The following is a 72089-nucleotide window of genomic DNA, read 5'->3' on the forward strand; positions in this document are numbered from 1 at the left end:
CTTGACTACTTGAATCATCTTCAAATGACTCATTTAACTCATGCTCTTTCTCATTGACTTGATTTTCACAATCATGCTTTCTACCACTTGTGTTATCCTCTTTTATCGCAAAATTTCCTTCATTCACCATAACTTTTTCATAATTCTCCTTGAATTCCTTTTTTATCATTAAAACACAGTTTTGAATTGACTTAGAAATATTTCCGTGTTTTCCTTGTCCACTTTCAAGGAATAGTTGTCACAAAATGGTGGTGGAACAACTTTGTATTTATCTTTAGGTTTTATCTTCTCTAACTTCCCACATATATTATCAATAGCAACCAAATTTTTTAGAAAATTAACTTCGACTTGAAGTTGTGTATTCTTGAATTTCCTATCCATATATATTTTCTTTAATCCCTCAATCTCAGTTGTGTATCTTGACTGAGTCTTGTAACTATCCAAAAACTATTCTTCTAGACTCTTGGCTTGGTTTTCATAAGTCTTTTCACTCATTTCATACACATTTATGATGCTTTCCTTCTTGAAACATTCAACTTGCCACTTGCCAACCTCTTTTCTTAAGAAATCATTCATTTGAAGTAAATCAGAAATATAGTGTTTAGAAGGTACCTGAGAGTTTAAAAATTTTGCTTGCTCATTTATGATGCAGTGGTAAAACGAATATGAAGATCGAATCACGTTGATTTAACGAATACCCGTGATGAACTTCCAAAACCCTAAAAAAATCCCACCCAAAGGTCAGGGAAAATGAAGAGAAAAAGAAATTATTATAAAATTCAAGTCTGTCCATTCAGATTACATAACCAGCATATAAATAAAGAGTCTAATACGAAATGGGTCTAAAATGGGCCATGGGCCAAACACAAACCCAAAAAAAACATAAAAAGTGCTGAAAAAACATAAAAAGGCCCAAAACTTTATTTAGAAGGCGTTTTTGGGCTCCAGACAGGGGCAAACCGCCATAGGCGTTTGCCACAATGTGCTCCTCGTCTCAAGCTTCGATTTGACTAATAGGTCTGAAACGGAGCTTCGTGGGCCAAGTTATGCCCGTTTTCGTGGGCCAACTTTTTTAGCGCGCTCTTGGGCCTCCAAATACATAATAGCCCGGTCTTCAATACTTTGGCCCACATCAATTTACTATAGCCACGAAAGCCACATTTGCTTTTTTCTATCTCCTCATCATGGTTGCTCTTGTCAAACTACCCATCTTGAGGTTCTTGAGCTACTGCTACATAACCTTGATTTCTTGGTTGATTTGCATTACCTCTATTCTGTGATGGGGTTGTTGTTGTTGAGGAATAGTTTGTTGATTGTTATGTTGTTGTAGAAAGTTGTTGTTTTGATATTGTCTCTATTGTGGAACTTGATTCTGATTTTGGAAATGATTTCTCTGAGGGCAGTTGTTGGTGTTGTTGTTCAGAAACCATCTAGGTTGATTACATTCTCTGGCAACATGTCCAGGCTGCTGACAGTTATAGCATATTGTGTTTGATTTATTAAATCCTATTCTCTCATTAGGACCAGAAAATGTGGATCTCCCTGTCCTATTGTTCAACCTCTAACTTCATATCCATGTCCTCTTACTTCTCAATTTTTTCTAGATCTTTTTGGACAACACTATTGTGAATCAGGTTCTTTGCAACAAAAGCATTATATGATTCTGTAAACATGGAAAATAAGGCTTGATACTCATTTCCTTGACTTGAATTTCTTAGAAAATAAGAAGCATGTCCACTAGCCGTTGAAGAAGCATATCCATCATCAATCATTTGAATATTGAATCTTTTTTGTCCTGATTGACTTCCTGATGCTTGACTTACTGTATAAACTCTAGGAGTTTCAGCATTGAAATCATTTGGCTCTTCAATAATTGAAATATGTTGTTGATTCTTTGTTGAAAGGTTACCCATTGGAGAAATCAAGGCATTGGCAACTTGAAAACTTTGGCTTTTCTTATTTAATCATGTGGTTCTCAATCATTTCATGGTTAGCAGCTTGAAGAAAATAGATTACATCATCAAGTTTGAAATTGGGAAAGTGGGTCTGCTCTTTTATGAACTTGTTGGAAGTGTACCATTTTCTAGATAAAAAATGACAACAATTTCTTGTTTAAATCAAGTCACTGCTGGCAAGATCAGTTTTTCTTATCTGATTAACAATGGTTACAAATCTTTGTAACATAGATTTAAATCTCTCACCCTCTTTAAACGTGAATATATCCAATTGTTGTTTCAACCTTTCTTTCTTCATGTCCTTCAACTTTGTATTACCTTCAAAAATCTCCACAAAAACATCATACATAGCCTTTGCACTTGTATGATGGTTCACACTTGTGAGAATTTCCCATTAAAGACCCAGTTTCAGCATAGAGAGAGCTTTGTCATCTCTTCTCTTCATTTGCCTCTCAACAGCTTGATTGTTGTTTGTTCCTTTTGAAGGAACATACGAGCCTCCTTTGATAGAATTCCAAAATTTTATATCATTGTAGCTCACAGCAGCTTCAAACAACACTTTTCACTTAATGTAATTTTCCTGTTCTAACAATCTTGGAATTTTTTTAGTAGACACATCTTAATCATCCCTTTGCCCTTTTAGAAAATTTTATCAAGAAATGGAGAAAATATTTTTGGTATTTTGATTATAAAACTTTAATTAAAATGAAATTAAGTAAAAACTTGAAGAGATTTTAATAACTTTTGAAACATTCAGATATGAGGATTTCATCCTCAGATCTGATGAAAGCAGATGAATCTGACCAAGATTAAGACACAAACTTAATCAAAAAGATGCAAAACTAGGATTTAAATACTTTTAAACCTTAAACAACAGTAGACTTGCTAGAAAAAAGAACAGAGTAGCTTACGTCACTTTTCAATGAAATAGTGCTTTACTTACGTCATCGTCTTCAACCTTGGAAATGCTCAAATCTACTAAAATTATTCACAGTCAATTGTTCAAGCAACACAATGGTCTTCACTGAGCTAACACAGCTCTGATACCACTTGTTAGGACCGATTAATCTCGTAACCCAAATAACCAATTGACAAGAATGATTACGAAATAATAAGATGTGAAAACCCCTAGATGATAGCAGGCGGAATTAGCTATAATAAGGGTGTTGCTTAAAATAGTAAGAACACAAAATCAGACAAACACACTATTAACTCAAAAGATTTCCAACAGAATATTCAATGAAATACAATTGAAAACGCTTTAGGGTTTCAGGTGGAATGTTAGGTGCGGCTTCCTTTCTGTACAAAATAATCAGTATGTATTGAATAGTGTGTAATCAGCCGTTGTCATAAATGTTACCTAGTATTATTTTTTATACGAACCTGACAAACCTTCTTGAAACCCTAATCATTGTAAAAACATATTCAAACGTAGTCAAAATAATTACAAGTGTCAAACTGGTCTTTGAGTAAACTTTATCTCTGTCGAGAAGACCTGGTAATCCTCGAGTGTGCTTGAGCATTCTATTTTAGATAAAAATCTACCAAGGATAATGTATCCAAATTTGTGTAGTGAGGATAGTGCTATGATGATGAAAACAAGTATGTATCGATTGCAAACACAAACACACAGATTTGTTACGGGGAAAATCCTAGACCTGGTTCGGATCGCCGGCACAAAAACCCCGGGTGATGACAATTGTCTATCACCACTTTATTAATATCAAAAATGAGGATACAAGGTTTGGAGAATATGATCAGTATTACAACGAAAGCTATGGGTGTGTGTGTATGCTGCTGAATTCGTAGTGAATAGTGTGTGTCTCCTAGTTGATCATAGCCTCAATATATATACATAAAAGATAATAACTCAATGACTTTATGAATAATAAAGGTATAAATTAAGTTTCCTAAAAATCCGCCATTTTCTTCAATATAAACGTTTCATGCTTTGATCACGTGGTTTAATGGCTTTAACTGCGAAGTTATACGTTGGACTTGGTCTATTAGCCGTTACATCTGTCAAATATAATGCTATACACAGGAAACAATCGTTAGTAAATAATAAGTACTGAGGATCCTTGATCCTGACAGGATCTGGAACACATGCTAAGGATAACTGATCCATATCATATGCTAGGATAACGTATCCATAGTGTCAATTTTTTGTGCACTAGCACATTCCCTCAAGTAAACTTCTACTTAGAATGTTTTCCTAAGAAAATATTCTTAAAGGATGCTTCAATCTTCATGATATAACCTAACTTTTCTCGAAAATGTCCCACAACCAAACTTGTTCTTCAAGATCTCTTCAACCTTTTTCATAAGACTTATCTAACAAAGATAGTATACTCGGGTACTGTAGCTTGCTCGAGTTTTAACTTTGCTCGTAGAAGTCCTTGTTATAATTCCTTTTAACTTCTAACAAGTATGCTTGAGATCCTTTTATTTTATCTTTGCTCGACCCACCAAATTACTAGTAAACTTGGTTTATGACAATTTCTCGACCCACCAATATTTTCTTAAGAGTATGCTCTAACACAACATATACTCGACTGAAGGACAACCTTTCTTGTGGAAGTGTAGCTTTCTCGAAACTAACACTTAGAAGAGTTCTAGAAGATAACCTTACTCGAATAAAATACCTTGCTTGAATAAGTGTAAAGCTTTGCTCGAAGAGTGTGGTTGGGTCAAGTTTCATACTTAGCGTATTTCTGAGGAGGTTGAGAAGATTCCAATCTTCTTTGATCTTCTGTTGGGCCCAACACACAAACACAATTAGTGACAATATACCATATAAGTTTCATCCATCCCATTCTCAAGAACAAATAATTGGTGACATTCAACATGGTGTTCTCACCATAAGTCAACAAGCAAATATATGCTTATTTGATAGCTTTCTATTCCAATTTGAACCTACCACACATCAAATTGCTCTAAGAGACAACAGGTTGGTAGAAGCTATGAAAGAGGAACTCTTGCAATTCACCAAAATGAATGTTCGGAACAATGCTCATTACCCGATGGTGGTACACCTACTGGTACAAATGAGTATTATGAAACATGACTGATGAAAGAGGGATTGTGATTAAGAACTAAGCAAGGTTAATAATTCAAGGATTTCTTCAAAAGGTAGGTATTGACTACATAGAAACCTTTGCACCAGTAGCAAGATTAGAATCTATTGGTTGTTTCTTGCCTAAGGAACAACTCACAACATCAAAGTATACCAAATTGATGTAAAATGAGCATTTCTCTATGGTGATATTCAAGATTAAATATATTCAGACCATGTCTACAGATTGAAGAAAGCACTCCATGGGCTGAAACAAGCTCCAAGAGCCTAGCATGACATACTTTTCTCATTTTTGATTTAAAACACTTTAAAAGAGGACAAACTGATACAACTTTATATCTCATAAAAGACGGGAAGTACCTACTTCTTGTTCAGATTTATGTACATGACATCATCTTAGGATCCACAAATTCAAAATATTGTAATGACTTTACAAAACTCATGAAATCGGAATTTGAAATAAGTAAAATGGGTTAACTACAACACTTTTAAAGCTTGCAAGTAAAACAAACTAAAACTAGGATTTTTCTACATCAAATAAAGGATGTTAAAAAATCTTCTTGAAATTTATAATATGACTTATTGCAAAGCAAGTTCAACACCAATGAGTAAAACTGATCCGTTAGTACCTGATGAAATCCGCGAATATGTTGATTAGACCTTTTATAGATGTATAATTGGATCTTTAATGTATCTAATTGCTTCTAGGCTTGATATAATGCATGAAACTTGTGTGCAAGATCTCAAGCTTCACCAATGGAATCTCATCTAACTGCTATCAAAAGGATATTTAGATATCTTAAAGAGTTCCTTCCATAGGAACCTAGTATCCATTCAAAGAGAAACCCAGCTTGTTGTTGTTTATAGATTGTCAAACGACAATAAAATAAACATCTAGTGGATGTCAGTTCCTTGGAGATACACTGTTGTCATGGAAGATTAAGAAGTAAACTACATTTTCAAACTCAACTACTGAAACTGAGTACATAGTTGATGCAAGTTGTGGAAATCAGCTAATGTGGATACAAAACCAGATATTGGATTACGAGATAGCATCTTTGAAAACTCCATCGAAATTGGATAGTGAAGCTTCTTTGAACATCATGTAAAATCAAGTACAACACTCATCGACAAAGCATACTGAAATTACACATTACTTCATAAAGGTTTACTATGAAAAAAGTTTGATTTCAATTGTACATGTCTTATTTGAGAATCAGTTAGTTGATATGTTCAAAAAGTCTTGGGAAACAACAACTTTCCAAAAATGAAACACCCAATTGCATTGTTTTTTTAAAGAAACAATATATATATAAGAGTTTGGTCCCAGTTTACATCCTAAACAAAAGTTTTATAATACAAACGCTAAACATGAGAGTATGGTTTTCGTTTCAGTCCAATCACATCCATGAAGCTTCAACCATCCAGGTGTGCTTTTGTAGAAAACATTTTAAAAATATATTTTTGATTAGCTTTCGCTAAGTAAGTACAACTATTTATTTCAAAAATATATTTTTATTCTTATTTGGAATTTAACACCCAAATTTCTTTGGATTTCAACACCCAAAATCCTCTTGTTTAATCCATATTATTCTTTAAGAATCATCACATGAATTCCTTATGAGCTCATTTTTTACCCATAAGGGTTATTAACTCCCCTTTTTATTCGGAGTTCAATACCCGAACCTATTGAAATTTTAATTCCAGAGATCTTTTTAAAAATAATATCAAAATTTTTGAGTTTTAATTACCGAAACACTCAGGAATCATAACCCACATATTTTTATTAGGGGTTTACCATTATATTTATTTCAAAATTATATCCCCTTTTTAAGCCACTCATTCACATACTTGAACCCATAATCATTTGTCAAATTATCATGTATTTGCATACAAAAATAAACATGTATGACACGTTATAAAAATAACATGATTATGGTTTCGTCTACTTACTTATCGTTGTTAAAACTTTGGTGTGGATGACAGCCCATTAACTATTGAGCTCGAAACCATCTCAGCTCCTAAGTTGTTTTACTCATACACTATGAACGCCACTTTATTTTTCGTAGTCTACTTATGAGAATATATGTATATTGTCCTACTTCTTTTTCACATTCTCATAAAGTGGCGTGTATATATAGCATATATTTCAACTACTCCCTCACTCAAAATTCTTCATGTGTAAGACACTTTCAATATCTATATTCATTTTCTTACTCACTAGAAAAAGTTCCCGTGCGTTGCTGCGAGATAAACCGAAGGGTTTTTGTTATAATGATTGATGATTAAAGAGATACAAGATAGCCCATTATATAGGGAACAAAGTTACATATTACTACCATCTAAAGATATAAATACAAAAAACATTCTAACAGTCCCCCGCAAGCTAAGGGTGAGGAACGACCTGAAGCTTGGACCGTTGAAGGAGAAAATGTTGTGATGGTAGAGGCTTTGTGAAGATGTCAGATATTTGATCACCTGTGGATATAAACTAAACATTTAGTTTTCCTTGAGCCACCTTTTCTCTGACAAAGTGAAAGTCAACCTCAATGTGTTTTGTCCGTGCATGAAACACGGGATTGGCAGACAGATAGGTAGATACAAGATTGTCGCACCATAGTGTGGGAGAGATTTTAGTTTTAATACCAAGCTCATGTAGAAGAGCTTCTAACCAAATTATTTCTGTTACCGTATTTGCAAGAGCTTTATATTCTGATTCAGTAGAGGAACGGGAGACCGTACGTTGTTTGCGGGTGGTCCACGAGATAAGATTTTGTCCCAAATAAATAGCGACCCCACCCCCCGTGGACCTACGGCCAGTCAGCATCAGAATAAGCTCGAAGAGAGGTTGGTAAGTGAGCATCTGTGAAAGCATGGAGAGTAGAGCCCGGGTCATGATGAATGAAGAGACTGTACCCAGATGTGCCCTTTAAGTAGTGCATAATTCGTTTTATTGTAGCCCAATGGTTTTCAGTTGGAGCATGCATAAATTGACAAACCTTATTAACAGCAAAAGTGATGTCGGGGCGCGAAAGAGTGACATACTGCAAAGCGCCAACAGTTTGGCAGTACTTGACTGCATCAAGAAGCAATGGGCTGTCATTGATGGTCAAGATCTGAGAAGCACTCATCGGAGAAGAAACATATTTGCACTCAGAAAGGCCTGATCGTTGAAGAAGTTCCAAAATGTATTTCCTTTGAGATAGGAGAATATTGTTACCGTGAGGAACAATTTCAATGCCCAAAAAGTAGTTTAATGTGCCAAGATCTTTGATGGCAAAAGTAGAACCGAGCCGATGAATTATGTTGTTAATAGCCTGATCGTTGTTGCCCGTGATGATGATATCATCAACATAAACAAGAACATAAATAAGCGTGCCACCGTTCTTCAAAATAAAAAGAGATGGATCAATGTTAGACCCATGAAAACCGAGTTGGTGAAGAGTAGTAGACAAGCGATGAAACCAAGCTCTCGGTGCTTGTTTGAGGCCATACAATGACTTGTGAAGAAGACACACATGATTAGGCCATGTGGGATCAGTAAAACCAGGTGTCTAACGAATGTAACCTGTTTCAGTTAAATCACCATGTAGGAAGGCATTTTGTACGTCTAACTGTTGAAGGGACCATTTGTTTGTGACAACAAGAGACAACACTAGACGAATGGTTGTTGACTTTATGACCGGGCTGAATGTCTCATGAAAATCAACACATGGTTGTTGCCTAAAACCTTTGGCAATGAGTCGGGCTTTATAACGGGTTACCTTGCCAGCAACATCCTTTTTTAACCTGTATACCCATTTTCAATCAATAAGATTAGTGTTTTTTACATAGGGTACGAGTTACCATGTTCTGTTCTTAACAAGAGCATCCATCTCGTCAGTCATGGCTTGTCGCCACTCAAGAGATTTTTAGTGACGGTAAACTATGTAGGCTTAGTTAGGAGATTGGGATCAACTGAGGTGTGATAGGATGAGGGATTATATGGTGTGGTCTGTTTGGGATTAGTCCGAAGATTGGCGGGTCGAGAGCGGGTATGTGGTGGTGGGGTTGGCGATGGGCTTGGCATAGTTGGAGACGGTGGGGTTGTTGAGGCAGCATAAGTGGGATCAGTTTGAGGTTCAGTTGAGGCACGTTCGGATGGAGGTTTGGTTGAGGCAGGTTCAGAGGGAGGTTTGTTTGAGGTAGGTGATGTGTTAGATACAGATTCTGTGGTGGGAAAACTAGTAGGGAAAGTGGAGATATATGGATTAGTAGTAGGTTTAGGAGGTGATGGTGAAGTGGATATTTGAAATGGTAAAATCTCCTCATTGAAACGAACATGTCTGGCGATATAAACATGCTCGGTGGCCAAATCCAAACACCGATAGCCATGGTGAAATGGACTATATCCAAGGAAGACACATGGGGTGGATCGAAAGTCCATCTTGTGTCGATTATAAGGAAGAAGGTATGGAAAACATTGGCATCCAAAGACACGGAGAAACGAGTAATCCGGGTGTCGTTTAAAAACATGTTCAAAGGGTGATTTGTTGGAAGAGACCCGAGATGAAAGACGGTTAATTAGATAAACCGCTGTTTCAAAGGCGAAGTTCCAAAAACGTTGTGGGAGGTTAGAATGAGCAAGAAGGGTAAGTCCCGTTTCCACAACGTGACGGTGCCGACGCTCTACCACACCATTTTGTTCACTAGTGTGTGGACAAGAATGCCGGTGAATTATCCCGAGGGAGGTAAAAAACGGGTTTAAGTTGCGAAAATCCCCACCCCAATCAGTTTGAACAGTTTTTAATTTAGTGTTTAATTGACGTTCCACCATAGTTACAAAGGTTTTAAATGTAGAGAAAACATCTGATTTTAGGGCTAAGGGGTTAATCCGCATATAGCGCGAATGATGGTCAACACATAACATAAAAAACCGTTGACCATCAAAGGAGAGCGTTGGTACAGGCCCCAGACATCACAATATATCAAATCCAAAATATTATGGCAACGGAAATTAGATTCATTTAAAGACAGTTTAGAAGATTTTCCCAACTGACACAACGTACATAATGATGGAAATAGTTTTGTAGAAACAGGTAAAGAAAAATTAGAAACAACTGAATGAAAAACTCGTTCATAGGATGCCCGAGACGTTGATGACAGATAGTGGAAGATGCTCGAGTGGCTGTGAAGGAAATCTTTTGGATGGACTTGAGTTGAGGGAGACGGATGGAGTAGAGACCATTTTTACTTGGGCCCATGAGTAGGGTGGTGCCTGTACGCTCGTCCTTCACAAAAAAAAATAGTGAGTGAAACTAAAAGAAAACGTTATTGTCAAAACAAAATTGTTGAACGGACAAGAGATTCTTATGAATTTCTGGTACGTGAAGTATATTTGAAAGATTAAAGGTTTTATATGGGTATAAATTTTAGATGAACCAATGTGAAAATGGGCAAAGGTTTACCGTCGCCAACATGGAGGGCATCATGACCATAATATGCTTCGAAGTTGTATAAACTTGATAAGTCCGGTGCAACATGGCTGGTTGACCCCGTATCAGGAAGCCAAGTAGCACCAGGTGAAGAACCAGTTTTTGAAAAACTTGTAAAATTGGCCTGAGGGACTGTTCGAGTGGTAGAATTTGACTGATTTGGGCATTCAGACGGGAGATGTCCAATACCACATCAGTTGCAATGTCCATATACTGTATTTTGGGTTGATGCCCATGCAAACTGATTTGATTTGTGTGACATTCGTCAAATTTGAGTCTCGTTTTATATTCATTTTGTAACATGTCGATTTTTCACGTATAATTTAATAAATTATACATCGTAGTTGTGGTTAAGCTTGTAAACCCGAACCGACATTTTATAAAATTATTGATGTTATAACTCTAGCGTGCGCGGAGTTTGTCAAATGCAGTTATTTATAGTTATAAGCTCGGTTAAGTAAAAGTTAGGGACTAAAGTGGATTTCTTTAAAGTTATACAAGTTGTAAATCATTATAAACTAAATACCAAACTTGAGGGGCCATTTTTCAAAATATATAATATATATATAAAGCAATAAACCCTAAACCTACCATTATCATCTTCACCCAGCCGCCACCCACCTTGAGCCGTTTTCCGGCGACGGCGGTCCGGCAAGCCCCGAGCTCCGGCCGTCTTCCCTCCCTCGTTTTCCGGCCACCCTTTCTACCTCTGAAGCCACCACCTCCCTTTCCTTCCCCTCACGCACTCTCCGGCAGCCCCTTTTCCCCTATGTCACGTTTTTCCGGCGACCTTCGGCCGCCGTGGCCTCACCGGAAAACCGGCCCCCGTCGCTCGCCCTCTCCGGCACTCTCTCTCTCTCCGGTAACTTTCCCCGATCCCTCTTTTTCTCTCTATTCCTCGTTCTCGCTTGCTCTCTCTCACACACTCTCTCTCATGGCTTCTCTCTATCCCTCTCTCTTCTCTCTTCTGTTTTTTTTTCTTCATTTCCGGCACACCTCAATTGGCCGGAATCGGTCTTGGTGATTGTTGTTTTCTTCATGTCCAACGAGTTTGGCTCGGTCCTTCCCGGTATAGAGCCACGACTCGTAAACAAGGATCCTCGTTCCTTCAACTAGGATCATCCATCCTTCAACCAGGATCCTTTGGGTTGTATCCTCAAGGATCCTTCAGCTCCCAACCTCAAGGATCCTTCTGGCAGAATCAAGGATCCTCAGGAATTCAACATCAGCGATCCTCTGAGGTCCATGAAGGTGATATCATCCCCATGCAGACCATTGCCTCTGGTGGACCTGCTACTGTAGCTGATTCCTCTTATCTTAACTACACTTCTGGGATGCCAACGTTCAACCAACCAAGCAAGAATCTCCTAAACAGAAACAAGGATCCTCATTTAGGAACAATAACTCGAAGCCTTACTCCAAGTTCAACAACCAAAACGTCCGGGCAGTTGAAGAAGGAGATGATGATTAGGACTACCCAAGTATTTCTGAATATTGCTTCTCTGTTGATACTCATGGTTTAATTTGTTCCATGAAGGATCTTGGAGAGAAAGCAAGGTGGCCTCGAAAAATTGAGAAAACAACTTCCTTCAAAGACAAGTCCAAGTGGTGTGCATTCCATGAAGACTTTGGCCATCAGACCGATGATTGTATTGGTTTAAGGAGGGAAATTGGATACCTTCTAAGTAAAGGCCATTTCAAAGAACTATTAGGAAGAAAAAAGTCGAGGATCCAGGATCCTGAGGATATCCCGCAAAAAGCAACTCCGCCCCCACCAGATGCACAAGTAATCAACTTCATCTCTGGTGGTTTGGATATATGTGGTACTTCCTTCTCCGCAGCTAAGAGACTGGCCAAAGAAACCAAGATGGAGAACGGGGAACGACCAGTCATATCCACTACTTTGACGACGGTTTGATTGTAACTTTATTTATTGCTAACCATTATGTGCGCAGGATCCTAGTCGATGGTGGAAGCTCGGTAAACATCATCCAACATGATGTGCTTCAAAAGATGAACATACCAGACTTGGAGATCATTCCAAGGACGTCGGTGTTAGTTGGTTTCAGTGGAGAAACCAAGAAAACATTAGGGGACATCAAACTCCCAATATACATCGAAGGGTTAAACTCTTACCAAAAGTTTTGTGTTATTGACAATCTTTCTTGTTGCAATGTTATTCTTGGCAGGCCTTGGCTACATGGGATAAAGGTTATAGCCTCTACTTACCATCAATGCATCAAACTACCAACTCCTTGGGGAGTAATAAGGATAGATGGTGACCAAGTGGAAGCCAAGAATTATTATTCTTCATCCATGAAGCCGACAGCTAAACAAATGATAGCATAGCAATTACAACAACATCCTAGGGACGTGCTGGAAGCTCGGGAGCGAGATATAAAAGAAGTATCTTTAGATCCTGAAGATCCAGAAATGAAGGTGTTCCTAGGATCCTGTATCCCTGACGATATTGAGAAGGATATAATATCTTTCTTAAAGCGACGAAAATCCACGTTTGCCTTCAGACATTCAGACATGACAGGTATTTCTAAGGAGGTAATTACTCATAAATTGGGCCTTGATCATTCTATTAAACCCGTCCATCAGAAGCGAAGGAAATTTGCTCCTGAGAGGAACGCGATCATACAAGAAGAAGTTGAAAAACTTCTTAAGGCCGATATGATCAGAGAGGTTAAGTATCCTCGATGGTTATATAATGTGGTTGTTATTTCTAAAAAGAATGGAAAGTGGAGGGTGTGTGTCGATTTTACTGATTTAAACAAGGCATACCCCAAAGATCCTTTTCCGTTACCACATATAGATTCCATGATGGATGCAACGGCAGGACATGAAATGCTTACCTTTATGGATGCTTCCTCTGGATTTCAAAAAATTCAGATGGAACCATCTGATCAGGAGGATACAGCATTCATGACTCCTACCGGCATATACTGTTATACTGCTATGCCGTTCGGACTAAGAAATGCAGGGGCAACATAACAAAGATGGGTGAATATGATGTTCAAGGATCAGTTAGGCAATACCATGGAAGTCTACATAGATGACATGGTGGTGAAATCGAAGAAAGCTGAGGATCATCTCAGAGATCTCGAAGAAGCATTCAATATCCTAGACCAATACAACATGAAATTGAATCCGTCAAAATGCCACTTTGGTGTTAAGGCCAAAAAATTTCTGGGATATATGGTGACTAAAAGAGGAATTGAAGCAAGCCCCGAGCAGATTGAAGCCATCCTTAATTTGAAGTCTCCTGCAAACGCCAAGGATGTCCAAAGGCTCACCGGAAGGATAGCCGCTCTCAATAGGTTCATCTCAAGATCCTCCGAGAAGTGCAAAGATTTCTACGACATCCTTAGAAAGAGTAAGAAGTTTTAATGGACGGAAAAGCATGAGGCTGCGCTTACAGCCTTGAAGGATTACTTATCCTCAGCTCCAGCTCTAATGAAGCCTGTGGATGGAGAATCCTTATATCTATATTTGGCTGTCTCAGGAAATGTTGTAAGTGTCGTCTTGGTAAAGGATCATGAAGGTGAACAACATCCCGTCTATTATGTAAGTAAAAGTCTTCTAAATGCAGAAGCCAGGTATTCTAATTTAGAAAAATTAATTCTTGCACTTATTATGGCTTCTACTAAATTGAGACATTACTTTGAAACTCATACTATTATTTTGAGAACTAATTATCCTGTTAAGAATGTTCTTAGAAAGCCAGAGTTATCAGGTAAAATGTCCAAGTAGGCCGTGAAACTAAGTGCATATGATATTCAGTACGAGCCAAGAACAGCAATCAAGTAACAAGAACTCGCAGACTTTGTGGCTGATTTCACTAGTAACCTACAAAAAGAAGCAGGCTTCGAGGTCCAACAACTAGAAAAGACTAAGGATCCTTGGATACTCTTCAGTGACGGCGCTTCTAATGTAAGAGGAACAGGATTGGGGATCCTACTGAAATCGCCACAAGGGGACATATTACCCCCAGTCTATAGCCTGTGAATTTCAATCAACGAATAATGAGGTAGAGTATGAAGCTCTGATCGCAGGTTTGCAATTAGCTAAGTACATGATGATCAGGTATCTTCAAGTATATATAGATTCATTATTAATCGCTAACCACTTTAATGGCTCATATGCTGTTAAAGGTGAAAAACTAATCAAATATCTAGATGTTGTGAAGGAATTAGCATAATCCCTCGAATTATTTAGTATTATACAGGTACCAAGGGAAGAAAATGCCAGGGCAGATGCTTTGGCAAATTTAGCCTCATCACTGAAGATTCCAGAAGACACGAAGATTCCAATCATTCATGTTCTCTCACCAGCAATAGGAGAACAAGAAGTTGGGGAGATATCAACTGACAAAAAAATCGTACATTGGGATCCATCATCCTCAAACAACCAAGGATCCTGGATCCTCCCAATCAAAAAATACATTCAAGATGGAGAAATTCCAGCCACGGAGATTCCGAAGTCTTTCAAACTCAAGGTATCACAATACATTTTATTACATGATGTTCTGTATAGGAAATCTCTTGCAGGTCCATACTTGAGGTGCATCGAGGATCCTGAAATTCAAGAGGTGCTCAAAGATTTTCACGAAGGTGATTGTGGTAATCACACTGGAGGTAGAGCTCTGTTTTCTAGGATTCTAAGAACAGGATACTTCTGGCCAACAATGAAGAGAGATGCCATGGAATACTCAAAGAAATGTGATGCTTGTCAAAGGCATGCAAACATCCTATATCAACCAGCAGAACCTATGTATCCTTTATCCTCATCATGGCCTTTCATGAAGTGGGGCATGGATATTGTGGGTAAACTACCTAAGGCACCAGGAGGAAAAGTATTCATGCTTGCAATGATGGATTACTTTTCAAAATGGATAGAAGCAGAAGCTTTTGTTCAAGTACGCGTAAAAAAGGTGATATCTTTCATTAAAAGAAATATTATTACTAGATTTGGTATTCCATCGGAAATTATTTGTGACAATGGTTCCCAGTTTATCGGGAAAAGAACCACTAACTTTTGTGACAGCTGGGGCATCAAGATGATTACCTCTACTCCAGTGCATCCTCAAGCTAATGGTCAAGTGGAGTCTAGAAACAAAATCATCGTCAACAACCTAAAGAAGAAGCTAGGATCCAAGAAGGGAAAGTGGGCCGAAGAGCTACCTTATGTTCTTTGGGCCGACGGGACAACACCCAAGAATGCAACAGGCTAGACACCCTTCTCATTGGTGTTTGGTTCAGAAGCAGTAATTCCCGCAGAGAGGGTGGTTCCTATAGCAAGAACGAGCATACGTGATCCTGAAGTCAATGAAGAAATCCTTCTTGAAGACTTGGATACCGTTGAAGAACTCAGAGACCTAGCCAAGATCAGAATGGCAGCATATTAACAAAGGGTAGCTGGGGCATACAACAAAAATATAAGGCTCAGAAGATTTTAAGAAGGAGATCTAGTCTTGCGGAAAGCCTTCCAAAACACAACTAATCCAGCAGATGGAAAGCTAGCACCCAAATGGGAAGGCCCCTACTTGATCGAGTCAGAAGCTGGAAAGGGGGCATATCATTTTCTCACCATGGAAGGAAATAGGTTACCAAGAGCATGTAATGCTATCCATCTCAAGAAGTATTTTTTCTAGTCAGGATCTAGTATCCTTCGAAAATCAAGCATCCATCTAGGATCAAGGATCCTAAAATTGGTAATATCTATCTGATCACTTATTCATTTCATATTCATGTCATTTTAAGGATAATGTATTCTTAACATTTATATTTTCCAAGTTTTTAAGTAACAATGCAGATTTCAATAAGAGGTTCAATGTCTAAGAGGTTGGCCACCTCTCCCTCACACTTAAGGTACATTGCTATTTTCCTTGGCCTAGCCCACGATTGGATATGACCCCCGATGGTCATATCCTCCAAGGTTTAAAGGCTTTCACCTTTCTTATAAATTAGAGTTTCTACACTCTCGCCTGGAACGCACGCTATCCAACGTATAGTACGGGGCAGCGGGACCAGTACACGCTTAGTGGCTGACAATTTCGTTGTCTTCGGCTATATGGAGGATCCTACGATTTATGGTAGACGTACCATACCACCGGTTTATAACGTTTTCACATTATCTCAAAACAAAGGTTTCTAACATTTTCATGTTAGCTAAGGTTTTGGCGTTTTCACGTCACTCACGTTTGGGCTAAATCCCAGTTTAGGCGAGTCCCCATTTAACATCTGTATCCTTGGGCCAGTCCCCAGTTTGGGCTTGTCCCCAGTTTTTGGGCTTGTCCCCAGTTTAACACCAGTTCACGAGCTTGTCCCTAGTTCACGGGCTTGTCCCCAGATTGCACGGGCTTGTCCCCAGTTACACGGGCTTGTCCCCAGTTACACGAGCTTGTCCCCAGTTGCACGGGCTTGTCCCCAGTTTATTTTGGCTTTTCCCCAGTTTGTTGGGTTTAATCCTAGATAATATCATAAGTTATTTGCATCAGGTATCATAAATTAGATTCTGAGGATCACCGAAGGATCAATACTTATGGATTCAAAATCCTTTAATTCAGTTTTATAAGGATTGCAAAAGGATCAATACTTATGGTAAATTAGGTCTAACCAGACCTTATGGTATGATTTCTGTTTATCGGTTTACACTTACTTGATTTCAGTTTATATCTTCATAGATATAAGGATTCATTATTCTCAATCTATTTTTATAAGGATTTAAGATCCTGGTTTATTTTTACAAGGATATTTTATCCTAAAAACTTTTTACTAAAGAATATTTCTTAAAACTATAACAAACATGCTTTTATAATATATAAACAATCAGGCAATAGTTAAAAAATACTATTTATTAAACTTACTTGCGATTACCAAAAATCTTAACCCGGATTTTACCATTCAAAAAATGGACCATCCACTCGGGTTAATCAGGTGTTACTAGTTTATGATTTGCAGGGAGAAGGATATACAGCCGGAAGAGAAGTTCCCAAGGAAACTCCATTGATATATGACAATTATATCTAGCTTGTCAAATCTCATATGTTTTTGCAGGAAGCTTGAATTCAAAGGCAAAATGAAAGCTGTGATCTTATCACAACCGCCATTTTGGGGGCAATTGTTAGTGCATAGAAATTTGACACTATGGATACGTTATCCTGGCATAATTTCTTGGATCAGTGATCCTTTGTCGGATCCCGTAAGGATCAAGGATCCTCAGTACTTATTATTTACTAACGATTGTTTCATGTGTATAACAATATATTTGACAGATGTAACGGCTAAGAGACCTGGTCTACCCCCTATTTCGCAGTAAAAGTGATGGTGCACGTGGTTAAAGTGGCTGTTAAGTTTACATTCAAGATAAAGGCAGATTTTTAGGAAAAATAGTTAATTGTATTTATTATTAATAACTCCATTGAGTTATGATCAGTTAAGGCATGCTACCTATATATAGTACACATTCATAATCATCAAGAGGAAAAGCTAAGCCAGCAATACACACACACTTAGAAAATATTGTATCACTGATCATAATCTCCACCATTGTTACCCGATTTTTGATTAATAAAGTGGTGATAGACGATTTGTCATCACCCGGGGTTTTTATGCCGGCGATCCGACCAAGATCAAGGGCTTTTCCTCGTAACAAATCACGGTGTTCTTAATTATTTCGTTCATACAATCGTAGTTAATATCATAGCACTATACCTCACATTTACAGATTTGGATACATTATCCTCAGTTGATTTTTATCCAAACCAAACATCATTGGTGATCTTGATGTAGGTGTGAAAACACGTCATCAAATTGCTAATTCTATTGATTCCATATTGTGTGTGTATGTCGATATGCATTCCTTGGGAATCATGAATCTCGCGAAATACACTTGCTTTCTATCTCAAGTTGAACCGATAAATGTTTGTATGGTTCTTGCTGATCCATCTTGGGTAGAACCGATGCAAGAAGAATTGCAACAGTTTAATCGACTGGGTGTTTGGGATCTCATTGATAAACCAGTTAGAGTTAAGAAACCAATTCCGACAAAGTGGGTATTTAAGTGCAAGAATGACGATCGAGGGGTGATCGTAAGAAACAAAGCATGATTGGTTGTTCAAGGTTTTCATTAGCAAGAAGGCATTGATTACACGGAAGTGTATGCTCCAGTTGCCCGGTTGGAAGCTATACGAATATTCTTGGCCTGTGCTGCTTTCAAAAACATTAAGGTTTATCAAATGGATGCCAAAAGCGCGTTTCTTAATTGGAATTACATGAATAGGTGTTTGTTTTGCAGCCTCCTGGTTTTGAAAATCCAGATTATCCAGACCATGTTTAACGTTTGAACAAGGCCCTGTATGGTTTGCACCAAGCCCTAAGAGCTTGGAGCGGCACGCTTGCTGACCATCTTACGGATTTCACTCTATTTTATACTGGCTTCAAGCGAGGAACTGTGGATTTCACTCTATTTTATAAGAACGTTGGTGATGATTTGCTCCTTGTACAAATATATGTCGATGACATTATATTTGGTTCAACAAATGACAAGCTTTGTAAGGATTTTGATAAGTCGATGCAGACGATGTTTGTAATGAGCTCGATGGGGGAGATGAATTTCTTCTTAGGGTTGAAGGTTCATTAGTCTGATACGGGAATCTTCATTCATCAGAAGAAATACGTGAACGATGTCTTGAGCAGATTCAAGATAACTGCTGGAAAAATACCTTCGACGCCTCTTCCCGTGGGCCACAATTTGTCACCGGATGAATTAGAGGATACCGTAGATCCTACCCTTTACCGAGCGATGATTGGTTCATTAATGTATTTAACTGCTTCTCGTCTTGACATAATGTTTACAGTTTGTTTGTGTGCTAGGTACCAATCAAGCCCTGAGTAAATCACCTGGCGGCGGTTAAACGTATACTTCACTATCTGAGAGGTAATCCTGATATCGGTTTATGGTATCCCAAGGAAGATAGCTTTGAACTCAATGCATTTTCTGATTTTGATTATGAAGAATGCAAGATCAATTTCAAATCAACTACAGCGGGTTGTCAATTTTTAGGAATCCGACTTGTTTCCTGGCAAGGTAAGAAGCAGACAACGGTCTCCACTTCAACCGCTGAGGCAGAATACGTGGTAGCCTCGAGTTGCTGTTCACAGGTTTCATGGATCTTACAACATCTGCGCGACTACGGTTTGAAGTTTCTTACTACTCCAATTTTAATTGACAACTCTGCTGCTATAGGTATCACCAAAAATCCTGTGCAACATTCAAAAACAAAACATATTGAGATTCCATATCATTTCATTCGAGACTGTTTTGAAAAGAAGTTGATTGATGTTGAAAAGGAACACACAGATTTTCAACGCGCTAACCTGTTTACCAAGGCATTTGACAAAACTCGTTTTAACTTTTTGCTTGGTCTAAACGGTCTTAAAACACTTGCTAAGGTCCTTAAACAAGGATAATTATCTTCATTTTGTTTTTGTTTATGTTCTTTCATTTATTTTTATGTTTTGGGTTTTGGGGGTAAAATATGAAAAATACAAAAATTATTGTGAATTTTGTTTGTATAGAGAAAAACCAAAAACATTTAAAAATGATGAAAAATACAAAAATATTGTGAATTTTATTTTGAAATTCAAAAAGACAAAAAGATTGTGTTTTTCGTATGTATAGAAAAATCAGAAAAGACAAAAAGATACCCGAAAAGTCAAAAAGATTGTATTTTATGTATGTAAAGAGAAAATCCAAAAAGATTATTGCATATTTTATATGAAAATTATGTCAGTTACTCATATTTGAAGGACATATACTTATATATGTTAGGTCCTGATATTTACTTGTAAATGTTCGAGATAGTCATTTACCTGATAATGGAAAGTAGTTGGGGCGATTATTATGCGTTTTTATTTTATTCTCTCGCTGAAAATTACGTCGGTTATTTAAGTTTGTGGAACATGTTTTCATGTTTTGGTCCTGTTATCTAGTTATAGATTGATAGGATAGCCATTAATCTATAGACTGAAAGTGACTGGGGCGATTGAACTTATTTTTATGCTCCTTAAAAATGATTTTTGAAGCAAATAGAGAAATTAATAGTACATTGATCATCTAGTCCCATATCCAGAAAGAAATATGCTTAAAAAGGCTGAGTGGTTAATTGCATTGGTGCATTGATAGATTTTAAACAAGCCGTTAGATTAAAGTATATGATTTAAACATAAAGAAACGCCAAATTGAAAGAGGTGTTAGTCTCTACCAAAAATCTCGGTAATGATGGCAGAAATGTAATAGCCTATCATACTCAAGCCTTATATTTGTCTAATCACCAAAAATAAAATAAAGCAAATAACAAGCATTAGGATTCTGGACACTGTGAGTCTTTATGCGGCTTAATCATCTGGATATTCATATGCATGAATATTTCAAACACTTTTAGAGCAAACCCAAAGTCATTAAACTTGATCACTGATGTACATTGTACAAATTAAACTACTGACATGATCAAAATCCGATGTTAGTCATACATTTGTTCCTCCCTTCCGCGCGTCTCAATACCAGTAAGAAACGGACCCCAGGGGATACAATGTATGTAAGCCTACAGATGTACTCGTGCATACTCACTCACAGTAAAAGAAACTTGGTGCATTGCTGAAAATTATCTTTAATTCAAATTTTGATCGAGAATATAATGGTTTAAGTCAAGTTGGGGTGATACGGTAAAAATCAGATTAAGCTTAAACCTAGATTAGATGCTGATAGTTTCTGATATTATGTGCTCTATTTGAACATTTAATCATATCACAAAAATGCTTGAAAGTTTGTTATAAGATATAAGTGGACAACAATATCAATGGCCGACTTAACACCAGTCATAATATCGCTGAAATATAAAACAGTGATGGAAGGGCAATTTGGTCAATATGATTTTCTGATTAACTCACCAAAAAATACAAAAATATGTACTGCTTTCGAAAAACATACAAAAACACAAAAATATTTAATTTTCTACTTTATGTTTGCTCTTCGGGTTTTTAAATGTAAATATTTTGAAAAGAAAATGAAAAATTCCAAAAAGATTTAATTATTTTTTTACATATTATTTAATTCTTTTTAAATTAAGTGTTTTGAGTGTAATACAAATTAAGGTATTACATCTTACCACGTTGGGTAAGGTTCTTAAGGTATAAAGTCATTGCGATACGGGTTTCTTTGATTTATTTATTCAATCATTTTTTATTCATTTAATTCTTTAATTATTTAACTCTTTTAATGTTCAATTTGTTATTTATGGATAACGAATAGGGTTATTTTAATAACGAATTACTTAAATTCGTTACCATTTCAATTTGCTTCCGCCATTATGTAACGAATAACCCAATTCGTCATCTAAAATTTAACGAATTAGGCACGAATTACTCTTAGTTCGTTATCCCTTCGTGATAAGTTATAACGAATTACTCACTCATGGCCACGTGTTACGAGTGAGATAATGAATTGGCTAATTCGTTAACTTTTGAATTAACGAATCAGCTGATTCGTTGTCTTGGGAAATGTATCATTTCGTCCTATATAAGGAACAGTGACGAATGATTCAGCTCATTCGTTCACTTATTTTCCTTCGTCCTTAAGCAACCCCTTGCAAAATATTTCCAGAAATATCGACCATCACAAAACCATATTTTGATTATTCATTGAGCTTCGTAAGGTACTAGGAATCAAAACGCAATGAGTTTCATCGATTAACATGACCATTTCATGGGTCTATTAATCGATTATCACTATGGGTTTAACTTATAAATATAAACTCCAATAAACCTAATTTATACTGAGTGTTTTCTAAAAATGGGTAACATATGTTGATTGTCGATGTATTTTCGAGTTGATTTATGCCTAGTGAAGATCATTACATCGTCTTACATGATCTAATTGATTCTGGAATTTCATGTTTGACTTTTTTGATTCATACCAATTTTGACCTTGACTTCAATTAGTCAAAATTAGATATTATTGGTGACCATTCGTTACTCTGTTAACGAACTGACACTCATTTGTGTCAATTCGTTACAGATACCATAACGAATCAACTCTCTCGTGACTTTAATAACGAATTACATCACATTCTTTCTTTAATTCGTTATTCTTTCGAAGGTGATTCGTTATGTCTAGTTCGTGGTCTCACATTGATAACGACTTAGGAATTTCATTATAACGAAGTACCTAATTCGTTATAATGACTCGGAAAGAATAACGAATTACACTTAGAGTTATTTTGAATATTTAAAACAAGAATTTATAAAAAATATTTATATTATTTGTTTTTCGTTTTACTAAATCTTGGGTTTTATGTATTCTCAGTTATGGCAGACGAAGTTATACAGGATCCTCCTGCAGCCGTGCAACAACCAGTACAGCAACAACAAGTGCCTAAACCTCCGTTGTTGCCATTTGACAAGAAGCATAACATATGTGCTTTTGTCGCGAACTTTGCTGACGAGGATACTTTTGGGGATTTGCTAGCATTTATCTGACGATCTCGAATTGTTTATGCCGTCACTGCTAACCCAGATGTCCACTTCAATATAGTGCGATCGTTCTAGAATTCAACTCGATATGTTGAGGTCGAGAATGACATTGTTGCTGAGGTCAATGGGCAATCTATTATTATTACTCCGGGGGTGATTAGACGGGTGTTGAAATTTGTTGCCAATATGGACAACCCCAGCAAGTTTGATAAGGCATTGATTCGTAGTCTGTTCGGACTTGTGTTCTATGCTGGAGAACTTGATCGATCATGTATAACAAGGCAAACTTGTGCCCCACGTACAAGTATTTATTGCACGTTCTCATTCATTTCCTTGGTGGACGAAAAGGAGGATACGACGAGTGTATTATGCTTCAATCGGCATTCGTTGCATTGATTCTGAACAAACCATTCAACTTTTCTGAGATGATCTTCTATCATCTCAAAGAAAATTTCCTTGTCAAGAATCGACGAGGTAAATTTCTGATGTATCCACGGTTTATCCAAATTATCATTCAGGATCTTATTCCTAATTTGGCGATTGATCAAACACTGGTGAATGATGTGCTGAAGATGGAGCATATGACTGCTGATACTGTTAGGAGAATGAAGTCATATGGGCAAGATCCTCACCCAAGGACCAAACGCTTAATTGGTCATCCATCTAATCAGGAATATGAATGTCCCTCTAATGATCGTTGGATCCATGATGACTCAGATTCCAAATGTGAAGAGGGTCCAGGTGGGAACGAAGGTGGTAATGATGAAGGAGTTGATGCTGATGAAGGTGGGGATGACAATCAACGGCATGCTGAAGTTGAGGTAGAAATTTCTCAAGCTGCTCAACGGAAGCGTAAGGGGAAAGAGGTGGTTAGTGGTAAACCATACAAACCACGTATATCCCAAGGTTCTGGTGTGTCGTTCGGACCTCAAGTTTCAAGGTCGTCTGCTCCTCAACATCCGGCGGTGCCGCTTACTACTAGCACCCCGGAATTAACTCTGACGACTACACTTGCTATTGATCCAAGGCTTGGTATGATTCCTTAATCTGTTCTATCTGTGATTCCAAGGTCTGATGCTACTGCTTCGGTGGTTCCTCCAGCACCGACTATAAGGCCTCATCAACCTATAGATGTCACGTTTATGAGAATTACACGTCCTCAATGTCTGATACAGCCAGTTCATCCTATAGTTCATAACATGCCAGCAACTCTTTATGAGAATCAAATGGCTGCTGATCGTCAAGCTCAAGAGTAACTCATGCAAAATGAACATCGTCTGATGGGATATGTTTCTTTTTGTCAAAAGGAAACAAAAGCCCTCCGTGAGATTGTTATTGCTTAGGGAATGAAGATCAAGGAACAAGAGGATCTGATTCTTCAGCTTACATGTAAAGATGATGAACTGAAAAAGCTGAAGAATGACGATTAATACCCTAATGCTTCGGGTGCTGGAGGTAGTGAGCCGAAACAAGCTCACAATTCGTCCTCTGGTGCTGGAACGAGTGGTGTTGGTGACTTGGATAAACAGTTGATTGTTTATCAAGACTCTACAAATGCCAAACCAATCGAGTCAATCAAGGCCATCACTGTATTGTTTATGGATAGTACAGGGGTGGTGAGGAGTACGGTGAATGCGGATGAGAATGAAGAAGGTCAGTTTGTTGACAGGTACCTAAAACGTGAGCAGATTTCGATAATGCTGGGACTGAATGATGAAAAACTCGATGCGTTGGAAGCCGAGGATGACGTGGAGGTAATTAACGATGAGGAACTTTTACAGGATACGACGATTCATATGAATATGTCGTTTATTTATGAAGATGATGAGATCGAGATCAAGGATGTGATAGTAGAGGAATACCCCGATCTATTTCAACGATCAAATGTTAATCAGGGTGTTCCTACTTTACAGAAGAAAATGTCAAAGCTACTGAAGACCATTTGGAAAAAGTTTCAAAGAATAAAGGCAAGACGTTTGATTGGAATCCTGATCCGACAGTAGCTGATATTCGGGGTAGGTTTGCGTGTAGAAACAAGAAAGTTTGCAAGATTATTGAGGCATACATGTATGTGGACGAAGAATAGAAGCAGGATGTTATCGCATGTGCTAAAGCTAATCAAAAGACAACTTTTAAAGTCGTGTCGACTGTGAAAGGTGATATCGTTTCCTGGCTTTATGATTCTGAGTTAAAGGTCTGTATCGTCAAATGGGAGAACGGTGTTCAGTATTATTAGAACATCACTGACGTTCTCTCATTACCGCTTTGGGATGTTCGTACCCTCGCGAGTCGACCTTTTATAAATTGCGGTGGAAATCGTAATGCATAATGGTTTCATCAACATCTCCTATTCGAGGTAAACCGTGGTTTTAAATTCTTTAAGCCACAGATTCTAATCCGTAAATGCATTGATGATATTGATCCAAGAACGGGATGGAGAAAGATCATGCTTAAAGTAAAACCACCTAAAACGATGAAGTACGTACCGGTGAAGACGTTTCCACAGGATCTTCATCTAACGTTTAATCATTTGTACTACAAAAATCGTACCGGTGATGCCGTCATTGTCTTGGGAAAAGCCTTAAAGACTAATCTTATTAAAGTTATCGACCCGATGTGGCTCGTTAATTTATCAGAAACTGACAATGACGTGCTATTCGTGAACAAGATTTTGACTGAGCGCCGTGAAGACTATGACCGAGCTATACAATTCCAGCGTGTTGTACGCGTATGCCACGAGTACGGAATTCATAGTTGTCGCGGTTGGCAGACATAGCGCTTCAAGTAAATTAAAGATAAAGAGCTCAAGACGAGAGGGTGTTTGTTAGTGCCCGATTTTTTCGTCTCGAGTCTTTGTAAGTATCGTTTGTAATTTATTATATTTGAATGTTAATGGCATTTATGTAATTTATGTTAGTTCGTTAAAGTATTGGCTAATTTGTTAAGGATGTTTAACGAATTAGCCAGTTCGTTATATGTAAAGCCCATTCGTTAAGGATGTTTAACGAATGGACTGTTAGTTCGTTATGTATGTTCCCATTCGTCATGGAATGTTGATGAATGGAGGCATAACGAATCAGAGATTCGTTATGCTTTCCTTTTGTGTCATGTAAGTTAAGGAACTGGATCCATTTCGTTACGGGATGTGTAACGAATTGGTATCCATCGTCTATAAATAGGGTGTTTATGCCTTGATAATTTAAGTTTTGAGTTTAACATATGAACCTCTGCCCATTTTCTCTCTCACTCAATTCTTCAATTAATTTATTACTAATATACATAATATAATCACTAATACATACATATATATCTATATATATATATAACTAATTAATAGCATATAATAAACTAGATCCGCATGAGGTAATTAGATCTATTCCAATAATCGATATTGTTTAGATCTAAGGTATTCTCAATTGATCATGTGACGATTCTATTTTCTGAGTTCCATGTAGGTTGTATATAATTAAAAATCTGAATGCCTTGGAATTGTAGAAGTAATGGTAATGACGTGTGAGGTATATTTATTGGTTCATATCAACTATAAACATAAAAATCGATTGCATCCATCATTAAACCAAGTAAAACATAAAAAACAAAAAAGAAATGAAAAATAGAAGGATGATTTGAGAACACAGAATTCTAAGTTTGCATGATTAAAATAAAGGGATGATAAACCTAGAAAGTCAAAGTTTGTAAGGAAATTAGATCTTTATTATGGGGTTGCTAGAGTCTCGGCATAAATAATGACTTGTTGTCCTTGATAGTTTAGCAAAGGATAGTACAATTCATTGCCATTTTTACCTGTGTATATCTCATTAGTAAATCCATCACCTTATACGACCATAAACTTGTCGGTTGTGTTAATGTATGTTATGGTCAACCATAACAGTATGGCCATTATTTAGGGTGGGGGGGGGTAATCATAATTTTGTACATGTGTGACGTGTCATCTTATATAAATCTAAGGTCTAGTACGATAAACCTTGAGTAACAAATATGTGGAGGTCGTTGTGAATGACAACAAAATGTCCATCTGAGGGTTTTGTTGAAAGTTTTGAGAAGGTCGTGTTAATAAACTTTTCCGTGTGAGTATCCAAAATCCAACAACTGAACATGTCACCTTAAATATGTGGATTTCACAACGAAGTACATAACTCCGTTATTGAAATTTTCACTTTCCCATTGATGGTCCTTTGTTCCCGGTAGATATTCGTTTACGGTTCCAAATATTTTCCAGACCCATTATTTTGATAAGTACTTGTATAATTTTATTTTCTCATGGTCGCGCTTTACATGCAGGAGGGTATATTCATTAAAATGTTGTAAGTACAATCCAAAAATGTTAGATCGTATGTGTATATGCGCTAGTTAAGGGGTTCTAGACGACCAAGTTTCTAGTATTGTGACAACATAAACATATGAGGCCATTAAGAGTTGTATGAATGTTGAATTCATGAGGATTTGCCTCGCATGGTAGTGGAACGATGACATAGGATCTGGGTATGCTGAAGTAAGCGGATAGACTATGGTGTGCCACGGTCTGAGGACTAAGATTTTTTTTTTTTTTTGTAAATTCTTTGAAAGTGGTGATAATGCGTTGTGCTAATTTTTTGTTGTTGCAAGTAGTGAGAGCCATTGTTTGCATATGGTTTTACATTGGCCTACATACCTAGCCTTAATAATATTTTTGACAACAGTATATATGTATGGGCATCTTGAATCGAAGTTGTACAGGGTCCGTACGTAGCTTTGGTACATGTTTTTTCACTTTTAGGCATGCCTTCCATGGAGATTTGTATTTACATCGCAAGGTGTTATACATGAGTCCTTTAGACGAAGTAGTTTTTTAAAAGCGGTGTGAAACATCATTTAATCGATATGTGTATGATGTGGTTATATTATGAGCTGTATGTTACTTACAAAGTGTGATAAGAAGTGATGAGTGTTTGGAAGGGTGCTGGAGTGATGCACAAAAATAAACATTAGACTTTATGTCGGCTTAAGTAGCGTGAAGGGAAAAAGGAGATACGAAAAATAGATTTTAATTTTTCAGCTAACAGTCATTGTAGGTTCCCAGCCGGATCTACACGAGATATCTCGTTCTACGTAGGTGCGGAATCCCTACGTAAGACGTTACGAGCGTAGAAGACAAAACGATTAAACACGTTACAATAAACACAAACACGTTATATTGCAACCGTAAACACGTGATACAAAGATCACCAAATACAGACTCTCTCTAACTCGTTTTCTGAATAATGAACTCGTTGAATAATTATTTTTCTCTAAGCCGTAACCTAGGACATATATATCACGACAACTTCGCCTGGCATGTTCAGGCGAAGTTGTCACTAGTTGTCACTAACTTCGCTTGTCTAACAAGTTCGCCTATATCAGCGAACTTGTTAGCAACTTCGCTTACATACAAACTCAAATCCAAACGACTCAATTACAGACACTAGACACTGAACTACTGACATCATGTACCAACAGACTCCCCCTTGGCAGTAGCTTCATCTCTTTATCTTCAAACACGTGTCTTGTAATCTTCAACGACCTTGCATCTTCATCTTCAAGCATGAACTCCTTCGCGTACACAAACTGATACAATTCTTTGATATTTCTTCGCTTCGTCTTTCCAAGCAGGAATATAAAAGATTTTCTTCTCATTCAGCACCTGCAGATCAGCTTGCGACAAGTTCACTAGATGCATCGGATCATAAACTCTTAGCAGCTCTTGTTCATCTTCGTCTTCCATCACTGCTTCAGCTGTTTCACAATCAACATACCACCACTTTAGATCTTTGAGCACATCCTTGGGCATCTGTTTCATCGGCACTTCTTTAAGGCACCGGATCGGCTTATACTTCATAATCATCCAAGGTTTACCATCTGCTCTCAATCCACGATCTTTGTCTTCGATAGGTTTTCTCTTTTGTGGTTTCAACAGCTCAAACTTCTTCTCTTTTATACTTTCCTTCCAAACAATCTTCCCAATAACTCTAGCCATATTATCATCACTTCGGTTTATCAATCCCAATCTGGCTAATTCTTTCACCTCACATTCTGGCAATGTATTCAATGATCTCAACAATCTTTTGAAGTACTGAATACCATCATATCTCTTAATAACAAAGAGCCTCAACTGCTCATCGTATATCCAGCAAATAATCCCCTTTCTCGCTTCAGCATAGCCTCTAATGTTGTAACTCTTCTTGAACATTGTAGGGACCACCGGTTTCTTCGTTTTTACAAACCATTGAGCATAGCCTTCTTTCCATCTAGGCTGCTCTTCCCATTCAGTCTCATCATTCCCAATCTCTTGACTCCTATCTACGTTCTCGACTTGCGGTATCTCATGCTCCACATTCTCTTCTACTATCTCTCCCTCTTCAATATCATTATCAATCACTATCTCTGCACCAATCTTCTCTATCTCATCCACCGGTAATACATCATCATCACCTATATAGTCATCATCCATCTCCTCAACCTCCACAACCACCACATCATCACCACTAGCTGCACTTGTCGACTCCCCCTGAGTTGTGGAAGTCCCAAGAGCTTGTACAGTTCTTGGCAACTCACCACCTACACCTTTCGATGCATTGGGATCATCGTCTCTATCATTGCGTCTCTTGGTCCTCAACTCATCGCCTTTACAGCTCGTCTCCCCCTGAGATGCCAAGAACTCCTTCAGAGCATCTATGATTTTTCCATGTTCTACCAGCAGGGACGACTGCATCTGATTCTCTGCAACTAGGCGTTGAATAGCCTGGGTCTGGATAAGATTAATCCTTGACTGCTCTGCCACGACCCGTTCAAGTGCTGCTATTCGTTCAGAGTCTGATAGGGTTGCATCAAAATCAAACCTCATATGAGATATATCGTGAGTGTACTGAGGAGGGATTTCCGATGTAACCGGGACCTCAGAAGTAGACGTAACCGCAGGTGGTATCGTCACCGATAACCCTGCAGTGGCCACAACCGTCGACTCAATAAAATGTGCCACGACCTCCGTTGGAGTAACAGTCGGAGGCGGCAACGAAACGATCTCCGGAGTCGGTAGTTGGAATGAAGTTGGTGGGAGGCCAAAGGCAGATGAGGTAGCCACCACGGGAACGTCCGTGGCGCTTGGCCTTGTAACCTGTAATGATGAGGGAACCATTGTCATACCGGACAGTGCGGGTGGAGTGAAACGTACCACCCTCGAGCTCTCACCGGCTCCCGATCCTGCACCTGTCCATTCCCTTCTTGATCTCCGAATCAACTGTTGTACCTCTTCCTCGTAATCTGATAACTCCGAATCAAAATTGGAACGAAATTTTTAACTTCAATCGCCCCAATCAAATTGAAGTTTTCAGGTAAACGACTGTCCCGAAGATCCAATGGATCAGCTGGACCGACCACATACAAGTATGTGTCCTTCTAACTAAGTATGATCGACTAATTTTCAGCGAAAGAATGAAAACACATCATAAACCGCCCCGGTCACTTTCAGTCATCTGGTTAATGGCTATCCTCATATTCTACAAGTAGAAATGAGGACCAAACATGTCCGAAGACATGTCCTTCAAACTGAGGCAACCGACATACTTCTAAGCGATAGTTACGTTTTTTTTTTTTTTTTTTTTTAAAAAAAAAAACAAAAACATAAAGCATGGTTACTCAGGATTGATCATCCGATTCAGCTCAACAAGGTTTTGAAATCTCGTTTTGTCAAACGCTTTCGTAAACAAGTCAGCGAAATTATCTAGCGTATCAACCTTTTTGAGCTCAATCAGTTTCTTCTCAGCACAATCCCGTATAAAATGATGACGTATGTCAATGTGTTTAATTTTACTGTGCTTAACGGGATTGTTAGTTACTGAGATAGCAGCAGTGTTATCAATGCAAATAGGAGTAAGAGTAAAATTCAGACCATAATCGCGCAACTGTTGTTGAATCCAAAGAACCTGGGAGCAGCAGTTAGATGCTGCCATGTATTCTGCTTCACAGGTTGAAATGGCGACTGAGGTCTGCTTCTTGCATTGCCATGACACTAATCTGCCACCAAGAAACTGACATCCACCTGTTGTTGACTTCCGACTCTGATTGCACCCTCCATAATCAGAATCTGTGTAGGCGACCAACTCCAAGTCTCCTCCTCTCGTGTACCACAACCCCAGCTTAGGCTTGCCTTTGAGATACCGTAGAATCCTCTTCGCACCCTTCAAGTGAGATTCCTTTGGGTTTACCTGAAAGCGAGCACAAAGACAAACAGCAAACATTATATCAGGCCTAGAAGCAGTTAAGTACATTAAAGAACCTATTATAGCCCGATATTGGGTTGGGTCCACGTCTGCATCGTTGTCTGACTCAGCACCCAATTTGTGGTTGACGCAGACTGGAGTATCGTAGTAAAGTGCTGTCCTCCATCTTGAAACGTTTGAGAACATCATGGACATACTTCGTCTGATGAATGAACATACCATCTTTCTTCTGATCAACCTGCAGTCCTAAAAAGAAAGTTAGTTCACCCATAGCACTCATTTCAAATCTCTTCTTCATGACGGCCTCAAACTCCTGACACATGGCGACCTTTGATGCAGCAAAGATAATGTCGTCCACGTAGACTTGCACCAGTAGAAAGTCGCTCCCTTTTCTCTTGAAGAACAATGTGCTATCAATCTTACCTTTTTCAAACTCATTCTCAGGCAAGTAGTCGGATAACGTTGAGTACCAGGCACGAGGTGCCTGATGTAGTCCATACAGTGCTTTACTTAGCTTGTACACGTGATCGGGAAAGTCAGGGTCAGGAAAACCCGGAGGTTGCTCAACGTACACAACCTCATCGACTTTACCATTTAGGAACGCACTCTTCACATCTAACTGAAAAACCTTCATCTCCTTATGAGCAGCAAATGCCAAAAACAGCCGAATGGCTTCCAATCTTGCCACATGAGCAAACACCTCATTGTAATCAATCCCCTCTTGCTGATTAAAGCCTTTAACAACCAGCCTCGCCTTGTTCCTGATAACAATCCCTTTCTCATCTCTCTTGCATTTGAAGACCCATTTTGTGCCAATCGCATGCACATTCCTTGGTTTTGCAACCAAGTTCCATACCTCCATCTTCTTAAACTGGGCTAATTCTTCTTGCATGGCTTCGACCCACGAGCTGTCCTTGAGAGCCATTTGATAGTTCTTTGGTTCAATCTGGCTGATAAAGCAGGTGTACAAGCATTCGTTGATTATGCCTGATTCTTTAATGCTTGTGTAAACACAGGTGTGCTCATTCAAGCTTTGTCTTGTTTGTACACCATCGGACAGATCACATATCACATTTTCCAGAGGGTGATTTTTGTGAATTCTCGTAGTCGGAACCGAACTGACATTCAGATTATCTTCCAAGTTCGAAGATAGCTCATCAATGGGTGATTGATGTAGAGAGTGAAACGGATTGATGAATTCCTCTTCAGTAGAGGCAGCAGGGGTATTGACAGCATTTGACGAGGAAGGCTGACATTCATCATACTGTGGTCGTTGCACCAAAGTGTCTTCCTCATCGCATATCATCTTCGTAGCAATTCTTTCCTCAACTTCTGCAAAATCCAAATAAGGCATGTTAAAAGATTTAAAAAGTCTATCATAGTTGAAAACCGCGGCGGGTCCCGTGCTTGGTTTTGGTGATTTGTAACTTGTGATATCAGTGTTACACACCACCTCAACCTTGCTGGTCGATGTATTAAAGACCCGTCTGTTGGGAGTCCCAACAACGTATCCGACTAAGATTCCTTCGTCGGCTACTTCACCAAATTTAGAATTGGTCTTTAATATCGAACACGGTGACCCGAATGGTTCAAGACCACTCAAGTTGGGCTTTCTCCCATGCATAAGTTCATAACAGGTTTTATTTAATCTTTTAACAGTTAACACTCTATTAAGGATATAACAGGCTGTTGCAACTGCTTCAGCCCAGAACAACACGGGAAGTTTCGAATCAGCCAGCATGGTTCTGGCTCCTTCAATTAAAGTTCTGTTCTTCCTCTCAGCCACTCCATTTTGTTGCGGTGTATACGGAGTGCTGTACTGGTGTTCAATCCCCTTCTGTAAGCAGAAGATCTCCATCTCATAGTTCTTGAACTCAGTCCCATTGTCACTTCTGATGTACTTAACCCTTTTTCCCATCATATTCTCAACCTTGGTAGTCAAATTCTTTACCATCTGAACAGTTTCATCCTTTGACTTCAGGAAATATACCCAGGAATATCGAGAGAAATCATCAGTAATCACCAAGCAGTAAGATGTTCCTCCTAGACTTTTTACATTCACTGGACTGAAGAGATCCATGTGAAGTAGTTCTAGGGAACTGACTATAGAATTAATATTCTTGGTGTGATGGGGTTTCTTGTGTTGCTTTCCCTTCTTGCATGATAAGCATTGGTCTTCGAAGTTGAAATTCTTCAAGGGAACACCCAACACCAACCCATTCTTGACAATGTAGTTCATCTTCCGAAGATGAATATGCCCCAGTCTCCTATGCCATAATTCGGACTCCGATTCAGTCGCTTTCGACAAAAGACACGATTCTTCTGTGGCCATTTCAGTCGACCTCATGTCCATGGTATACGTATTCTTCTCTCTTGGAGCCCTCATAACAATCCAATCCTCGGGTATCTTAAAACCAGGATGCAACACAATCGCCTCATTCTTGGTAAAATGCATGGTGTAATCCTTGTCACAGATCTGCGAAACACTCAGCAGATTGTGCTTCAATTCTTCAACAAAGTTCACTTTCTCTAAAGTCATCTTTCCATTCGTCACAGTCCCAATTCCTGTGATCCTTCCACCGCTCTCTCCAGCGAAACTCACTCTTCCTCCTTGAACAGGTTTCCATTCGTGTAACAAATTCTTGTTACCCGTCATGTGCCGGGAACAGCCGCTATCCACAACCCATAGATTGTTTGCAGCCCTGTTCAACTGTTCCTGCACGATTAAAACAGAGGGTTAAAATCTGGGGACCCAAGACCTCTTGGTCTTGGGTCGATACATCCCGTACCTTGGCTGTCCAAAGTTAGCATCAGAATAATTTATGTAAGTCCTGAGCGGATACCTTCTTGGAGATTGACTATGAGGCCATCCAAACCGTCGTGAATTAAATGAATTATTACTTATGGTTTGGTTGTTAGCAGTGAAAAACTGAGATCTATTTCTTTGAAAACCTGAATTAGACCAATTTTTGAACTTTGATGAGTTTTCAGTTTTACCACTATTGTAGTTACAGTTAGTTATGTTTTCAGTTTTTGAAGGCCTCACACCTCTGAATCTCTGCTTCAGAGGGCAATCAGCAATTAGGTGTCCTAATTGATTACATCTGAAACAACTCCTGTGATCAACTTTCTTTTCAATAGTTGTTTTAGATGATGAGGCTGCATTACTGCCAGTTTGTCTCACATATGGTGGGACATACGGGTTTAGTGGAGATTTCTTTTCAGTTGTTTTATGTTTCTCTCCACTTTTTGGTAACACTGCCTTTTCTTTTGTCTCACTCGACTCGGATGACCTGTCCGAGTTTGATGAGACAGGACTAGGAACAGAAATCTTCACATTAGACACAGGCTTACTCGTTTCGCCTTTACTAACTTCTGGATCTTTAATAGTTACCTTAACCGGAACTGTCTGACTATAATCAACATCAACAGATTTCTGATTACTAGGATCATAAGTGTAATTATGATTGTAAGGTGGTGGAACTTCATGATAACCAATTCCTCCCCTTTTAACTGGGGAACCTTGATCACTAACAAGGTGATCAAGTATAGCGGTGGAATTTCTGAATTTCTCAAGTTTCCTGTTTAGTTCCACCACTCTCACCTGGTGATCAGCTATCTGTTTATCCCTTTCAGCTATTAGTTTGGTTTTTTCTTCTAACACTTCAAAGCTCAAATCAATTACTTTAATTTTTTCAGCTAGATTTGCTTTAAGACTTCTAATATCTTTTTCACTAGCTTTTATTTTTACTTTATAACTATTTTCTCTAGCTTTAGTGAAATGATGTTCTTCTTTTAAGGTTTTAAATTGAGCATCCAAACTAACATACTGATCAGTTATAGTTGTCAATTATTCAGACAGATTTTCACACTTAGTGCAAGGGAGTTTAGTACTTACCTCGGTGAGCTGATCTTTCACATCTGCCATACAAGCTTCATTTTGATCCTCTGCCATGTAAGCTTCACTTTCGCCAGTCACTTCCTTAGTATCTGCAGTTTCGATGTTCGCCATATTGGCCTGTTCGAACACTTCTTCAACATGCAGATTCCAGTTATATTCCCCATTCTGTCTGGAAATCATGGCCCTATTATCATTACCACCCCCATTCTGGTGTGTCGACCTGTTCTGACTACGTTCAACTCTCTCATTCGTGCACTCCTTCGCAAAGTGGCCATTCTGTTGACAGTTGTAACAGCGCACCTTTGATTTGTCAAAACCCGGTCTCTCACCAACAAACTTCCTTCCTGTCTTCTTCATAAACCTCTTAACCCTTCTCATAATCATCGCCATCTGCCACTGCATATCCATCTCTTCCAGATCATCAGCATCGATCTGATCATAGTCTTCCTCCAATATTGCTGGATCAACAATCTTACCCTGAATGTAATTTTAATACGAAGCAATAAAGGATGCATAGAGAGCAAACTGTTGTTCAGCAGATTTAACACTCATGGGCATCCTTGAGTAGTTGTTGTTCGAAACACTTGGGGTAAAACTACTCTTGGTTGCTTGAGGGTTAGAAGCATTTGTTCCTCCAGCTACAAAGCATACATCACCATTCATGTTGAGAGATACATGACCTTCATGTGTTGAGTTAGCGCCCGACTCTCCCTTTGAGTAGTAAGCAGACGAATCAGACTTCGAACTTGAACTTGTATTAACCTTTGCACCATACATTCCTGGATCTTGAACCTGATCAGTAGGTGTCTCTTTTCGAACCATGTTTAGTTCAAAAGTTCGTAGCTTGTTTACTGCCGTTTCCAAATCATAGTCGGCAAAGTCTTTGTCTTCTCTCATCAACACGGTGTACATCTCCCATTTCGGTGGGAGAGCATCAAGAAGCTTTTCAACAATCTCATCTTCTTTGTAAGTAATAGAATAATTACTGAGTTCTGTCATCAGATGATAATATCTAGTGATGATATCATCAAGTGATTCATTCTTCAGATACTTGAAGACCGAGAACTGGGTTTTAAGTAGTTTAATCTTTGAAGCACGGATTCCCACATTACCCTCAAAACGGTTTTCAAGCGCTTCCCAAAGCTCTCTGGCAGTTTTGTACTTTCTGAAAGTGTGCAGAATCTCTTGTGGAAGAGCAATTGTAATTGCTGCATGAGCTTTGCTTTCGGCCTCATACATTTTCTTCTCTTCTTCTTCCATCTCATTGTATTTCTTTATCTGATCACGACCCTCATACTCAGCAGTAGGTAGAATGTAACCATCTTGTATGCATACCCACATCTTAGCATCTTGGTACTTGACATATTGTTCAAAATGATCTTTCCACGCTACATAATCGGTTTTCTTAAGCATCTTCGGTGCCTTTGTAGCCGAACCCGCTTCCACTTCCATCTTAACTAGTTCCGTAATGTTGATTGAAGATATCTTTCACGAAACACACAGAAACCCGAAAAATAACAATTTTATTTTTAACAGTACTGTAGGCGAAGTTGTGGATAACTTCGCTTAAGTCTGAACTTCGCTGATTCTGAACTTCGCTTTCTTTTTAAATTCGCCTGATTTGGCGAAGTTGTGGATAACTTCGCTTAAGGTAGGCGAACTTGTGAAGTAGGCGAAGTTGTGGGTAACTTCGCTGATACAGGCGAACTTGAGAAGGTAGGCGAAGTTGTGGATAACTTCGCTTAACCTTATATCTTCGCTGAAACCCTACGAACAGTGACGGCAACTTCGCCTGATGAACACGATGAATATGCAGGTTAGATTTCTGGATTTTACGAGGTTTGTGAAGGTGTTATGGATTGTTTATGATTGTAGGAGGTGAGTATAACACAAAAACTCAGAAAACTCGTCCCGCGAATAGTCGAACGGAACGATTTATACACCCGCGTGATAATCCCGAACCACACAATCGAGCAAAAGCTCTGATACCAATTGTAGGTTCCCAGCCAGATCTACACGAGATATCTCGTTCTACATAGGTGCGGAATCCTTACGTAAGACGTTACGAGCGTATAAGACAAAACGATTAAACACGTTACAATAAACACAAACACGTTATATTGCAACCGTAAACACGTGATACAAAGATCACCAAATACAGACTCTCTCTAACTCGTTTTCTGAATAATGAACTCGTTGAATAATTATTTTTCTCTAAGCCGTAACCTATGACATATATACCACGACAACTTCGCCTGGCATGTTCAGGCGAAGTTGTCACTAACTTCGCTTGTCTAACAAGTTCGCCTATATCAGCGAACTTGTTAGCAACTTCGCTTACATACAAACTCAAATCCAAACGACTCAATTACAGACACTAGACACTGAACTACTGACATCATGTACCAACAGATTTTTTTTTTTTTTTGTTTATTTTTTTTTTGTTAACACAAATACCCAAATATGTGTCAATATCCAGTTTCACTCAATATCCCATTCACAACCTCAACTACATATCCAGAGTTGACACGTATTTGTACACACGTAAGACCCAGAGATAACAAGTTTCACTCGTTGACCAAACAACATCTCCGGTCTCACAATAATCGTGTACACCTGACACGTATTTTTTTTTTCTCGTTAACTTCGCCTAAAGTCAACTTCGCCTGTCCATAACTTCGCCTGGCTATAACTTCGCCTGTCCATAACATCGCCTGACTGATAAGCGAACTTGTGAGGTAGGCGAAGTTGTGGATAACTTCGCTTAACCTTATATCTTCGCCTAAATCCTAAAATTTAAGCGACAACTTCGCCTGAACCCAATAACTTCGCCTGCGGCGCTGATCGGCCTGAAACGATCAGAAACGTGCCAGAAACACCAAAACGCAGATCTCGAATCATAGCATAAGAGCCTAAGGCTTTGATACCACTTGTAGGTTCCCAGCCGGATCTACACGAGATATCTCGTTCTACGTAGGTGCGGAATCCCTACGTAAGACGTTACGAGCGTAGAAGACAAAACGATTAAACACGTTACAATAAACACAAACACGTTATATTGCAACCGTAAACACGTGATACAAAGATCACCAAATACAGACTCTCTCTAACTCGTTTTCTGAATAATGAACTCGTTGAATAATTATTTTTCTCTAAGCCGTAACCTAGGACATATATATCACGACAACTTCGCCTGGCATGTTCAGGCGAAGTTGTCACTAACTTCGCTTGTCTAACAAGTTCGCCTATATCAGCGAACTTGTTAGCAACTTCTCTTACATACAAACTCAAATCCAAACGACTCAATTACAGACACTAGACACTGAACTACTGACATCATGTACCAACAGTCATAATAATTTTCTAAGAATAAAGCCTTCAACAAAATATATGAATAAAAAAATGGTTTTATTTTGTGCAGATTACAACTCTGATATGCATTCCTTGGAGGGATTATATAGATATCGGGCATATCTCTTTCATTAAGAATAATCACAAGCCAATTGATTTTGTGAAGAAAGGTCAAAGGGTGACTATTAAGATATGAAGCTTCACCTAAAACCGTGTAACCTAAACATGACCCCTTTAATTAAGCTATCTAAACGTGGAAACAATGTTGACAAGTTGGCAGGTAATAACCAACTTGTAAACATGTGAATCTAAACAGGTTAAATGGGTTATAAGCGGGTTAGCGGTTTGTCGTGTTGAACTAATTGGGCCAAATAGGTCAACAGGAACACGTCGTGTTATGCAGGTTAAATAGGTCATAAGAAGGTTTGTGTCGTGTAGTTTTAGCCATGCTTCATTTCTTGTAAATAATAATGCCAGACAATATTTTATGAAAATAATCTTACGTTTTCTAAGTATGTTTATGTATTAAGTTTCTTACCATTCTTTTAATAATTTAATTTATATATGTTATTTGAATAAAAAAAATTTATCATATAATACAAGTTGTTGTTCATAAGACAATTGAAAGCGTAGGTAAATTGAACTTTATGTCGGCTTAAGTCGGGTGAAGCGACAAATAAAAAACAATAATGGAAATAAATAGAGAGAAGAAAATTAAATTATAATTTTTAGCTATCAAACGTAGTAATATACTAAGAATCAACCATTCATGCAAAAATTTGAATCATCAACTGATAAAGTAAATTTAATTTAAAAGGAGGTAGTAAGGTTGAAACACTAAAAATGGTTCATTCAAGTATCTGTGTACATTAAGCATGGGAAGCAAGTAACATCATATAGCCGGTTCAACAACAGTTTCCATGTACACAAGGAGCACATCGATGATTCAGTCACTACCATAATGAAACAACAATTGTTCTTGAAAAGCTTGTGTCACTGCAGCTTTAGTACATTTCGATCATAAAGGTCTACCATTGTTTCAAACCAACTTTGGCCCCCCAAAAAGTGAAAACTACACAAAATGTAAACAATGACTAAGTCAACGTATTTTAGCAAATTATACTTAAAACATAATAAAATTAGCTACAAGCATAATGTTAAACGCGTTGTATAAATAGCTTTATACACTACAAGACACAAGGCCAAAGCACACAATTTGGACTTTCACATGAAAATTTTGTTACCTATCCTTGTGTATTCAGTCAAAAGCTTGTAGCTGGACCGCATCCACCTCATATTAACCCCAAAAGCCAAGAAAATCAAAACATGACCCAACTGTCTTTATTATTATTTAAAATGGGTTTTAGGTCCGAACACCAATCTTGAATGACCCAACTGAAAATCCACAATGGCCATGATAACTAGTTAAATTATTTATAAACTAATATGATTGAATCTACACGCATATCAGTCTGCATGCATATTGGGTTGATCATCAAACGAAATTCAAAAAGAATACTTGAAACTAATTAACTCTCAAGCTGTAAGAGAAAATAAAAAAGATTATTATTATAATTTAGTTACCCGGTGTGAAAGTAAAACTAATCTGGTTCAGACTCGCACAACAGAAATTGTGAATTTCATTTTTCAGATATATATAGCAACTACGATATGCATATTATCATAGTGTATACAGAGCATGAGAAGTAAAGAAAATGGAGGTTCTTATTCATTGGTTTGTATGTATATCTAATACAAGTAGACAAAACCACTATATATAGGCTAATAGAGTTAATACAAACATAATGATATATGAGAGTTAAGAATGTGGATAGTCACCATAATAACATATTTATAACTAAAATTTACATTATGTAATGAAAATAAAATAGAATTTAAAGAAATGATGGATTATACCATGTTCATCTAAAATAGTTCTTTGTTATAAAATGTCACCAAAACAATCAAAAAGAGTCTTATTCTAAATAGAGCAAAAATAATATGCCCAAATGTCTTATAGAGGGGCAATTACAATATAATATAAGGTATACTTAAATGTCTTCTATTGAAAAATAGAAAATAAATGTTAAAATTTAATAAAATATTTAGTAAAAACACAGAAGTGTCATAACTTTGTAAGTTGGTTTATTAAATAAAAATGAGAATCATTTATGGTTAATTTTGGTACACGAATTTGATATGAGTTATTATAAAAATAAAATGGAAAAACTAAATCCACAAAAGGAGGATATATTATATTGTCATCCATCTACAACAAAGAGTAGTAGCACGAACTGGTTTGTATACTAAACTTTTAGCAATCTTTACGTAACACAAAAAACCATTATTTAAGACATATCTGCATATTATTACTAACAACCACATGAAAGCTGAAAATTGAATTTTGTCACATATGCTTGAAATTTAAAAAAAAAACAAAGAAAAATGAGAGTAATAAAACAAGACATCATATGACATGATTAACATGTGAGAAACCTAGTCCTTATTAGTTATTAGTCCAATGATAAAAATCATTATTTTCAATATTAAACCTCGGCTTGGATATTTCAAATGTTTTAATTATATTTATCCACTCAAGGCTTCTTTAACCCCCTAGTTAGACACCATTATAATCAAAAGCATGTAAACAAATATATTTATTGAAATTGGACTTTTGATGTGCATTTGTGGTTTATCCAATTTATGGCATATATATTATGTAGTTAATGTAGTTGATAACCTTTTGAATGGTTAAAGGATATATGAGTAATTTTAACAAAAATGAAGCTTCATCAAGTTTTACGTAAATCTTTAAAAACGGGTGGAGACATTGGTAAATTAATTTTCTTGCCCAATTATGTAATGACTCTTTGGTCATTTTCACGTAATTATGAAATTACTTTGTTGCTCATCACTCTTCCTTTATATATAATATAGATATAGATTAAGACTACACATCATTATCCCATTATATTTCTTTATTATACTTAATTTTGTTATTGTTATTTTTAGAGAAGTGTACTACGGACACTTTAACAAATTTCATTATAAAAAAACTGAAGTTTTTTGGCCTACATGTGACGGGGTGAAGACTCAAGAGGGTTTATTTCCGCGGGAAATTGGTAGGCCGGTGCATGGTGTGAAACTTTTGGGTGGTGCTATCAGTAGAAACTAGGAGTTTATTAGTGGCTTGGCCCTCAAAAGAGCAAAACATGCAGTTGAGCTGATGGAATGCCTCAAAGGCCTTCGTGACCCTCAAAGTGAACTCCTCCTGCTTCGTTCGTGTATGGGGGTCGCTAAACTACTATTTGGGCTTAGGACGTGTCAGCCTTCCTATGTCGGAGTAGTCGTCTCTGTTTTTGACACGGGTCTTCGGAAAGCGATCGAGGACATTGTTGTTTGTGGTGGTGCCTTTTTTGGGGACCTCCAATGGAAGTTAGCTTCCCTCCCAACCCATTTTGGGGGTCTTGGGATTTGCTCGGCTGAGGATGCCTCTTCCTACGCTTTTGTGGCTTCAAGGGCCCAATCTTGGGTTCTTCAAGAACACATCCTACTGGAGTGTGGGGGTGGGTTGTTTGACTCTGATTATAGGGGTGCGTTGGATACCGTGCATAGTTCTCTTCCTGATCTTGATCTTGACGGTTTCTACTTTAAAGACACTGCGCCTCCTAAAGCCGAGAAAACTTTGGCGAATGCCTTATATGGTGAAATCGTCAAGACAGTTGAAGAGAAGTTCGCTTTGTCCCTGTGGCAGCGAGCCGTGTTTGAGTGTTTACGTGCCCCTCACGCTTAGGATTTCCTGTCAGTTGTTCCCATTGAAGGTTTAGGGTAATGTATGTCGGCAGTGGAATAACGGGCCATCCTCAAATACCGGTTGATGGTACCCATTTTCCCGGTGGATGACCCGTGCCCCGTATGCCGAAAGGCTTGTATGGATTCTTTTGGGGAGCATTCGGTCCATTGCCAAGAATTACCCGGCTTTAAAAATCGACATGATCTAGTTCGAGATGTGCTTTACAACATCCTTAAGTGGGCCGGGATCTCGGCAAAAAAGGAAGCCCCGGTGAACTTCTTAAACGACCCTTTAGATGGGAGATCAACCCTACGACCCGCTGACATTCTTGTTTTTGGATGGGAAAAAGGGAAGCACGCGTGCGTTGATTTGACAGGTGTGTCCCCCCTCGTTGGGCTACGGGACCACGGGTTTGTGGTGTATCATGCGATAAACAAGGCAGAGGCGGGTAAAGTAGCTAAGCACGAGAAAGCTTGCCTTGAGAATTAGCACGTGTTCGTACCGTTTGCTTTTGACACCTTTAGCGCTCTCGGCCCTGACGCGGTTCAGTTCCTTAAGCGGGTTCAGTAGGTGGTCAGCAGTAACTCCGCCCATGCTAAAGGGGACGTTGTGTTTAGTAGGGTAGGGTTTTCTATTCAGAAGGGGGTAGCAGCGCAGCTTGTTGCCCGTCTATCTGCCATTAGTCTGTAATTATCCCGGTGTAAAAGTTTATGAATTACGTATTTCAACTTAAAAAAAATTATAACAATAATAATCATTATATATATATATTATATATATATATATATATATTAAATTACTTCTTTGACACAAATCGTGCATTTGATGTTGTACGTTTGGCTGTGAACTGTATACATCACGCTTTAAAGGTTGTATCTTCTGCTGTGAATTGTGTATGATTTTGTCCAACACTCCACGTGTTACTGTATTTTTACACGCGTCCTCTTTATCAAAATAGTTGTCTTTCTTCATAAATGAAAATATAATATTTGCTTCTCTCTCTCTGTAACATCCCGTTTTCTCGTTTCGGTTGATAAAATAGAACTATGAGTTATTATGAGTCGGGCTAGTGTTGGGTTAAATGGATATGGGCTATGGACTTTGGTAATGAGGGAAAGAAGGAAAGACCATGGGCTTAAGCCCATTATCCATAATTATATAAACCTTAATTACCCATTTAATTCATTCATTTACACATATGCCATACACCACCAAAACACACACTTAAGCTCTCTCTCTAATATCTCTCCTTTCTCTAGCCGAACCAAGATAGAAAACTGAACCCGATCCAAGGTAATGATAGTATGATGTTGTATGAACTAAAACCCGTTAGATTTAGTAACGAAACGACGAGCCGGCACCGTTAAACCGCTAAAGTCATGAGATCCGGGTGGAATCGGGTATAAAGCGAACCTAAGAAGAGCCTAGGGATCACCCTAGCTCAGATCTTTATCGAACGGGACGAAAACGGCGAAAAACGGTGGAAAACGAGTCAGATCTCGTTTTTCCGGTGAAGTCGCAGTTTTCCGGCGACGGCGGCGTCGGAAAACGGCGTACGAGGTTAGCGAAATGTCAGAGAATGTTTCTGACATTCTCTAACCTAACCCTAATTCGTTAACGGGGAATTAACAAACTAGAGGTAATTCGTCAGGTGATTCGTTAATGGAAGCTTAACGAACTAGCCTTAGTTCGTATCTAAATTCGTTAAGGAAAAGATAACGAATTAGCCCCAATACGTTATGACCATTCGTTAACAGGAGATATCGAACTAGAAGGTTCAATTCGTTACACAGGGTTCATCCCCCATGAAGTTCAATTCGTCAAAGGACCAGTTCGTTATAAGGTCCAATTCGTTACATGGACCAGTTCGTTATAATAGACAATTCGCTATAAAGAAACGAATGGGTCATTCGTTATGAACCCAATTCGTTAAGAACCAAGTAACGAACTAGAAGTTTGATAAATGACAAAACAGTCCTTCAACTTAGAAAAAAAAAGAATGATTTAATTACAAAATAGCCCTTGGACTTTATTAATTTATGGAACATACCTTAAAGGATTAAGAGGTTAACAATAAAATATTATCATGAAATCCCCATGGAAATGTGTTAAGACAGTTAATGAAAATAAAATTTTCCAAGCTTAACCCCAGCCAGGCTCTGCTCCTTGGACCCCCTTAGTGGCTGCCGCTCCTAGAACCCCGCTGCCAAGGGCTCTGCCCCCGGACCCCGTTCATTGTGGGTTATAACTAGACTGGAAACGCGATATGAGTAGTGATTGTTAATTGATACCTATAATTTTTATACAGTTAGTCGTGCACAGCTAAGGAAAGGAATAACAATTAACGATGAACGTAACCGCACTCAAGTGAGTTTCTAGCCCCATTTCCTTGTTATGTTTTCGGGGCTGTGTGCATACTCGATGTGATAGTTAATACACTTACCTTAAATGGTAAGTGTATACCATGTATGATTTATATATTAATTATATCTATCTTGAATGTGAACGAAAGCTTGTCGGTACGTGAACGATCTTCGGATATTGCACGTATTGACAAGGGAGGTATGTATGTGGTAGATGAATGTGTATGATAGATATATGTACAACATATGAATATGTATGAATGTGTAAAGAATGTATATGTATGTTATGCGTATGTAAAGACAGAATGTACGAAGATGAAAAAGTAAGGGATCAGACCCTAATAATATCTGAGATAGAGAAGTAAAGAGGGATCAGACCCTAATAATATCTAAGATAGACAAGTAAAGGGATTAGACCCTAATAATATCTTAGATAGACAAAGGAAGAAGGGATCAGACCCTAATAATATCTGAGATAGAAAAGGAAGGGATCAGACCCTAATAATATCTGTGATAGAAAGGACAGTAATTATATAGTATGAAAGTAATAAAGTATGAACGTATGTATGAAGTAATGTAATGAAAGTAAACTAGTAAGGTAATTATTATCTATCTTCGGATGCATAATTGAAGGTATGTATATAGACTGTATAATGTATGATTAACTAGAACTCACTTAGCGTTGCTGACTTTTAGTATGCACGCAATTGAGTAGAATGAGGCAGCTGGCTTAAGCAGGGACACATGGTAGAAGAATAAGAGTCTGACATCTGAAGACTCAAGTTGTTTTCATGATTTGATGTTTAATTTTTAAAGACAAGAATGTTTTAGTACATGTTTATGAATTAATATGTAATGTTTTATGAAAGTTTAAATATTCCGCGAATGTTTTAACTAACTCTGATATTTAGAATTGCGTTTATGAGTAAATCCAACGCCCAAAGTAGGGTACCGATAACGGGGCCTTACAAGTTGGTATCAGAGCAAAGTTTGAGAGAATTAAGCATCTTATATGCTTAGACTCGAACAGAGAATAGGATTAAAGTAAGAAAAGAAAGAAGATGTCGGTTCAAAATAGCCATGTGTCACTCAAGCAAGCTCAGTAAAGGTAAAGTGTATGGTTGAATATGTATGTTAATGTTAGCTTAATTTCTAAGGAAAGGATATGTGAATGTTATGGATAGGATTCATTGATTGTTTGATTGATTAATTGTTAAGGTAGAACCAGCACAAATAGAATCATAAAGGAAGTGTATAGGACACGGAAAGTAACGTGATCAGCTAATCACAACTGGCTATTGTTATTACCTGTTAGCCTTTCTATCCTTGTACTAAATAGTTCCTTGAGTGATGACGTTTGTGTTTTCCTTTCCAGAATACGATGGCTGAATCTAGGGCAGTTGTTGGAGCAGGAGGCCGCATTGGACGTCGTGGCAGGCCTCACCTTGTTCAACAACCTTCGGTAGAAACAGCTTCCAACATAGGAGGTGAAGGAAGCGCAGCTGGGAGAAACCCAAGCAACAATGAAGGGTTTCAACTTGACCCTGCAATTCAAGCAGCTATTGTTCAAGCTGTAGCCACTGCGGTGAAGAACTTGAATCTAGAGGGGTCTGCTGGAGGCCGTGAAAGAACTGCTGAAGGGGCAGGAGGAGATGGTGGGAAAAATGATGAAGTACAGAGGGAGGCCTCGAGTGTGGTTAAGTTAGTGAAGGTTGATGATAGGAGGAGGGGCCGAGGTGGGTGCAATCACAAGTCATTAAAAGGTTGCGATCCGCCAAGGCTGACTGGTTTGAAAGACGCAATCGCTACTCTCCAATGGATAACCACTATGGACAAGGTTATCCGCATTAGCGAGTGCCGACCCGACCAAGCTGTGGGTTATGCTAACCGACCATTCGGTGACGAAGCAATGTACTTGTGGGAATCAGTTGAGCAAAGAAAGACTCAAGTAGAGATTAAGGCATTGAGGTGGGAGGATCTGAAGGAGTTAGTGATGAAGAAGTTCTGTGCTGACGCCGAAGTTGAGAGGGCGGAGATGAAGTTTCTGAACTTGAAAGCTGGAATGATGAACACCGTGAGTATACCATAGAGTTCAACCGAATTTCTAGGTTGGTGCCTGACATGGTTAACACTGAGGCTAAGAGGATCAAGTGTTATGTGAGGGGATTGCCACAGAAAGTCCGCACACTAGTCAGGATGAGTAAACCAACTACCTTTTTCTCTGCTGTCGAACTCGCAGAAATGGTTTATGAAGACCTGGCTATAGATGATGTGGTTGTGGGAGAAGAGAAGAAAGATTCGAAATGGGTCAATCATGTCAAACGACCCGGTACTCAGTTATGGAACTCCAAGGATAAGAAGCAGAAAGTGTGGGAGAAGAGATCGTGCAAGACGTGTGGGAAGATGCATAGGGGTGAGTGTAAGTGGAGTAGAGGATCGGATGTTTGCTATAAGTGTGTTAATGCTCATGGTGAAGAGTGCAGGCTGGGATCGTATGCATGTTATAAGTGTGGAAAGGTGGGGCTTATTCTCCCGAGTGTACTGCAAAAACCGCATGCTACAAGTGCGGTAATCCAGGCCATTTTGCCAAGGAATGCACCGATGGTGGAGCCGGAGGGAGTAGAAAGAATGATGCTGATCAGACTAGGCCGAGGACCAGAGCTTACATGTTAACCCAGCAACAAGCCAAGCAGATTCCAGATGTCGTGACAGGTACATTCCTAGTAAACGGTATTTCCGCTTCAACATTATTTGATTCAGGAACGAACAAAAGTTTCGTAGCCACATCATTTAGTAAAATAGCAAAAATGAAATGTTGTCGAGTGTCTGAAACATTTATAGTAGAAACTGCTAGTGACACTTCGGCTAAAATAATGAAAATGGTTAAGGACTGTAAGATAGAGTTAGAGGGACATAAGTTCCCTGTTACTTTGTATGTTATGACCTTAGGAGTGTTCGATGTGGTTTTGGGAATGTATTTTTTGTCTGATTATGAAGCTCAGATAGTGTGTAAGAGTAGGATAATAAGGTTAAAGTCCTTGGATGGTAGTGTGGTGAAGGTTTACGGTGATAAGGAATGTTCTGGGCTTAATGTCATTTCGATGATAAAAGCCGAGGGTTTGTTAAGGCGAGGGTACGGTACCTACTTGGTGTATGTTATCAACGCTACGGCCGAGACAAAAGAAATGAAAGATGTTCCTATTGTGCGCGACTACCCAGAAGTGTTCCCTTAGGATCTTTCGGGGTTGCCACCGGAGCGAGAGATAGAATTCCAGATAGATTTAGTACCAGGAGCCTAACCCGTCACGAAAGCACCTTACCGTCTAGCGCCGTCTGAGATGAAAGAATTGATGTCCCAACTGCAAGAACTCCTCGATAAGGGTTTTATTAGGCCAAGTGTTTCCCCATGGGGCACACCAACGCTATTTGTTAAGAAGAAGGATGGAAGCATGAGAATGTGCATGGTTATCGTGAGTTGAATAAGCTTACGATAAAGAATAGATATCCTTTGCCAAGAATTGATGATCTGTTTGACCAACTGCAAGGTTCAAGTTGGTTCTCCCGAATAGATATCAGATCAGGCTATCATCAGCTAAAGGTGAAAGAGGCAGACATCCCTAAAACAGCGTTTTGGACGCGATATGGACATTACGAGTTCCTCGTGATGTCATTAAGTCTAACGAATGCTCCCACAGCATTTATGGACATGATAAATAGGGTGTGTCGGCCAATGTTGGATAAGTCAGTTATCGTCTTCATCGATGATATATTGATTTATTCAAGAAGCGAGTCTAATCATACCAAGCATCTGAGAGAGGTATTGTACTCTAAAGAAAGAGAAGTTGTATGCTAAGTTTTCAAAATGCGCATTCTGGTTACGAGAAGTGCAATTTCTAGGTCACGTGATAAATCATGAAGGGATTACCGTTGACCCAGCTAAGATTGAGGCAATAACAAACTGGAAGACTCCGCAGAATCCGACTGATATACGGAGCTTCCTAGGGTTAGCTGGCTACTATAGGAGATTCATCGAGGGTTTCTCCGATAGCTGCATCATAGACCGGTATAACCAGAAATTCGGTAGTATTCAGTTGGGGAAAGTTCCAAGAAGAAGCTTTTGAAGAATTAAGGAAAAGACTCACGCAGGCCCAATCATTGCTTTACCCAACGGTGACGAGGATGTGGTTGTTTGTTATGATGCTTCGCATCGTGGGTTAGGTTGCGTGTTGATGCAATGAGGAAAAGTGATAGCGTATGCGTCTAGGCAGTTGAAAATCCATGAGAGTACTTATCCGACGCATGATTTAGAGCTAGTCGCAGTAGTGCATGACTTAAAGATTTGGAGACACTACTTATATGGTACTAAGTGTACGATATACACCGACCATAAAAGTTTGAAATATTTCTTTGAGCAAAAAGAATTGAATATGAGGCAGCGAAGGTGGTTGGAGTTAATAAAGGGCTACGACTGTGATATTAAGTACTATCATGATAAAGCTAACGTGGCCGCTGATGCGCTAAGTCGTAAGAATGAGGAGGTTATTGCGACAGTGAAGTCATATCAGTTGATCATGAATTCAAGTCTATTTGAAGAAATCATCAAAGTGCAGACAGAAGTACTGGCAGATGAAGGGCTAGTGAAAAAGAAAAGGATTTACGGCCAGCAAAATGAGTTGATGGAAAACACTCATGGAGTTAAGACTAGGTTTAACCGCATGTGGATTCCACGCCATGGGGATCTTAGAGGTCGAATCTTAAACGTAGCTCATAAGTCGAGATATTCAATCCATCCAGGATTCAACAAAATGTACCAAGATTTTAAAAGAGACTACTGGTGGCCAGGAATGAAAAACGATGTGGTGGATTATGTTAGTAAGTGCTTAACTTCTTTACAAGTCAAAGCCGAGCACCAGAAGCCGTATGGAAAAATGCAACCGCTTGAGATACCTGAATGGAAATGGGAACACATCACCATGGATTTCATAACCAAGCTACCTCGTACAGCGAGGCATCATGATACCATCTGGGTGATTGTGGACCGTTTAACTAAGAGTGCTCACTTTCTGCCAATACGAGAGGCTATCTCGTCAGAAACGTTAGCAAGTTTGTTTATAAAGGAAGTGGTAACTAAGCATGGAGTGCCGTTGTCGATTGTGTCAGATAAGGATACACGTTTTACCTCAAGATTCTGGAAGAAATTCCATGAAGCTATGGGAACGAGGTTAAACATCAGTACGGCGTATCATCCTCAAACCGATAGACAGTCTGAAAGGACTATCCAAACCCTTGAGGATATGCTACGTACTTGTGTTTTAGACTTTGGTGGAAGTTGGGATGATCATCTGCATCTGGCACAGTTCTCCTATAACAACAGCTACCATTCAAATATTGGTATGCCACCGTTTGAGATGCTTTATGGTTGACGTTGTAGAACTCCCGTGTGTTGGGGAGAAATTGGTCAGAAAGAGATGGGAAGTTTAGAAGTAGTTCAAGAAACCTCTTCAAAGTTCGATCAGATTAAGGCGAGAATGAAAGTAGCTCTAGATCGCCAAAAGTCGTATGCTGATAAGCGGCGACGACCGATTGAGTTTAACGTTGGCCACAATGTGATGCTCAAGGTCACACCTTGGAAAGGGATCATTCGTTTCAGAAAGAGAGGAAAGTTGAGTCTGAGGTACATTGGACCGTTTAAGATTATAGATCGTGTGGGTGAAGTGGCTTATAAGCTGGAATTGCCTGAAGAGTTAGAAGGAATTCATTCAACATTCCATGTTTCTCATCTGAGAAAATGTCTAGCCGATGATACGTCTCATGTGCCATTAATGGACATTGAGGTTGATGAACAGTTAAACTACATTGAGCAACTAATCGAGATAGCTGATCGCAAGGAAAAGCAACTTCGCCACGTGGTTATACCCTTAGTGAGAGTGATATGGAAGCATCGCAAAGGATCGGACGCTACATGGGAAGCCGAGGAAGAGATGCGCAAGTTTTATCCAGATTTGTTTTAGTAATAGTTAGGTTTCGGGACGAAACCTCTTTAAGGAGGGAAGACATGTAACATCCTGTTTTCTCATTTCGGTTAATAAAATAGAAATATGAGTTATTATGAGTCGGGCTAGTGTTGGATTAAATGAGTATGGGCTTGGACTTGGGTTGTGAGGGAAATAAGGAAAGACCATGGGCTTAAGCCCATGATCCATAATTATATAAACCTTAATTACCCATTTAATTCATTCATTTACACATATTCCATATACCACCAAAACACACACTTAAGCTCTCTAGCCGAACCAAGATAGAAAACCGAACCCGATCCAAGGTAATGATAATGATGTTGTATGAACTAAAACCCGTTAGATTTAGTCACGAAACGACGAGCCGACACCGTTAAACCATTAAAGTCACGAGATCCTAGTGGAATCGGGTACAAACCAAACCTAAGATGAGCCTAGGGGTCACCCTAGCTCAGATCTGGATAGAACGGGACGAAAGACGGTGAAAAACGGTGGATAACGAGTCAGATCTTGTTTTTCAAGTGAAGTCGCGGTTTTCCGGCGACGGCGGCGCCGGAAAACGGCGTACGAGGTTAGCGAAATGTCAGAGAATGTTTCTGACATTCTCTGACCTAACCCTAATTCGTTAAAGGGGAATTAACGAACTAGAGGTAATTCGTCAGGTGATTCGTTAATGGAAGCTTAACGAACTAGCCTTAGTTCGTATCTAAATTCGTTAAGGAAAAGATAACGAATTAGCCCCAATTCATTATGACCATTCGTTAACAGGAGATAACTAACTAGAAGGTTCAATTCGTTACACAGGGGTCATCCGCCATAAAGTTCAATTCGTCAAAGGACCAGTTCGTTATTGGGTACAATTCGTTACATGGATTAGTTTGATATAATAGACAATTCGCTATAAAGCAACGAATGGGTCATTCCTTATGAACCCAATTCTTTAAGAACCAAGTAACGAACTAGAAGTTTGATAAATGACAGAACAGTCCCTGGACTTAGAAAAAAAGAATGATTTAATTACAAAATAGCCCTTGGACTTTATTAATTTATGGAAGATACCTTAAAGGATTAAGTGGTTAACAATAAAATATTATCATGAAATCCTAATGGAAATGTGTTAAGACAGTTAAGAAAAATAAAATTTTCGGAGCTTAACCCCAGCCAGGCTCTGCCCCTTGGACCCCGCTAGGGGCTGCCGCCCCTAGAACCCCGCTGCCAGGGGCACTGCCCCCGGACCCCCGTTCGTTGAGGGTTATAACTAGACTAGAAACACGATGTGAGTAGTGATAGTTAATTGATACCTGTAATTGTTATACAGTTAGTCGTGCACAGCTAAGGAAAGGAATAACAATTAAAGGTGAACGTAACCGCATTCATGTGATTTTCTAGCCCCATTTCCTTGTTATGTTTTCGGGGTTGTGTGCATACTCGATGTGATAGTTAATACACTTACCTTAAATGGTAAGTGTATACCATGTATGATTTATATATTAATTATGTGTATCTTGAATATGAACGAAAGCTTGTCGGTACGTGAACGATCTTCGGATATTGCACGTATTGACAAGGGAGGTATGTATGTGGTAGATGAATGTGTATGATAGATATATGTACAACATATGAATATGTATGAGTGAGTAAAGAATGTATATGTATGTTATAGGTATATAAAGACAGAATGTACGAAGATGAAGAAGTAAGGGATCAGACCCTAATAATATCTGGGATAGAGAAGAAAGGGATCAGACCCTAATAATATCTGAGATAGAGAAGTAAAGAGGGATCAGACCCTAATAATATCTAAGATAGACAAGTAAAGGGATTAGACCCTAATAATATCTTAGATAGACAAAGGAAGAAGGGATCAGACCTTAATAATATCTGAGATAGAAAGGGAAGGGATCAGACCCTAATAATATCTGTGATAGAAAGGACAGTAATTATATAGTATGAAAGTAATAAAGTATGAACGTATGTATGAAGTAATGTAATGAAAGTAAACTAGTAAGGTAATTATTATGTATCTTCGGATGCATAATTGAAGGTAAGTATATGTACTGTATAATGTATGATTAACAAGAACTCACTCAGCGTAGCTGACTTTTAGTATGCACGCAGGTGAGTAGAATGAGGCAGCTGGCTTGAGCGGGGACACATGGCAAAAGAATAAGAGTCTGGCATCTGAAGACTCAAGTTGTTTTCATGATTTGATGTTTAATTTTGAAATACAAGAATGTTTTAATACATGTTTATGAATTAATATGTAATGTTTTATGAAAGTTTTAATATTCTGCGAATCTTTTAATTAACTCTGATATTTAGAAATGCGTTTATGAGTAAATCCAACGTCCAAAGTAGGGTACCAGTAACAGGGCCTTACACTCTCCAGTTTGGCACATGAATCTTCTTTATCAAATCTACCTTCTCTCTTTTATGTTTAAGAGATCAGTGTGGCCCAATTATGTCTTTTACGCTACTTAACTGATCTTCGAGCTCATGTACCATGTCTTTAATCTCGCCTATTGTTGACGGGTTTCATTTTGAAACCCTAGGCGTCGTTGTGGTCGTGTAATGGTGAGGGAGTCTTCGTCATTGAACCTTTTCATATGTGGTTTATCATGGTTGTTGTCGGGTTCCTTTTTAGAACCCTAGGCGGCGGCGTTGTCTGCCATGGATGGTGGCTAACGGGTCGTTGGTCTGATGGTTTAGTGCGGCAGCAGGATTTGTGACCAAAAACCCAAAATTGCCCCTCACGTTGGGTTGTGGTTGGGGTTTGCTTGCTGTTCCATTGTGGCCTGATGGTCGTTGTTTGACGTCGGCTTTGTTGTCTGTGGTGGCGCTTGATGCTTTTATTTTGTGTGAATATTTCTGCTACCGTTTTCGAACTGTGATGGTTCTACACCTGAGTTCTATTAACCTATCTTTTTTAGAGAGAAACACAGGCGAAACTGGGTGTTGCACCGCCATTGCTGGTGTTTCTAACTATCTATGGTGGCGGTGGACGTGCAATGCCTTGTGTCGCAGTCCGATGGTCTGGCGACTTTGTCATAGCTTATTAGGCAAACAAGCATTGTTTAGAGGCGATGATGATGAGTTTGTCAATGTGTGAGTGAATCTAACAAAGCTCGAGACTTACCGTATCTTGGTGAAGTAATATCCGGAGGTTTCGTGGTAGAAATTACCAAATTGGTGTTTTTACTAGCTGTAGCAGCCGTGATGTTTACAGCCTCGGCGGTTTTTTTCGTCTTGGTTTTGATTATTATTAACATATCTGAGCCTCTTTAAATTTTATTCTTATTTTTTTGTTTGATTTTGAATTTTATTATTAATCAACTAGTTTGATTGTTTTTTTTGTAAATCATTGTGTGGATTCATGGAGTTATGTTTAATTAATAATCATCATCTCCTCTCTTCTAGATTATTATATTTTTTTCCTACCAAATTTACCGTCTTCTGATAATCAATTTGAATTAAGTTTGTATTTGGGCCTGTGAGCAGGGGTTTTTGGTCCAACATAGGTCTATTATGAATTAGAAATTTGGGTTGTTTGATGGGTTTAATTATAATTTCATGGATCATGTAGTTGTACTTGTAGGTTAACCTTGATTCTAGCATTTTAATGATATCAATTGTGGCTAGAAGTTGTGGTGCTTTGTTTGGTTTCCTGCTAACTATGCAACCAAACACCTAAAACTGTTTTCTAGGTAAGATGTTTTTTACTTGAATATATTATTAGCCCACTACAAGGTATAATTCAGGCTTCATATATGCACAACAAATGAACTTGGCATTCTTATTACCAGCTCATTTATGCATGCAGGTATGACACCAACAAATTTATATATGCAGGTCATGGACACCAACTATAATTTATATATGCAGGTCATGGAATTGTTAAAACCAAAGAGTCAAAATTTAGTGGAGTGGAAAGGGTGAATAGGCAAAAAAAAATCAAATTTGAACTTGAGTATGTGTATGCCAAGTTATGAAATGGTTTTTGGCCTCAAAAGGGAAGATGGCAAAAGGGTAATTCACAATGTTAGAAAATGGCATTTCAAGAGATGGCATTCTCTTTGTGAGAAAAAATAAAAGAAGAGAAAAGGATGTGACGAAGAAAGAAATCCATGGCTTATTTAGTTTAAAGTAGGTAACTCATTGTATATTTTGTAATTATAAAATCATTAGATGTATATTATCATGGCTTATCTCCTTATGGAACAACCTTTATGGATAAAGTAACTTGGCAAACAATAAACTATCTAAAGTTAGATTGTTAACATTTGTTGTTGACACTTTCAAATGTATACAATTTTTTTTCTTTGTCGCATACCCGCGCAACGCGAGGGTACTAACTACTAGTTTATATTAATTTTCATTGTATCTTTTAAACATACTAGATAATATCGAACGCTTGTCTAAACACCTCACATTTTAAAGAGTCATTAAACTTGTTACTTACTCGTCTATTAATAATTGAAATGAAAATTTCTGATATATTTTAGGCACAAAACAGGATGTTACAAATCTCCCCCCCCCCCCCTCTTCCTTAATTAGGTTTCGTTCCTGAAACATGTTCATACCTTGAATAATTCATGGTAATATTTTCTCATTTCATTTTCAGCTTCTCAAGTGGTATTGGAACATCGCCAATGTCTTCGTTGTACTTTTACCTGACTTATATCTTTATTTCGAAGTTTCTTAACTTCAAAATTAGGAATTGCCATTGGCTTTTCTATATAGTTAAGCTTATCGTCAACTTCGAAGTCATTTAATGGGACACATGTTGTTTCGTCGGCCAAACATTTCCGTAAATATGACACATGAAATGTGTTATGGATGTCGTTTAGTTCTTCATGTAACTCTGTCACACCCGGCCCTGAGCGGCGGAAACAGCCGGGCGCGCGCGAGTGGGGATTGATAATTAAGCACGGGCCATTGCAAACATTCAAAGATTTTCATTGCGCATGAAATGTTTAATACAAATACATTACATTGTTTAAAAATTACATAAAAACATCCAAGTATAAAAACTGTTGAAGATTTCCATGCCATATCCCCTTGCGCGGCGGGAACAACCACGCGCATCGAAGGGATAGAACTAAAATCTTCCAAAAAGCTAGTTTTAGATGTTCAGCGTGAGGTGCTCTAAGTGTGACTCCATGCGCTACCTAATTATCTCCTGAAAGACACGTAAAAACATTTGAATCAGTATAAACTGAGTGAGTTCACAAGTTTTAGTAATTTGATAAATCGTATTGCATCATAATCTTGATACAAATCATTCTGAAACATAATTCTGATAGAATCATTAAAACACATGCTTGGTAAAACATGGTTCTATCAACATATTCTGATAAAATCGTTCCGCGGTTTACGCGCGAACATTTCTGGGAACTGTGCTCGTCTATGCAAAGTGGCGCTGCCACTACGAGCTAAAATAAGTAATACCGTCCCGCGGGTTACGCGCGAACGTTTCAGGAAAATGTGCTCGTCCATGCAAAGTGGTGCTGCCACTACGAGCTAATCAATAATTCCGTCCCGCGGGTTACGCGCGGACGTTGTGCCGGAAAACAAGGCGCTCGTCCATGCAAAGAGGCGCGACCCCTACGAGCGGGCTCAAACCCATAGTACTGCCCCATGACCATACTAGGCACTCGTCCATGCAAAGAGGTGCGACCCCTACGAGTGGGTGGATCAAACCAGCAGTCCCTACCCTTAGAGTTCCAATGGTAAAGTGATCACTTACTCGAGTTCTAGCGCACACACATCGAAAACCTTAGATAACCGTTCGCATTGCTCATCATGAAATATAATTTAAACACATAATCGCTTGCATAGCTTGTAAGTATACCATGATAAAACATTATTTAAGTACGTGTCCCTCGCCCCGAAAACAGTTTAAAAACAGTGAAAACAGCGAGAATAGGGGCTGTGAGACTCACCTGTGGTTCTTGTTAAGGGATTAATCGAGATTCGGGTTTTCTTGGTGTTGGCCTCGGAATCGAAGGTCTAGAATACGATTAAATAACAAGTATATATATTAAGATCAATAATTAGGAGAATATAAGGGTTGGAAAGCAGATCTCAAGGTTATATTCTAGGCTTACCTGGTAACAGGATCGGAAACGAAAACAACGGATGCTTGGGAGATGATTAGTGCAAGTTGCAGTTCTTAAGAGAGAAGTTTGAAGTGTGTTTTGGTGATGATAATTTAGGTTACATATTTATAGGCAAACTCAAGGGAACACAATCCCTTGCTCTAGGGGATTGTAATCTTTTCATATCTTGGGGTAATGATGATAAAGTATGGAAATTATTATTATTTATTTAAAAGTGGAGTAGTGGATAAAAGATTTTGATTTTGATTTGGTCAGGACATGCAGGTCTGTGGTTGGTGGGAGTAGGGTGGCTGACAGTTGACTTTTCATGTTACAGTGTGCTTTTTCAGGTACTTTGTCAGTGTACAGTAAAAAGTGGAAAATCTCTGAAACACGCTACCGTTTCTTTTTGGGCGGGAGTAATCTCCTTACAACTGGAGAATAGACTAAGTGTTCTGCGCGTATTACTTTGTGCGCATAGCTTTCTGCGTGAAGGACATTTCTTTGCTGCGGGTAGGTGCGTGACCTTCTCGCAGTCAGGGACATTGAGTTTCATTTGTAGATTCTCCAGGTGGTCTTGGTATTTCAACATAGTGATCAGTTATGTTGAAGTCAATTCCATCTTGGAGCTTCAGACAAACTAGCTCTCAATGTTCCCGCCATGCGGGGAGGTTAGTTCCCTTCCGCACGCGCATAAACGATTTAGGGTGCACCCGCCTTAGCATCATGCGTGACGGTCAACCCATTAGACATCATAACGTTAAGGTACATGAAAACATAAAGCCAAAACATTCGCGCATGGCGCATATAACATATGCTCACGCTGGTTCTTAACATGGCGCGCTCGCGCAGGGCGCACATAACAAATGCACGCGCTGACTATCATGGCGCGCTCGCGCAGGGCGCACATAACAAATGCACGCGCTGACTAACATGGCGCGCTCGCGCAGGGCGCACATAACAAATGCACGCGCTGACTAACATGGCGCGCTCGATATTTACAATCACCTAATTATTAGGTTGATTACTTAGTTTATAGGATTGAGAAATTTACCGGGTGTCACAAACTCCAAACGATATGCCACTTGCCCCACTCGATCAATTATCTTAAATGGACCAATAAATCATGGACTTAGCTTGCCACGTTTACATAATGAATCACTCCTTTCCATGGAAAGACTTTTAATATAACATAATAACATACTTGAAATTCGATTAGGCATCTCCGTTTATCTGGATACGACTTCTGTCATATAACTTTTGTTGATCCTGAGTCGCTTTTAAATGTGCTCTAATTTGATCAATCTTTTCATTCGTCGTTTTTACCACTTCTTTGTTTGCAAGTTCCCTCTGGCCGACTTCTCCCAGCACACCAAAGTGCGACATTTTCTACCATAAAACATTTCAAACGGGGCATTCCAATGCTTGAATGGTAACTATTAATATAAAAGAACTCTTCAAGGGAAAACACTTGTCCCAAATACCTCCAAAATCAATAATACATGCACGAAGCATATATACAAAAGTTTGAACTGTTCTTTCGCTTTGTCCGTCGGTCTAAGAATGATAATCAATAACTTGGTGCCCATTTGTTTCAGAAATTTTCTCCAAAATCTTGAAGTAAAAAGAGTATCTCTATCAGATACGATAGATATTGGCACTCCGTGTCTTGACTCAACCTCATTGATATATACTTCTGCCATTCATTCTTAAGTATACTTTTCATGATGCGATACTGGCACTTCGTGTCTTGACTCAACCTCATTGGTATTATGTGTGCACTTTTTGTCAAACAGTTGACATGTACCCATATCGCATCATGTCCTTTAGCAGTCTTAGGAAATTTCGTTATTGAGTCCATCGAAATATATTTCCACTTCCATAAAGGATTTCTGAAGGTTGCATCTTTCTATATGGTTTCTGGTGTTCAACCTCAACTTCTAAACAACTCAAAGACCTTTCCACGTATTTAACGATGTCTCGTCAAGAATAACGGTCATAATTGAACAAGACTTAAGAATCAAAATTCGTCCAATACAAACCTTAATTCCTTTGTCATTTCTTCCAAATGTCGAACTTGACAGAAACTCTTTCAAGCTTTAAATTTTCCTCTTTTAACGCTTCCTCTTGCGCAGTTTTAATTTGGTCAAATAAGTCCGAATTTACAATCAGTTAATACGATTGCACCTTAATTGGAGAACAATTTTCTTTTCGACTTAGGGCATCAGCCATAACGCTGGCTTTACCCGGGTGGTAGAGTATTTCACAGCCATAATCTTTGATAAATTCCAACTACCGACGTTGTCTCATGTTCAATTCTCTCTGATCAAATAAATATTTCAGACTATTATGAGTAGTATAAATTATGCATCTTGTTCCATATAAATAATGTCTCTATATCTTTAGCGCAAATACTATTGCCGCAAATACTACTTAATAAAGATTTTATTAAGTTGTGTAGGGAAATTATGTTATGGAGGATTTAATGTGTATTGTGTAGGTTGTATGATTTATATGTTTGTTGTGTAGAATGTCAACTTGTCTCTTTAGATACATAGTGTGTGTGTGTGTACGATAATACATTATAGTATTTGATGATTGTTGTGTAGGGTAACTTTGTTGTGTAGAGTAACTATGTTATGAAGGATATAATGTGTGTTGTGTAGGATAATCCATTGTTGATGTGAATGCAATTAGCATACTTCTTGTTTAGGAGTTAGTTTTACTATGTAAAAGATTATTTTCAATGGTGTGGTGTATTTGTTGGAGTAAAGTCTTTATACTTTAGGGAAACAATTATAACTGTTATGTAAAACTTGATTTTTGTGGGACTTTTTATTTATATTTTGATAATAAATATCAGCTACATTCAATATATGTTGGCTTACCTATACTTTTCCGTTGTTTAGTACTGTTTCAAGCTAGATTTATTTTGGTTTATAATTTTTGTGGGACTTTTTATTTTATTGTTTATGTTATTTGGGTGTCGGAAGTGCGTTATATTTTTAGGTATAGGAAGAATGCTAAATTTAAGAAATACGCAAGGAAGATTCAGCTACACTAGAAACTCTATAAAATAATACATTTGGTACCAACAAAATTTATTAATTAAAAGAGTTATTAATTAATCGATAAATTAATTATTATTAATTTATATATTAATTAATATTTTATTAATTTATAGTAGAATACTTAGTTTACAAACACCTTTCAAGCTTCCACTTAATTATTGTATACAATGCATGTATATCAAATTAACGGCCCAATTTGAAAAAACCTTCAATCTTCCACCTTATTATGCTTCTTGTGTTCAATGTATCATTTTATGGGCATTAAAAATATTTTCTATATAAATACAAGATCAAAATAGGTTAACACAAACACCAGAAGTTCTTACCATGCTAAGGAAAATTAGAGACAAGATTCAAGAGGAAATTGATTTCAACAAAAAAACAAAAGACAATCGAGTCATTTTTCAAGAAAGCTTCATAAATCATTCATGTAATATGCTATATATAAGGAATTATTAATTTATATTTTATATGGGTTTAAAGAAATTATCAAAAATGTATTATCTTATAATTTTAGCGAATTATTAACTTAGTACCATAACCCCGAGTCAAGACTGGCAAACAATATTATCTTAGAGAGTTTATTAAATAATCGAGTATTAAGTTATCAAGTTTCTACTGTATTTGACATCAACACGAAAAGATCCAACATTATGGATGTTGGAAGTTTGGAATGAGAGTTTGGTTTATCAAACGAAAAGATCCTACAAACAATTTGGTTTAGTGTTTATGACAAGTTAATGGATTTGGGACCTTTTTTCGAATTATTAAATCATGTTTCAAGGTTTTTTTGTTCAATGTGACGTACAATACTTTTGTTTATTGTGATGGGTAATTATGTTTTAAATTAATCTGATGGGTTAATTTGTAATCTTATTTCACATTACACTTACAAAACCTACTCATAACTTATACATATATAAACATAAAAAATAATACTACGTAGTTCCTTTTTAATGATATATACATACAAATCGTTTGGGTAGGTCATGTTAGTATGTTACATGTTACACGTTTTGGTAGTATGAAATACTATTGTGTAAATTATTTTATAGATAAAACCTAAATAAAGATATTTCGAAATTTGATGAAGAATAATTTTGAATAAAAAGATCAATTAAAAAACAATTAAAACAACAAAATAAACTGATTTATAACTTTCAGTTAGTTTATAACTTTTAATTAGTTAGTATAAGTTTATACATATAAAACTAAAACATTTAACTAATATGCCTTTTTTATTAAATTAATTATAAAACTAAAAGAAAAGTTATGATTGGTTGGAATAACTTCTCACGCTTCTCGCATTAAGATCATTTCTCGCCTGAACTTCACCCTATCTATATTATATATAATACATGAGACAAGAGTAAATTAAAATACTTGATTTTAATAGTTTTACAAATGTTAATGTATAAATTACATATGTTTGTAAGGGTAAATTTGTCTTTTAAACACAAATCATTCAAATTACAAGTTTGGCCCCTCATCTTAAATTATGTTATGTTTTTAATTTGTTTTAAACTAACTTCTCACTCATAATTTTTTAACAACTATAACATTTTCATACGTTAATATTTTTTTAAAAAAATTGCACCAAAAAAACGAATATTTTATTCTCTTTAAATTGAATGTGATATTGTTATAATTTTTTTCAATTTAAATAAATTAATATGTTACGTAGGGACTTTCAGTGTCGGTTTTGATGATTTTTAAGTTAAATTTGTGAGCCCAACGTTAGTATCGATGTTTTGTCGTCCAAAACCAAACCGAACCATTGAAAGTTGAAACCGAGTCGTTACCAATGGTCTGGTTTCAGTTTGGTTTCACAGTTTAAACTGTAATAATAAATTTAGTTTAAAATAATTATTAATTTAACTGTACCATCAATTTTAACTAAACACCAACATAATATGCTACTTGAGATAATTATAAATAAAGAATGATAATTTTAGCCATATAAATGGTAAACATTAATGAAGACCTAGGACACGAAATAATAACAAAGATTACAAAAAAATTCATATTGCAATTAGGTTAATTTAAAGTTGTAATAGGCAAGTTATTTGTATTATAAAGATTATGGTCAATTACATTTTAACTATATCTAATATATATAACAAAACATATCTAATAATTAATAATAAAAAAGATTAAAATGCATTCAACATTTACAGTTTGGTCTGGTTTCATATGGCTGATTTTCATTATAAACCGCGAACCAACCGTTCACTACGTTTTGAAATTTTCGAAACCGACCAACTGACCGAAAGTAAAAAAAATGGTTTTTATTGGTCTCAACTATTGTTTTTTGGTCATTGCCGGTCCCAATTAACGAATTAGAAACTGATGGTTCTAACTTTTAATGTATTTATTCCTAACGGTCCGCAGCTAACAGAATCCTAACGCCGTTAGTTTCAGGTCGCCGGAAAAACATTTTTGGCCGGGAAATTCAATTTTTTGCCGGAAAACACCACCTGAACACCACCACCACCACCAATTGACTCACCCCCAACCAACCACCATCACTTATGCACCATCAACGGATTCTGATGATGGTTCTAGGGTTCCGGCGACCTCAATAATTGAGGCTTTTACTAGAAAAGGGTTTCTAAAGGTACGATACAAAGTTACCATGATGTTTGGAACAAAATTATTGAGTTTTCGGGAAAAATGTGTGTTTTCCGGCCAAAAACGTTTTTCCGACGACCAGAAACTAACGACGTTATAATTCTGTTAGCGCGGACCTTTAGGAACAAATACGTTAAAAGTTGGGACCGTCAGCAGCCAATTCGTTAGTATGAACTGGCAGAGACCAAAAGATGATAGTTGGGACCAATAAAAACCAATTTTCAAAAAAAAAGAAGAAGAAGCCAAACCAATGACCGGTTTAAACAATTTCAAGGTTTTAACCGAACCATAAACATTCATATTTGTTATTTAATAGGGTCTGTGTTCAAACACCCGCTGCATCGCGCGGGCACCCGTCTATAATATATATATATATGTGTGTGTGTGTGTGTGTGTGTGTGTGTGTGTGTGTGTGTGTGTAGGGAAAGGATCAAGAGAGAACTCCCTTTTAAAGAGAGAACTAAATAACTCCTAACTATAGGGTTATAATTGTAAATTTGATTTTCCAATAAGTTTTAATATACGTCGGCTTTCCCTGTACGACCTTCCTATGTGCGATGGACTTTCCCCAAAATCCCACAGATCATGAATCAACACATATCGATGATTAAGAGCCCTAAATCATTGAATATCGATCTTCTATTTGCGCTTAATTACGCTTGTGCAACCGTTAGTTAGATACCCGGCTTTGATTTCAGCCACTGAACATGAGAATTGAAGGTATGATTGAGTTAAGACTTCTATCTTTATTCATCTGTGTTTTTACCGATGTTCATCGTTTCCATGTTAAATTGATTTAGTACTGTTTTATCTGCAAGTTCTACAGTTAATAATTAAACTGTATGTCTATAATTTGGTGTTTTTAAGTCAAAACCGGCTATAATTTTGTGATTCTAAGTGTAAAACAGCCATAAATTGCAGATTCTAGATTAAAAATTGTCATGATTTGTTGATTCTAGGCAAAAACAACTATTACACATGGTAAAAAAACGTAATTTGTTTGATTCATATATTGATTTGATAGTTTAATTGATTAATCACTGAGTTAATAGGTTTTTAGGAGATATATGAGTATTAGAACTCGGTAAATACCCTGTCATAAATACAGAGTATCGCATATGTGTAATACTATTAGTATTACATACGTGCAATACTGTTATTTTTAACATATATGTCTTAATTAAATAATAAAAACAAAAATAAAAATACCCTGTTATGATGCACATGTAGTATTATAGTGTTTTATATGTGTAATGCGAGGTTTTATGTATGCATATACCGAGTAGGGATGAGCAAATTCGGTACCGGTACCGATTTGATACCGTCGGTATCGAATCGGTACCAAAGTTTTGAGTTTCGGGATCAATACCGTAATGGTACCGGTACCGATACGGTACGGTACCGGTATATCCCTATTTGGTACCGGTATCATCCCGGTACCGTACCGATACCACGAATTTGCAAATTTCGGGATCGGTATTTTTGGTACTGGCACGGTACCGAGCTCACCCTAATACCTAGTTTTGAGTATTTGCATATGTTAACTAGGGGCATGTAAGTTACGGGTTGGAGTCATGAAGCCCGTGAAGCCAGTTCACATAAAGCGTTTAAAAGAATTGGTATTTAGAAACAAGTTCGGTTCCGGTACTGGTTTTCAGCAACAAAATTTGTATGGTCCGGATATGCACTCGACGGAACAGGTACAAATCTGTGAACACATGAAAATCACTTGAATAATGCTCTTTATCAGTTATGGTGAAGAGAATGGATAGGTAACTAATCTAATTAACTATTGCCATATCTCTTTCACTTTTACTTGAATAATGCTCTTTATGAGCTATAATTTTACTGTTGTTACATTGTTTTTTTTTGTTTTGGAATTAGGAGGATTCACGTGGGATTTCTACTAGAGCAAAATATGTTCAAGTATTACTTAATCAAGATAGAGTTTCTTTAACACTTACAAGATCAATGGAGATATTGTGAACCAAGTGTTGAGTGATGTTTTGCCTATTCAATCTGTCGTTGTTAACTAGATTAAAATGTAAAACCTTCACATTTTCAAACCAATATTCACTTATACAAATTAGCAAGTAGTAGTGCCTTAATGTGCCTGATTAGTTATTTTTCTACGTATTGTAAATTATATTTATAACATGGCAACGTTATGCAGTGGTTGAAATAGGATTCATAAACTCTAGGCCGAGTGTGCAGTACCTGCACTACAGGTTGCAGTCTACTATTTCCTTTTGTTGCAAACGGCTCCATGAAACCCGTTTAAAACTTGTTCCACAACCGGTTTAAAACCTGAACCGGCCCATGGGTCAATGATCTGCATCTGGGTTGGAAAATTCCTTCTACACAGTTCCTGTCTAGGTCGTACCCATTGTACACTCCTCAAATTAACACATTTTAAACATTGTATATGTGCATTTATTAATATACGTCATTCGTGCAATACTATATGTTTGTATTACATACATTCAAAGTATATTTGTATTGCATTTAAATATTGTATACATGCACTCGATAATATACTACATCCGATCAACATTATATGTTTGTATTGCATAAATGCAATGTATGTGTGTACTGCATATATGTATTACATGCATTTATGCACATATAAATACGAGTTTGAACTGTAACAGTTGGCTACAAGTTTCACACTTTGATTTACAAAACCACGTAAATATACCATAACGTTCATGTTCAAATATTATCACAAGTTCCAAAACTGATACGCAGGTTCCATCAAATACAACAACATGATAAAACTAGTAAAAATAATCCATTTAACTAGTCTCAATGCATGTTCCATTTATGTTTTTTCTTGCATCTTTAATCACTCATTTCTTGCATACATTGACATCTGAAAGCAAGATAATCATGGCATATAATGTTCTAAGAAGCTTTGACTGTTCAATCTTTCTAACATCTTCATCGCTGCAACTAGGTTAAAAAAACTTCATTCTTACCCTTGAAACATTCCATGTGTCTCGTAGCAAGCACACCATACTTCGTGAAGTTGTCATTTTCCTGTTAAAACACATGTAATGCATATATGTAAAACGTCATCAAATAGCATTGCACATATGTAGTACATCAATTGTTACAGAACTCGCTAGGCGCTCACAAGGCGGCCGACTAGAAAGTTAGGAGTACTCGGCCTAGACGGGGAGTATCGGACATGGTGAGTTATAGAGGAAAATATTTTTAGGAGATTATATTCATGTCAAAAATTAATAATATTAACAAAACTGAATTAGTATTCAACTGTTTAGTATTAAACTTATTGTTATCAAACTATTGTTATAGCGTTAAACTAACTGTTATTAAGGTACAAGTTAGATTTGTTAATTTACACACCATGTCACCGTCAATAAGCAAATAATTTTCTTAGTCCAAACCTAATATATAAATATATTAATTTATATAACATAATATTTAAAATGCCATAATAACATAATCTAACTAAGAAACATAAAATGACATAATGGCATAATCTAGCTTAGGAAACACAAAATGAACAGATGAACACATGAAACCATAAACATCATGAAGACACAAATACAAAATGTCTAGATGTTGTTGCTAACTTGCTACTGCAAAATCCTATACATAACATCATGAGCACGCACAAATATAAGGAAAATATAATAAGTTGTACCTCAAACCCATTGGATGTGTGAAACGATCAAACGACCTTCATACTCGTTGGAGAATGGACTAAAACGTGTTGAAATATGAAGTGAGAATGGTGTGCTGAAGGGTGAAATTAGGTTTTTTTTATTGAAAAGTCAAATTTTTATCATTTACCGCCTAGGCCGATCCGGATCGCCTAGACGGTCCGCCTAGGCCCGAGTTGGACTAATTTCGACTATACTCGGCCGCTTAGGCTAACTTTCCAACCTTGATTACAACGTAGTTAATATGCATTTAACTCTCATAATTGAATATATGTAATACAACACCTTGAAACAATCCATATACCTCGTAGCAAATGCATCGCAATCCGTGAAGTTGTTATTTGCATATTAAAACAAAAGTAATGCATATATGTAATACCTCAGACAATAACATTGCATATATGTAATAAAACATAGCTCATATGTATTTAATAGTTGATAACTACATATATGTAATACAACAGATAATAGCAATGTACAAATGTAATATAACATATATCATATGCATGTAGTATTAAAGCAGTGCATATATGTATACAACGTGGTTAGTATGCATATAATATCGTATAGTTGCATACTTGCATATATGAACACATAGAGATAACACTTCATATATGTAATTTAACACAACTCATAATCACATATGCATGTAATAACTAAGTGATGCACAAATGTAATACAACATAGTTCATATGCACGTAATCGTAAATCAATACATGTATGTAATACAACATGTTGCATATATGTTAAATAGCAATTGTAAATTATATATATATATATATACCATACCATATATGTTTATATTCGCATGCTCGTACTTATCGTCTTCGAGTGTCATATGTTTCACCTTCTGTGGCCATTTTGACCTTCTCATGGTCTTCATATCTGTAACATAGATGCAGTATAATCGACTTAAACATATGCAATCACATTACTATACACATAAAATGTATCAACTTATGTAAAACCTACCATCAACACTCCTACATTCATCATTGTTTTACGAAACAACTTCAGTTTCATTTTTTGTAAATTTCCCCTGTTTTGTTATTAGTCTGGACACTATTATCCTTAGATATACTACATATATGTATTATACCTATGAAATTTTTCTAACATAGTTATTACATCTGGACATTAGTATCTTAATATGTAATGCATATACGTATTATAACATTCCCAAAACATGGGAAATTTACAAAAAAAATTACAACCATCATCTCAAAACAGGGGAAGTTTACAAAAATTACAACCATCAACTCTGGAACAACCCACAATAAAATTTTTAGATGCATTACATATATGCAATATTAACAAACATGCTAAAAACACATTACAATTAATATGTTCAATTGTGCATTAATGCAGTTTAACTAATAATCACTGAGATACACATTCATGTGTTATATCTATATAATATTTCACTAATCATGTACCATAAAGGACTACTATCGATGTATGACACTAAATATACAAATCGCTCATAATCGAACTTATAATGCCTGATCGACACTACACATGCAAATAGTTCAGATTCAATGTGATAAATGCCTGATTAGCACTTATAACATACCTAATCGAGACACTACATCAACAAATTGTTATGAATCAACGCAATATATGCCCAATCAGAACTTATAATATGACTAATCGACACCGCGTATGCAGATCGCTCGGAATACACGCCATATACACCTAATCGGCATTTTAAAATTTGAAAATCAAGTATCACGATCGTTTACCTGCTAATGATCTTCAGTTTTGTGCTTGATTTTACCACCGATTGTTCGTTATCAGAAAACCCTAAATGTTCGTTCAAGATGGAGAGGAGACTATTTGATTTCTTTTTCTTTTTTAATTCCAAATTTGCCCTTTCTCATATAAAACCCCGCCTCCTTTTTCTTTTTATCCATTCTACTATTTTTAACCTTTAATTTACTAAATCTAATGGTATTATTAGGAGTTCTCTAGTTCTCTCATTAATATGAGTTCTCTCTTGATCTCGCCCTTATATATATATATATATAGGGGTGGGTTAACGTACAATAATGGCTTATCATACATTACGTACGCGACCTTCCAGAGCATTAAATTAAAAAACACACTGTGGCAATTTCGTAAATAAACCCACAGTAGTTCGCGATCAAAATTCGTCGATTACAAATCGACTCTAATCCAAATTTGGAACTCGTCGCTCAATGTAATCCAATTTTTAAACTCTAATCACAACTTAAAGTATGAAATCATTATAGTCAAAAACCAAATCAAAATCGAACGGCGTTGAACATCAAAAAATCTTCAAAATTTATCAAAAAGAGCTTGTCCAGTACCTTTTGTTTAGAGTCTTTCTACTTTCTGTCAGCTATAACCAAGTTGCTATTTCGGGGTTAAGGAAATGAATTGTAAGTCGCGTAAGACCAGTGAGCTATTACGCTTTCTTCAAAGGATGGCTGCTTCCAAGCCCACCTCCTGGTTGTCATCGCTCGATCACTTCCTTTTCCACTAAGTGATTGCTTAGGGACCTTAGCGTACGATATGGGCTGTTTCCTCTCGACTTTGGATCTTAGCACCCAAAAAGTCTGTCTGTACAAACGATCAAATGATGATTTAATCAATCGAATTGATGTGTAGAAGTATTTAGATTCATCAATCGATTATGGAATTGCATAAATAATGCACTCATTTGAGCTCTGATTATGGTTCAATATATTATGTTTAAACGTTCTGAAACAAAACTGAAGACCTTTAAACGTTCTGACAAAAAAGAACATCTTTAAATATTCTAATACGTGCAAAGAAGTTCTGGGTGTTCAAAAAAAATAAACATCTTTAAACGTTCTAATACGTTCAATGAAGTTTCGGGTGTTCAAAAAATGAACATCTTTAAACATTCTAATACGTTCAAAGAAGTTCTGGGCGTTCAAAAAATTTAGAAGTACAGAACTTTTAAACTAACAAAAAAAAAAAAATACCTTTAACATGAAATTGAACACTAAAATCACTTCATATAATCTCGTAATCATCAAACAATTATCAATCGACCGTCAATTTAATCATCGATTCGATCATATAAATAAAATATAGAACATCTGCAACTGGGTTTCTATAAATGGCTTATTTCAATTCAAATAAATTGAAGTGTGTGTCTGAAAATGACGCTGGTGACGATGGTTGAATCGATGCAACGGTTAATTAGGATGAAAACGATTTGAAATAGTTACAAATTTGTCACCGCGTGTTTTTTGAAATCTAGGGTTGAGGTTGTCGCGTACGTAATGTACGATAAGAGATTATTGTATTTTATCCTTAATCTATATGTATGTATGTATGTATGTATGTATGTATGTATGTATGTATGTATGTATGTAAAGATGGTTTATGCGAGAAATAATATTACAGCGAGAAGTGAACCTCATCCACTGATTTTGTTTAATCAATGGGTATTACTCAAAATGGCATCTTGTAATTTTAGTTTCACCATTTTAATTAACTTTAATACCAAAACGGTATATTAGTAACTTTTGTGTATCATCATTAATAACAAACGTGCAGCTCATAAATAGTCAATTAAATCTTCCGGTTAAAGCCACAATAAATAACTTTTTGAAATCTTTTAGTATTTTTGGTGTACTATCATTTTAAAGGTTTATAAACGCTACATTCAATCCCGTGGATGATTAATATCTTGTTACACACATACACAGATACATACGTAGGTATGTACGTACCTACGTCCCTACGTACGTACCAACCTACGTCCCTACATGCGGACATAACGTGCCTGCGTACGTACGTTCGCACTTGCGAACGTACCTACGTGACTATGTACGTACATGCCTATGTACATGCGTGCATTCATAAAGTATATGGTGTATGTATGAGTCTCATATGTTATGTAGTATGGATTCTATCTTTTTGTTTAATATGCAATTTTTTTTTGAGTATGTATGTTTGAAACGTGGGAGAACAAGAACATAATCCAGAACCTATATGAAATTAATTTGAAATATTACGTATTTCCAATTCAACCCCGAAGGAATCAAGTTCTCACATCATTCACATATACATTAACAAAAAAGTTAAAAAAAAAAAAAGCTATGTTAATATATAAATTAATGTGTAACTTTCCTTTAATTATTATATGCCATATATAATACAAACCATTTTTTACTGGTATACTCCTATTTGTGATTGGTCCAATTTACTTCCCGCACTTCTCACAATAAGAAACACTTAGAATTGAATCAAATCCATATATATATATATATATATATATATATATATATATATATATATGATTAATTTCTTTTGAGAACCACTTTGAGTTTTAAGAACTCAAAAGAACTTAATGTAATAATATTTTTTTTTGAATTTTATTTTACACATATGTAAATTTTACACATATGTAATATGTAACTGTAAGTAACGTAAAAAATTACAATATTTTTTTACATAAGGAATCGAACTTTTACACATGTGTAACTAACATTTAAACTTATAATCATAAAAAAAATTATTCTCTCTCCTGATTCACTTTTTAATTAAATTTAATCTCAGTCACATAGTCTATACTCATTTAATTAAATGTGTGATACATGTTAAGTTCATAAAGTTCTTACAACTCATCAAGTTCTCAAAATATCACTCCTATATATATATATATATATATATATATATATATATAGTAAGGTTAAAATAAAAGGATGAACTTTCATAAACAGTGTAGAAAATAATATTGATCATTGGGTGAAATATTACACACAAGGGTATGATTGTCCATAACTTTTATTTATTTATTTTTGGAAATAAAATCAATAGTTATTATGACTCCCATTTTTAAGCTCATCACATTATAATCCATGGGAGCTACACAACGCAATCAACAATCGATTCTGGTTTAACAGGAGAAAATGATGATCACGGTCGGAAAACATGTCACTCAATATTTGTATTTGTTCAATATGAGAAAATGATGATGGTGTCGGAATAATGTAACTCAATACTTGTATTTATCTAATATTAAAGGAATTTGATATTTGATTGCTATAACATGTGAGTCAAAATTTAATATTTTTAATAAGTTCTTTAAGCAGTTACGAACTTTTTGTAAGTGGCACTGTAACTCATAAATTTCTAAAAAGTTAATTAACAGAGATACCATGATTTTCCAATTTACATAGCTAGTTTTATTATAATATAATCCCAATTTTGGAATGCCTAGTTGTTGTGCAGATATACGAGTTGAATTGGAGAATGACGGTGTATATTGTTTGCTTATGGATAAGGAACTCTATGTTTATGATGGATTATTTTTGTGAATTGTTTTTTTGTTTTGTTTTTTGTTTATTTATTTATCTATTTTTTTTTGGTAATAACAGTATTGTGTTATTCATCTATGTGTTTTCACGTTCCATGTTGTTTAATTTTATAGTTATGCGTTCAATGTTGTGTTATTCGATAAAACACATCAACATGGGTGTTACTAGACGTATTATCTTTCAATCATTGTTTTAGGTTATTTTTGTTTAAATTGAATTTTTGGTGTGTTATTATTCATCGTATTGTGTTATTGTTCATCCTACTGGAGAGTTAAAACAAATATAAAAGTTTTGATCTTTTTCTTTTAACCTGCAAAATTAACAGAATAAACTAGCAAAAATTTTTAATTTTGAATTATATCTATTTTAGAAAAAATCAGAATTATTAATTACAAATTGATAGTTTCCATATATATAATATAACACATCAGACAATTATACCCCTAGAGTGTTATAAAACAAGTATAAAAGTATAGCACACCATAGATTATATCAACTTTCCATCTTGACCATTGAAGCACATCATCCAATGGCCAAGATCTTTTCTTACACTTCTTA

This window comes from Bidens hawaiensis, unplaced genomic scaffold (genome assembly GCF_021521415.1).
Source record: "Bidens hawaiensis isolate Kalapana, Puna unplaced genomic scaffold, B.hawaiensis_p1.1 tig00006171_1, whole genome shotgun sequence".
Taxonomy (NCBI): domain Eukaryota; kingdom Viridiplantae; phylum Streptophyta; class Magnoliopsida; order Asterales; family Asteraceae; genus Bidens; species Bidens hawaiensis.